Source organism: Wolffia australiana, chromosome 11 (genome assembly GCF_029677425.1).
Source record: "Wolffia australiana isolate 7733 chromosome 11, ASM2967742v1".
Taxonomy (NCBI): Eukaryota; Viridiplantae; Streptophyta; class Magnoliopsida; order Alismatales; family Araceae; genus Wolffia; species Wolffia australiana.
The window spans coordinates 14,007,686-14,068,633 of NC_135845.1; the positions used below are offsets into that span (position 1 = coordinate 14,007,686).

General features: G+C 38.9%; 3 protein-coding genes across 3 annotated transcripts; 1 reads left to right on the forward strand and 2 right to left on the reverse strand.

The window, feature by feature from the left end:
* Window positions 1-356: 356 nt before the first annotated feature.
* Window positions 357-4,646, reverse strand: LOC144709473 (Sulfite exporter TauE/SafE family protein). Its single transcript, XM_078583037.1, has 12 exons — window positions 4,426-4,646; window positions 4,188-4,347; window positions 3,925-4,125; window positions 3,784-3,848; window positions 3,685-3,712; window positions 3,519-3,616; window positions 2,333-2,419; window positions 1,983-2,033; window positions 1,357-1,578; window positions 1,130-1,223; window positions 668-808; window positions 357-587 (listed from the first exon to the last, which is right to left on the reverse strand). Exons 1-12 carry the CDS (start codon window positions 4,627-4,629, stop codon window positions 502-504), a joined length of 1,437 nt encoding a protein of 478 aa, XP_078439163.1. The 5' UTR covers window positions 4,630-4,646; the 3' UTR covers window positions 357-501.
* Window positions 4,647-32,367: 27,721 nt separating this feature from the next.
* On the forward strand, window positions 32,368-34,856 carry LOC144709827 (putative fucosyltransferase 8). Its single transcript, XM_078583474.1, has 2 exons — window positions 32,368-32,720; window positions 33,215-34,856. The coding sequence occupies exons 1-2, from the start codon at window positions 32,501-32,503 to the stop codon at window positions 34,672-34,674; spliced, it is 1,680 nt and encodes a 559-aa protein (XP_078439600.1). The 5' UTR covers window positions 32,368-32,500; the 3' UTR covers window positions 34,675-34,856.
* Window positions 34,857-55,616: 20,760 nt separating this feature from the next.
* LOC144709771 (putative fucosyltransferase 8) lies at window positions 55,617-58,312 on the reverse strand. The gene is made up of 2 exons (XM_078583411.1): window positions 58,000-58,312; window positions 55,617-57,312 (listed from the first exon to the last, which is right to left on the reverse strand). The coding sequence occupies exons 1-2, from the start codon at window positions 58,217-58,219 to the stop codon at window positions 55,853-55,855; spliced, it is 1,680 nt and encodes a 559-aa protein (XP_078439537.1). The 5' UTR covers window positions 58,220-58,312; the 3' UTR covers window positions 55,617-55,852.
* Window positions 58,313-60,948: the final 2,636 nt, after the last annotated feature.

Here is a 60,948-nt window from a genome sequence, read left to right on the forward strand (position 1 = left end):
TTCTGGATGAGATTATGGCTGTGGGTATGCCTGCTTGTTAATGGAAATTCACACTCTAAACAGCCAAAAAAAGCTGGGCGATTCTATTCCATGAAGCTATACTCAGCGTCAGAGTTATACATTGGGCACAACATTCTTTCTCTTGCTACGAAATTACCAGTGAGTTATATCCGCCGACGATGTGAATTTTAATTTTATCTTAAAATCACATAGAATCAAATGTTAACCAAAATAAACCAGAATAGTAACTGAATTCACGTTAGTCTTACTTTTTGCTTCTTTAATGTGTTTGAAGTAAGAATCGTTTAATGGTTTACATTTTTATCTGTCAGGATAAAATTTGGACAAAAGCAGAATTTTGGACAAAACAAAGAATTTTCAAAATTGTTGAAGATTTTATGAAGGGTTTAATGCAAATAAAAAAGAAGATAAAGCTACAAAATAATGAAAATTAAGACAATCAGCCATACCTAATAAACTTAGATGTGAATTGCGCGGGTCTTAAGCTCGGTACTTGCAGAGATTCTCGAAACCCATGTACTCGTGGTTCTGGATCTTCCTTACCATGTTTGAGATGCCAACTCCACCTGCAAAATATCAGCAGTAAAATTAGCGCTCAAATTATATACATATAAATTTCTAAATATTCATTTCCTAAATCGGTTACCGAGAGAGATGGCGCTGACGAAGATGGTAAAGGAGAGGATGAAGATGATGAGGGAGGCTCGGCCAAGAATGATGATCAGCCTCCTCACAGCATGCTGCCCGATCAGCGCTGCTCCTGTCGCCACTGCCACAAAGTACAGAGCTGCAACAACCCAAGGAATTAGTATTTATCTCCTTATCAATTCATCAAGGGTTCGGCACATCCCAATGATGTTGATGTTAGTCGATGGTATCATCATCACCTTCATCCATCTATACTTAAAAAACCTTCTATCAACCTTGTCAACGAGGTCCATTTACATTGACGGTTGATGATTTTTTACTAGAATTTTAATCAGTTGATGGCTGACATTGCCAGACGGCGTCGACCATCAATGCTAACCTTGTCAATGCCATTGCCAATCATCCTAAAATTAGTCAACATCATTGTTAAGACATTGATGGAACCATGCAAAGAGCGCACCATAGGGTACGGGGAACCGCCGGAGAAGATAATACTCCACGACAGACATTGACGAGGAGAAGGTCATGGCAAAGGTGGCCGTCGCACTCGACACCTGAAACAAATTTAGGCCTTAAATCCCAGATTTAGAAAGAAACAGAAAACTGAGCTTGAAAATAGAATTGAGGATTGAGAATATTATTAAGGTTGAGGAGGAAATTAGGGTAGGGTTTGAGAAAAAGAGGAACCTGAGGAGGGATGCCGAGCTCAAGGAAGAGAGGGCCAAGGATAAAGCCACCGCCGAGGCCAAGAAGGCCGCCAACAACACCGGCAATTACGCCACACGAGCAGTAACCGAGCAGCTGTAGAACTGTCCAGTTGGTCTCTACATCTCCCTTGGATGAGATCACCCTCTTCCCAGTGTAAAGCCCAATTGCCTGGTACAGGGTTACTCCCACAGAAACAGGGATCTGCATAGATAGATTACATTCGATTAGGCAGGATTGATAGATTAGACAAGAAGGATACATAAGTTAGGATAGATTGAAAAGATTAGGTAGAATCAATGGTATTTTACATTCGCTCGTATGAAAGAGAGATAGATTAGATAGGATAACGGGATAGATGCATAAAAAAAGATTGTGAAAGGAATAGATAGATTCATAAAGAAAGATCGGGAGCATCACTCTAAAATAGATGGATAGATGTATTAATGTATAGAAAGAGAGATAAAAAGTGGAGAGCAAAAGAGAGATAAACATATGGAGGAGAGAAGAGAGAATGGACACTGATATTAGCTAGATAGAGAGTGATGGATAGATAGATTACAGCCATCATCCGAGAAAAAGGGAGTTGAGATGAGAAGAAGACCCACCTGCAGCAGATTAAGGATCCAGTAGGACGCCGAGCAGTTTGATGTGTAATTCTGCAATGAGAAGAGATTGAATTAGAATGAGAGAATTACAGGGATGGAATGGCGGATAATTCAAATCGAACCAATTTGATGTCTGACTCGGACCTATATTATATGAATATGACCGATTGATAGAAATACTCCAAGACTCCACCTTTGTCATATATTCCATATACCACACTAGATAGATATCATAGTCATGGAATAGGATTAACTTTCAAGATACCTTGATGGTGAAATGGTAGACACGCGAGACTCAAAATCTCTCATTGATGGCGAAAAAGACACCAGATTAGTTGGGAGGGTCAGACCTTGGAGATTTGGAGGCCGAGGAATGCAATCCAGACAAAAACCAGAAGACCCAGCTCCTTCCAGTATACATTCTCCATTATGGACACCTGCGTTTCAAGATCAACCACAAGATGACGGTGATGATGATGTCAATGACAACAACAATGAAGAAGAAGATGGTGGTGATGCTGATGATGATGAGGGCAAAGAAAAATATGAATATGGCGATTTCTTTTTGAAGAAAAGTATGAATATGATGATAATAATGAGGAAGAAAGGGCACATAAAATGTAACACCATGATGATGATGATTTGGGCGACGATAATGATGAGGATGATGATGATGACAAAGACAACAATGATGACAATAAAGAAGAAGAACAAGAACGAGGTTATGCTGGTGATGGTAGTAGTAAGAAGAAGGAGATTCATTCAAAAAAAAAGAAAGATGATGATGATGATGATGATGATGATGATGATGAAGAAGAAGATGATGATGATGGTGAAGATGATGATGATGATGAGGATGAGGATGATGATGACGAAGATGATGAAGATGAAGATGGTGAAGATGATGATAATGAAGATGAAGATGGTGAAGATGATGATGATGAAGAAGAAGATGATGATGATGGTGAAGATGATGATGATGATGAGGATGAGGATGATGATGACGAAGATGATGAAGATGAAGATGGTGAAGATGATGATAATGAAGATGAAGATGGTGAAGATGATGATGATGAAGATGAAGATGGTGAAGATGATGATGATGAGGATGAAGATGGTGAAGATGATGATAATGAAGATGAAGATGGTGAAGATGATGACGATGAAGATGATGATGATAAAGATGAAGATGATGAAGATGAAGACGGTGAAGATGATGATGATGAAGATGAAGATGGTGAAGATGATGATGATGAGGATGAAGATGGTGAAGATGATGACGATGAAGATGAAGATGGTGAAGATGATGATGATGAAGACGAAGATGGTGAAGATGATGATGATGAAGATGAAGATGGTGAAGATGAAGATGGTGAAGATGATGATGATGACGATGATGAAGAAGAAGAAGAAGAAGAAGATGATGATGATGATGGAGATCAAGATGGTGAAGATAATGATGATGAGGATGATGATGACGAAGAATAAGATCATAATGATTATGATGACGAAGAAGAAGATTATGATGAAGCTAACCTCTGCTTCGTCCCCAGCTAGGATTTGCTTGTTCTTAGTGCTGCTGTTCTCTGGAGCCCCCGGCAGAGGTTTGTACTCCACTTGATCCGTGGCAGTGGCTGATCATGGAAAAAAAATGAGAAATTCTCTGAAATTCCCCGCCAGAGTATGGATAGTGCTAACTTACACTTTGATTTCTCTCGTCTGGCAGCTTCCTGAGATCAGAGCACAATCTACAGCGTTAAGCACGAAGAAGCGCAGGAAACGAACATCATCAAAAAGTCACCTTCTTGGCGATTGTCTCCTTCTTCCACGTCTCAACTCCCTTGAGAAACGCCTTGGTGGATGTTCCTGCGCCGAGAACAGCAATCTCTTCAAGACCAAGATTTTCGCATGCCCCCAAAGCGAAGAAATCCGCGGCAATTACCAATGAATAAGACGATCAGAAGAACAGTGACCATCCAATCGGCGAAGATCACATTGAAGGCAACTCCGATGCTGATCCCGAGCATCAGCATCGGCTGGAAGAGCAGCGCAAGATCATAATCAATCACCGGCATCGGCAGCGTCGGATGCCTCAGCTTCAAATTATAGTAAACAGTCGATCCCGCCGCCCCCATAATCATGCCTGCAAATAAAAAAAATCAGATCTTGGATCGACGGCGAGAAGACCGCTCAAAGGAAAATCACATTTGGAGATCGCAGTGGAGGACTTGGCGTCGAATCCGACGATGAGGGTAAGCATCGGGACGAAGATTCCACCGCCGCCGACCCCTCCGACGCTCCCAAAAGCCGCTCCCACGAACCCTATAACGCTCCCGACGACGATCCGCCATCCGAATTCAATGTCCTGGAGATCCAGACATGGAATTCGAATCAAAAACGGCGAAAACGAAGAAAAAACATCGAATTGGACGTCGATTCTTACCGGCCAGACGTGGTGGTAGGAGGAATCGTCGGGCTGCCAGAGGAAATTGACGATTTGGGAGAGCAACTGGGGCTGATCTCTTGGCTGGGGGAGATCTCTCTCGGCAGAGGTCAGTAGAGAAGCCGCCGCCATCAGCACGGCAGCGATAAGCGGCGGCGCCGCCGATCTCAGGCCCGCCATCCACTTCCCCGCTGAGCTCGCCATTGCCCTCTTCCCCCCGCTCGTTTCCCTATAAATAGGAGAAAAAATCCACCTTTTGGACCATTTTACCCCTCAAAAATCATGGAATAACAACTTGGGACGCGCGCTACACGTGGATCTTCCGGGCCCACCGGTTATACCTACAATAAAAGATAATAACAGGGTGTTTTTTTACTGGGTCCATTGCCCTCTTACTCCCGCTCGTTTCCCAATAAATAGGAGAAAAAAGTCACCTGTTGGACCACTTTACCCCTTCCAAACCACGGAATTACAACTCGGGAATGGGGGCTGCCACGTGGACCCTCTCGGGCCCACTGGTTATATCTACAATAAAAGATGATAACAGGGTGTTTCTGAGAGTTTTTTGCTGGTTCCAATAATTGTTTATTTTAATTAATACATTGTTATGCTTTTTCTGGGGGCGGGATTCACGTGGCGCTTTTTGAGCCGCCGGCTACCTAATCCAAGATATAGGATATATGTACAATATGAGATAGTAAAAAGCAATGTAAATTCGGAAATAATTGTTTTATGTTAATGAATAAATTATTGGCTTGGTTTGGGTGGATCCACGTGGCACTTCCGGGCCCACTGGCTTCTAAGCAGACGGTTATAAGTACAGTACGGGATAATAAAAAAGGATTTTGGAGAGCAGATTTGTGGGGCCCACATGTCTTGTTCGAGACTGATAAAAAACACTTTCAGAATAAATGAGTTATATTAGTGTGTAAATTATTAATGTGATATTGGGGATATTTCCAGGTGGCCTTCCCTGGACCCACCGGGTGTCTAGTTTTTGGAGAGAAGTTTTGTGGGCCCCACATCTCTTCTCCAAGTCTGATACAGAAATATATAACAGAATAATTGATTTATGGTAATTAATAAATTATTACTGCGATTTGTGTGGGGGGCTTGGTAGATCCACTTGGCCTTTCCTGGCCCCACCTGCTCCGTGACGTATGAAACAGGGTATATGTGTAATATACGATCATAAAAAGGATTTTTTTGAAGCAGGGTTGTGGGCCCCACATATAGAATAATACAAATTCATTATAATTGATATATGTTACTTTATTCCGGTTCTTGGGGGCTAGATCCAAGGGTGAGAGGAAAGACGATTATGGGCTTTGGCCACGTGGCCAGCTCAGCGGTCTACGTGGCGTGCCATTTGGCCCACTAAACGACAGAGCTTCTACGCCGCACAATATTAATGTCTATTATCTATTCAAATAAAACAAAAGCGAAAATTCCGCAAAAAAAGGTTAAACTCGGTTATTGTTCATTGTATGGGGACGGAAACCCTGCTAAAGTCCCATATCGGAGATTCTGCAAATGCGGTCGAATCCAAACAAAGGTATAAGTATGCTTCAAAGACGCTTTGCGCGGGAAATTTAAATTTGATTTAGCTGCCGATTTTTCAAAAACTGGCACCGCTGTTCTTCGATCCCCTGTATACTACTTCGATTTCATGCCCTCTCTGTTTGATCCCGACGAATTCTTGCCCTGCTCGCTGGTGGCGCCTCCGTCATCGCTGGTAAGATCTAGTTTTTCGAATCTCACTGCATCTCCTGAGGTGCTGTCCAAGTCGTAGATGGGACGTTTGTTGTTCGTCGATGAACGCGCACTAAAAAAATCGGTTACGTTCGTGTTTGGATCTCTTTTTCTCTATGCCTAATGAACATGGATTTTCCATCAATTTCGCTCGCTTTCGTGCTCTCACTGCTCGACCCCGAAGAATTCTGGCGTTGCTCGCTGACAGCAACGCCTCAATTTTTGGTAAGATCTAGTTTCTGGAATTCGCCAATAGTTTCCTTGCGCTGGCTATTATTACGGTCCGAGCTGCTGTCTGAGGCGCAGATTTGACCTCTACGCGGGCCTAACTTGTGATGGGACGTTTGTCGTCGGTCAATGAACGAACATTAAAAAGATCAGTTTATGTCCGTGTTTGGCACTCTCTCGTTTCTTTTAATCTAGGCCTAAATAAAGAACGCTGTTTTCTCATCTCTAGACCGACTGATCGCTTTCCAATGCCCGCACAATCATGTACAAGGACAATAAATAGTAAAGATAATAACGAATCTTATTAGATAACATGACTTATTTAAGTGTCGTGTTTGGTTGTTATCTTCAATATGCGGTACAGAGTTAGGAGCGAGTGATTGGTAGATTTAGAGGAACTAAAACTGAGGATGGATGAAAATCTGTTGTTTCTTTCATCCTTACATCGGAACAGAAAACAGACAAAGATTTGGATAATTAAGAACTTTAAATGCTGGGTAGCTGTTCATCATAAATTGTATTATATATATTGAAATGTAAGTATATATAATCTCTATCATTAATATGTCTTACGATGATGATGGAATGTCACTATGATGACAATTAAAGACGATGGCGATCACTATCATTGACAATGCCAATGATAATTCTTGAAAACGGCAAATGACTATCATTGGCGATGACGACTGTCTCTACAGCGACTGGCCTTGTAGAGATAGAATTACTCAATAAATTAGATGAGCAGCGACCCTTCTCACTTCTCAACAAGTTTCTTGAAAGAAAATACTTCGTCAAAAAATGAGGGGTAGGTTTTTAAGGCCCCATCCTGTCCGTTTTATAGGGGGGAATTGGATGGGCCTTAACATAACAGGCCTAAGCCCACAAAAGAAAATAAAAGAAAGGGGGAGAAAAGGAAAAAGAAAAGGGTGAGGGGGAAGAAGGGAATTGTCTACCCCTTTTCGTGGTGGTGGAGGGGGAATCCTTATAGGTTGGATTTCCCCTCACTACAGCGAGTAAGGCGAGATAAAGAGGCGCAAAACGAAGACAAAAACGACGGGAAAAAAGAGAAGACACACGAATGAAGTCCGTACGAAACAATGAAGGAAAATACGATAAAGGGCCCGTTACACACAACTCCCTCTTGACGTGCGCGTCGTCGCTTAAGCTTGCCGTGCGGGCTGGACGCGAATTGGCGGTGATGTCGCTGATGAGGTTGGCGTCTCCGAAAACAATCCTGGGGTCTCAGGCTGCGTTGCGCCATACTTCTTTAATTTCTTTTTCAAAATTAAAAAGAAATTAATCTTCATTTCTTCTTCTTTTCTACTGATTCATTACCTACGGATCTCTTTTTTATTTTGACCTAATTCATGTGTATGTCTAAACAAGAATTCACTATTTTATTCTCTGTCTTCTCAATCTCTCTATCTTTCCTCTCTTCACAAATACTAAGTAATTTACCCCATAATCGTTCAATCAATGCCCCTTTGGGAATCAAAATCTCCATTGCCCAAAAATGGAGATTTTGGTAACTGGTGCATGATGAAATATTGTTAAGATTATACATTTTATTATCAAAATTACACAACTATGTATATATATGTTAATTTTTTAATATGTCAACCCACATGCTTGTGTCTGCAATTCTATTGATAAGTCTAGTTCCTACTTTGTTTTTACTTCTCAAAGGTAATTACAACAAATTAGGTGTACACCATTGAAAAAATGAGTTCTTGGAGTGGACTCCACCTATACTATAAATTTTTGAGCACCCAATATCTAATAATGGCATAAGATAAATTCTTAATGGAATTTAATAGATTCTTAATTGCATAAGATAGATTCTTTATGCTACATGATCTCCCAGCCTAATATGCATGTGATCTTATTCTTTGCCTGGGTTATATTGACAGATAATATTTTCGTCAAAATTATGTCGTTGATTCTTAATGGAATTTCTCGCAAATTTGCGCATTGATAATTTTGTTATGATATTATCATGTCCGCTTACTTGAATTTATGCTATCTTACTTGCCCTTTAATTATCACCCAGTCTTAATCATTTTACCTTTTAAAATTCATCTTTTACAGTAATATTTTTACTGCAGAATTTATGGAATATTTCTTTTAGTTCCTTCCCAATTGGTATGCACCAAAATTGGTATGCAAATCTCTGCTGAATTCATAAGATCAATCCTCATCATCTTTTATTTTTTTAAAAGACAAATCCTTGTTATCTTTTTCTTTTTGCATTATCCATGTAAATTATCAGATTGATCATGAGAATGGTTTTATAATGCCATGAACCTCCTTAAATATCAGATCAAGAAGCACATAAATAAGAGGAAAAACAACCCTTTACTCATGCACCAAGAAATTCAGTAGAATTGTGAAGAGATTCTATGCTTGGTGATGAATTTCAAGAATTGTGAAGAGAATTGAAGGATAGAACTAGTGCTAATTTATGACATTAGGTTGCGTGTTGTCCTGGATTTTGATTCACAACACTAAATGTTTCCCCTAATCTCACCTAATGTCATGCACTGGTTCTTTGTCCATCGTATCCAATAAGCAAACTTGGAGTGGACTCTATGATTCCGAATTAAAGAAATTAATTTCATCATCATCAATCATCATAATATTGATTCTCTCATTCTCTCTATTCTTTTTTCAGAATTTATTGATTCATCTTTCAAAAAGAAAAAATAAAATAATCTTCTTTAAAAAATATTCTATCTATTATTCAAACAGAAATCAATTCATCATTAGATGATATTAGTTTCATCATCATCTTAAGATTATTTTACTCATTCTCTCTATTCTTTTTTCAAAAGATATTAATCTATTTTTCAAAAAGGAAAAGAAATTAATCTTCTAAATTTTATGGATAAATTGGATTATCATGAATTATTGAGCACATACAAAATGGTTATTTTTTATTCATAAATGCTTAGTGAGGTTCACAGAATGCCTAGAGGTCCTTTATCTCATGCAACTGACTATGAAAGCTCTGCATCGTTTGAGGGGAGTGTTGGCCAAAGCAGAAAAAAGAAGAAGAGAAAGAATGAGGGCGCTGCAAGGATACACTTCAGAGAGGTTGAGACGAATATTTTCACATGCAATCTATGTGCGACACACAATCAGGGTAGTGCTGTGACAATGGAGCAAAATAAGTATAGTTGCAACATGGTCCTTTGACGACATTCAAAAAATATGCGCCTTAATATCATAATGAGTTGAAGGCACAAGAAGGCAGTTCTTCTAGCCAACCATTGGTGCTAACATCTTTGACCAAAAAGTGAATGTAAACAGTATTTCACTGGTCGCATGGCGGAGGTCACAAAAGAAGAGCTTGTACGTTTCATTTTTGAGTCAGCCTCACCATGGAACATTGTATGTAAGAAATAATTCATACGATTGCTTCGATACATCGCACAAGAGGAGATATCCATTCCATCTACAACGGTTGTGAAGGAAAAAGCTTTCAAGTTTTATATGGAGTTGAAGAGTGGCATCCGTGACATATTGGAGAGTGTTGATAGAGTGGCCATTACTCTAGATTTATGGACTTTTGAGAATCAAATCTCATTCATAGGACTCACAATTCATTGGGTAGACTCGAAATGGAAAATGTGTAAATGTGTCCTTGCTATATGCCAGTTGGAGGGATCACACACTGGGGAGTGCTTGAGCGATGGTGTGTTGGAGGTTCTTGCAGAATTTAAATTGAGCGCGAAGATATGCGCTATTACAACAGATAATGCTTCGAACAATGTAACAATGATGGAAAATTAGAACGGGAGTCACAGCCAGTGAACACCCATTTCAGCTCAAAGAGACATGTCTTATGTATTGCACATGTGATTAACTTAGTGATGTAGGCCGGGTTGAAGGCATTATATGTCGTTAAAGATGGGCTCGAGTCAACTTTCGTTGATGAAGTAGACATCACTAACCTTGATGGTGTGGTGGATGTAGACGAGACTGATACTCCTTGTGCTATTTCCTTGAGAGATGTTGTTTGGCACCTTAAAGAAGTGGTCAGCGCAATATGTGGATTGACAAAGCAAGAGGCAAAGTATTTTTCATATTGCAGACACTCAAAATTGTCCAACACGAGGAGGATTCAGCTAGATTACCCTACTTGGTGGAGTTCTACTTACGTGGGTGCCTTGACAAGAAAATAGCCATTGATATGATGATGTCATCTACTCTTAGGAAAACTACTTTAATTGATGCAGAATGGGACTTAGTATAAAAATTTGTTGACTTACTCAAACCACTCCAGGAAGGTACCTCTATTGTTATTCAGAGCAAGGGACCAACTTTAAATGAGGCTATAGTCATTATTAAAGGATTTATGAGGCATCTTGAGCGAATTAGTGTGGGAATCTCAAACTCATGCATGCTTCCAATCGGACACGGTATCTCCACTAGGCAAAGGAATGCCTTAGCTAGTGTATGTGGCTCTATGAGGGCGAAGCTAGAAAAATATGTGTTGATTCACTATCATTTCTCTACTTGATCCATCAATGAAGCTTCACTTGATTGATCCACAGGCTAAGAACAAGGTTCTCTCTACTGTCCGAACTATCATTGAGTCATATTCAGTATCCAAAAACCTTGGGGATTGGTCCATTGAATTACACATGGAGCGATAAGAACTACTAGAACCATCTGAGCTACTACGGAGAGTTGATCTGATGCAGGAGCTCAACGTATATGTGACGACTCCCCCAGTATTTAGTGTAGAGGCGTTGCATTGGTGGAAGATGTCATGTATCAATTTAATTATCATATAATGTGCATTGTTAGATAAAAAATGTCTTACTTTCCTTATTGTTTCTGATTTTTTTATGCCCATAACAGGTCACGTAGCTTACCCCTCATTAGTATTGGTGGCGAAGGAATTTCTAGCAATTCAAGCGATGAGTGCCGCGTGTGAGCGACTGTTCTCAAAAGGGTGTCGTGTAATCAACTACAAGTGATCCAGGCTCACAACAGTGAGCGTCGAAGTTCTGATGATGTTGAAGTCATGGTATAGTAATAAAGATTTGAGAGCGGAATATGATGATGATGATAATGAGCCATTTGCAATTAATGTGGACTGCACCTGCCATTTAGACTCTACTATTGTTTTTCTCATCTTATGACATAGTTATATTTCCTTGACTAATGTATTGCTCTCATCATATATTTAGACAACGAGTTTAAAGTATTTGTTGTTATCATCCATTTTAATTAATTACTATAGTGTTACTTTGTATTTGACGTTCTATGGGTAATTGGGTAATGTGAAATGAGATTGGATTATTTTACAACAAAATTAACTAGGTAATGATTATTCCATTTATTATATTTTTTATTATTCACTTTTTTAATTTTTAGTACTCAATTTGTCAATTTTTATTTTTTTGCCTTTTTAATTTAATTATATTTATATTATATTTACTATGCTCTTATTTCAATGATTCATTGATAACTCATTTATCGCCTTAACTTAGTCTTATTATTAGGATCATATGAATAACTAAGACTATTTCTTTAATAATACATCCACACTTGGTAAGAAAAAAATACTCTAAACATTTTTTTCTGAGACTTTCTGAGAATGTGTGTGAATTGTGCAAGTTCTGTGAGAATTTTTAGCCATTTGTGCGAATTTTAAAAATTGTGAGAATTTTAAAAATTGTGCGAATTTCATTCGAATTGTTCTAATTGTGCGAAATGCTGTTCAAATTGCACAAAAAAGAACAGAACAAAGAACAAGGCCCTGTGCGATTCTTTTGTGTGAATTTTTTGTTCGTTTCAAAAGAACAGAACAGAACAACCATGTCTTGCGACAGCTCGAGAGAGAAGGAGCTATCAAGATAATGAAATAGATAAGAAATGCAAATTTGACAGAGATGCCATATTATTTTAAAAAATGTGTAAATGTATTTGTTGTTGTATGTTGGTCTTTTGGTTGAATCAAATGATATAATAGAAATTCAGAATAGATACCCACTCAGAAAGCAGTTTGAGATGAAATTTCTAGGGTGAAATTTCAAAGACATTTGGCATGGTGATCTAGGGGCAAGTATCAAATCCCTTAGATATAAGGCATAACATGAAACACATAAGCCAATAATCACTACTCTTAACACACATTTTAAACTTGCATCGACTTTCTCTTCAATGATAGAACCTGAAATTTTATATACGTCCAAAGTCACATATATGCCTTCTTTGATGTATACAATGGTTTTCATTCATCATGATTTATGAAATGTAGTTATTGTGGTGAGAATATGCATGTCAAAACCTTGAAAACCCTATTAGAGGGCAGTCTAATGGATTTTCAGGTACCTTTGTGGGATATCATTTTTTTAGTTTGGGGGATCCATGACAAAGTATGTGGGTTGTTAAGTATGTTGATTCTGACTCTGAAAGTGTTCTTGACAAGAGGATAACCCTTACAAGCTACACATTCACACACTTAAGGTTGAGCCATATCGAGGAATGCCGCATAACACCCCAACCACTGCTTTGTCCAGCAAAGAGGCAATATATAATTTGATTGAAGGGGTATTTTGGTGAATTATGCATGGATCATATAGCTCTATAACTGTTTGGGCAAGAAAATGCCAAATTATTCAGAGAAAGTGCCACCTATAGAAGCCTCTCAGACGTTCTAAGAGATGATCAAGTATATTACTACTCATTATCATAGTTTGTGATATTTTTTCTGCATGAGGTGGATTCATCAAGGTTATTGTAACTCTCTAAAATATGGAGACGTAATGACGACATTTCTTCCAAGAGAAAAGTTCCACCATTGCCTCAATTCGATCCACCATCATCTTTGAACCTTTTTCTTTGAAATTTATGGTGATGAATACTTCAATGCATAGAATTGTTGTTTTGCCCTATCAAGTAACTTAGGAATGGTCCCATCTCGGAAATTTTTATTTACAAAGGATAATGTCTCCCTCGAATAGAGGGATCACATTTTCTCTCATTTTTAATTTAATTAAGAACTTCTGATCAGGCCCTTCGCTCATTGGGCCTGCCATAAGGATTTATTGTCTTTTGGGACTTCAACATTATTTTCATGGAATTCTAACACATTTACTATATGTCGATTTACAATTTTTTGTTTTTAATTAGTTTTTCTTCTTAATAAATACTACTTTAAGTATCCAGCTTGGGTTTACTCTACTTTACTTGCACTTTAAAATTGTTCCATTTTCAACAGTTAGTCATGGAAATAAAGATAGCGATGAATGTTCACATACATATCTTAATGGAAATGCATGTAAGAAGGCTGTAGATTGAGATGTAAATAATATATATATTGATTTTAAGAAACATAGGAAAAATACCAATAGATAGAGATGGAGTAGGAGATATATATCGCACTAAAAAAGATGAACAGAGATGGATATAGTGATATACATAGAGGTATATTGAGATATCTAGAGAGATATATAGTATAGTTAATGATAGATAATGAAAGATAGGGATAGAAAGAAGTAGCAGAAGACAGGGGGAGATGTAAATGGATGTAGAGTGAGATGTAAATAGATTTGGAGATAGACATAGATAGGGAGATCAACGGATTTAGAAAGAGAGTGATAGAGATAATGGTGGTCTCAGAGGTATATATAAAGATGGAGATGGATACATATATTGAGAGAGATAGATGGAGATGGAGAGCCAAAGCAGTAAATACAGGGAGATGGTGATGAAGGTTTTGATGAGCACATACATTTATGTTGATATTTAGATACAGATAGAGAGGAATACCAATGGGGAGAAATATCAGTTAACATAGAGATAGAGAGAGGTGTGATTTACATTGATATTTAGAAATAAATATGATGCAAATACAGATTGAGATTATGGAATAGAGAGAGATGGATATTTGGAGAGACATGGAAAAAATGACAGTGATAGTGAGGTCGATGAATATTGGGAGAGAGATGGGAAAATGGATAGCACTGGAGCTATAGATAGACATTGACATTCTGTAAGAATAAAAAAAAGAAGAGGAGACTCTTTGGATGACGAGGAAGAATTTGAATTCATAAGTTTCCATCAAATGTGCCGAAATATGAGTTTTTATATTCCAAGTAAATGTTTCCACCGTAAAGTTACCAAGCTGTAGAAACCATACCAAGCTTCACAATATACAATTTTATTTTTTACTTGTAATTTAATTCATAAATGAAAAAATCAAGATGAGCCTCTTGTATTCTTCTAAGGAAAAAGTCCAGATCAGAAGAAATAACCTGGGGCTCAGAGTTGTAATCAAGGACGATATTCACATGTGGAGTCTAGTGACAATGCATTCGTAGTAATAAAGTATAGTGTGTACAGTGCATAATTGTCCAGAGGGGATGCTAGATGGTTCCAGACAATTTTCGTCCCATTCCACATCCCTGCTTTCATGGAATTTGAAACCATCCCATCCTAAAAGTGTGAAGTCCTAGACTGTATCATGCATAACTCGTCCCGTCCCGAAATCGTCCGCTCCTAGTGTCCCTGTCACATCCCACGTACGGGCCGATAAAAATTAGTTCAGCATTTTTTATTTAGTCTCAGGTTGACTTCTGATTCGGACATTCTCTCTCACCCTCTTTTGCGCCTCTTTTTTGGCTTTAGCATTCAGACCTCTCTTCTCTCACCTGTCTTGGATCTGGTGTGATGGAGGGCTTTTCTTAGCTCTGGGCATGTTGGAGAGCTTATCTTGGCTCTTGGCTTCTTCCAACTCTCTTTCTTGTTATAACCAATAATTGAGTGGAGTTCATGTATCGTTGTCTTGGCCATTGATTCACTTCGTCAGTTTTAGAGCTGAATTTTTGCATGAATTTCATGCAAACTATGGGGAAATTTTCAAATTTAACAGAAAAATCTAGTTTGTAATTTAATTGATCCTTGATTATCCTAAGATTTTATCAAATTTATTCTTTATCTGCAATGAAAATTTTTCCTGCGCTAGATCAAATATGAAAATTTAACTTAGTCCACTTCCGCATAGTTATAAATTTAAATTAGTCCTATTATAAAGTGCACTCCCTAATTTTTATTAAGTGTAGAGGAGACCAGATCCGCCAGCCAAAGAGCAATTTTTTCACAGCGAGCAAAATCCAACAGAATTGAATTGAAAAAATACCATCATCTCGATTATTCATAGGTGATTCCTAATTGAGTTGATGCCTACAATTGAGTGAACAACACATAATACTGAAACTGTAGTGTAGGCTGAATAACTGTAGTGTAGGGCACCATGGGAGACGATAAAGAACAAGCACGATATCAACCTTCAAGAAACTGTAATAATTCCAGAAAGCACCAATAAGTGCAATACAAATTTTAAAGGGGAAAGCTGATGGGGACCATCGTGACTGCATCGACACGGGACAAGTTCAACCACACCGCACTGCTCGAGCTGACGTTCGCGAACACGAGTTCAAGTACCCGGCATAGCTGACATTCGTGAGTATTACATGTTATTTCTATGTATTTTGATTTTCTGGACAATACTGACTGGGCCACCGTGTTTTGGGCCTTATCCGTTGTTTTCTCTTATCTTTATGTTTGATGTACGTGAGGGGAAATATTGTCTCGCGACAGTTTTCACCTCTATGTCATCCCACATGGTCATCCTCCCACCCTATATAAAGGGATGGCATGCCCAAGGATGGACAGGTTGTCATTTTGAAAATTGAAAAGGTTTCTTTCTTCTTTTTAGATTTTGTATTTCCCTCTTAGAGACAGTTGTAGATCTACAACAAAGCGAGATCATGGATCCCTCGTCACACGCGCCAGCTTCACCACATCGAGATCACTTTGTGGAAGAACCACAGTCGACGACTCCCCTCTCCGTGTATTGGGTTCTTGGAGTCCATCAAGAATCTGATTTCTTGGGTGGTTGCTGCAGAAGAACCTCAAGAATTGCATTCTTATATTCATTCATGAAGCTCACTGCCATCACCATCGATGACATCAACATCATTGTCGACAACGCCTACATCATAGCAGCTCTGCTGATGCTGACATCGCCACCTTCGAGCTGTCGCCTCTGCCATGTCATCATTGCTGCCGATGTTGCCATCCACGTCCTTCACCTTCGCGCACTTTCCCGTGCCCCGTGCGCCTGCGCGCCCAGTGTCCGCGTGCTCAGCGCCCAGCGCCCGCTTGCCACACGCTCGTGTGCCTAGCGCCCACGTATTCGCGCCCGCATGGTGTCCCTGCCCCGTGCGCCACGTGCCCTGTGTCGCGCACCATCGTGCACATCTTGCCCCGTGCACGCTGCCCACAACCGCGCGCACGCCCAATGCCTGCAGCTGCACATGCCGCACACGGTCACGCTCACCGCAAATGAACGCACACACCACATGCCTTTGGGCGCACTTCAACCTGCTGCGTGCCACCCCAGCTGCACGCGCCGTGTTCTCCTCTAACACACCACATACGCTGTTATCCACCGGTTGCATCACACACATCATCTTGCCCCGTGGATTGTCTTTGCATGCATCTCCTGCCAACGATGTGATTGACCTTGTTTTCCCATGCCTATGCCAGGTCCTTCTCGTATCCCCTTCTTTTCAGTATTATTACTTTCTTCAGTGCTGTTGTCCGCTATCTGTTCTCCGTGTCGATTTTCAAATACAAAAGATAGGACAGCCACTTGCGTCAAGAGTTAGGATTTTATTTGTGGTTTTTCAGATTGGATTATTTGATAGCAAAAGATTTGGATGCCTTGTAGGCCAATGAGCTCCTCGCGTCATCATTGTTCCATGAACTTCACGGGTCATTGGGAGTTTAACCGTGACCACCCCCTTCCCAAAAATCAATTGTATCGTATTTTTGAATCGACAGCTTGTCTCAATACTCTCGTTAAGAGTTATCTAAAAGTGCACTCATATCATCTGAGCATATTCATAGATTCTGTGTTGTAATATGTGCCAATTGATCGCGAGATTACGTGTTACATCAAAAGCCTATTGGCTTCCCCTTAAAAGGGCTCTTTAGGGGGAGAAGAATCCCAACATGGACTTCCTCCCCCTTAAAACAAAAACACACGCATGAGACCGGTACTCACGCAAGAAGGGCCTTCCAACAATACAAAGACGATGAGAAAAAGGATAATTACGTAAAGACACATGACACGAAGCAAGACGATGATGCTGCTTCTCAAATGTGACAGCAGAAATGTGGGTTCATCACGTCGACTCGGGCTCCATAAGATGGCTGGTGATGGGTCGTGGCGCGATTGACTGGATGGTCTCCCATCATATCCATCTTAGCCTTTCCTATAGATTTGATGTGTTTATTCCTAGTGTATTGATTTTTATGGAAACATATGATATATATATATACCTGTATTTTTTAGATACCTATATCATAAATATATCCTTATGATGCTATTTATAGATACATATGTATGTCTATTTTTAGATTGAATTAGGTCCCCTAGTAGCACCAATAACTAATGGAACGATGCTACTAAATATAACTGTTTTGAATTGGAAAGTTTCTTCTAGTCTACAACTCCAATATGTGAGCATCCTTTCTTCTCATTGAGAAGACAATTCTTTCCATGATTCAGAGAACTAGGTTCAATTCATCATTTTATCAAGATTTTCCTTAGGTTTTGAATGTCTATTTAAGCCTTAATTTACCATTCTCCTTTAGATACCTATGTCATAAATGTATCCTTATGATGCTATTATTCGGCTATTTTCCATTTCCCAGCACGTCCCCCTTGTACAACATATCAGATGAGCATGTTTTTATAGTATTCATACACATTTTATTCAAAATATTAGATTTTATTGAAGGTTTCAAATGGAATTCTTTTCAAAGTGTTTGGTTAGATCCAACATTCTATAATAGCTTCTGTGATCTATCCACTATGTTTGCACTTATTCTGGCCTATTAATTTATCATGAGTCAAGTAATTTTAATCTGAAGTGAAGTGTATGCCACTTCTATGAGAAATAAAAGTTGATATTGACCAGAATCAAGAAACCCTTGATCCAAAATCAGTGGATGGCTTCTATAGGAGCAATTTTATTCAGAATTTTAGATTCTAGTCACTGTTGTACGAGATATGCTGGAGGATCAACCCAGTCTATGGCTCTATGGGACTAACCTACTTGGGAAGACGTCATCTCTCTCAACAGGCCATCATCAACGACCACCCAATAGGGTGCATTATTTCAGATGACGGCCAAATCCCCAGGCCTGGTTCAGGCCACAAAGCTCTCTGCTACAACGTCCACCACATCTCAGACATGAGATTCAATGGTCTGATAATGGCAAGCAAGAACTCAAGAGGATGGTGTTTTAAGAGGTCGGGGAAACTTGTCAAAGGGATGCCCTCTAGTCTCACAACAGTCATATTATCAGTCTTATGTTGATAATGAGGATGATGGACATTGGAGACGAAGACAAGGAGGATGAACAGAGAACAGGTCAACAGCGAAGGGAATGGAGGGAAGACCAATACCTTGTTTCATGCCTTCAAAGAATTGGTGATGGAGAGTCAGAGAGAATAGTTACATAGGTTGAGCTGAAGTTGAGGTGATACATAGCTGGAAACCCTTCCATAGGACAGTTCCTACGACAACAGCTAAACCTTGAGAAATTTAAAGTTGAGGGTTTTAGTGTCTCATTTTTTTATTGCTCTTGAAGTGATGGTCTATCATAGAGCAGGTCTCTCACTGATTATATTGCCGTCACAAAGTTGTTTATCACTACAAAAGAGATATACTCTTACCCTCATAAAGATTTTTAATATGTGTTCCTCTCACTGATTATATTGCCGTCATAAAGTTGTTTATCACTACAAAAGCGATATACTCTTACCTTCATAAAGATTTTTAATATGTGTTCCTCTCACTGATTATATTGCCGTCATAAAGTTGTTTATCACTACAAAAGAGATATACTCTTACCTTCATAAAGATTTTTATTATCTTGCCTTCATAAAGCTGTTCATAAAGTTAATTATTATTTTTCCTTCATGAAGCTATACATTAAGCTGTCTTAACTAATTTGATTGCAATATAAAAAAACCAATTGCCTTTGTTGAAACCAAAACTAAAACTAAAACTTAATGAATCATATGATTTTGATGTTTTTGTGAGATCCTATGGCTTTTTATCATGAATATTTAGTTCTAAACTTTTTTAATATGTGTTCCTTTCGTAATGATATAATAGAGCAATAGAGTCCAAATCGGTTATGACCCCAAATTCGATTGCTATGGCTATGTCTGAAATATAAGACAAATGACAGGCATACAGTTTGATGACAACAACTGGTCCCAAACATAAGGCACAATCAGTCCAAAATTTTGGACAGGTTCATTGAAATTGGCCTAGACTAGAACCAATGTCTGCTTTGTCAAGTGGAAAATTAATGGAGTAGAAATTAGTGTTAGTTGCATTTTTTATGACTCTGGTTTATGCAACAAAATTATAATTTTCCTTACAAGCACAAAACAAGTAAGGATTGAATCCACAAGGAGAAACTATTAAAAAATGTATATTTAAATTTATATATATCCACAGGGAGAAACCATATATATATATAATCATTAATTATAATTTATTAAATCTAATTTAATAAAATCAAAGTGCTGAAAATTAATTAAAAATAGCTAAAAATGATTAGAAAATAAATTTTAATTAGCATATCTTGGGGAATTAAATGTTATAGAATAATTAGGAATTTGAAATTAGTTACTGGAAATATTATTTAATTGTCATGAAAATATTTTAGCTAGCGCTTCAGTATCGTCGATGAGGGTATGATGGTGGATGACAGTGGAGTTGACTGGATAAAATATATAAAACCATTCATTATATTGAAGATGGTGACAGATGCACCAGTGAGTGGCAGAGTGGGGTTGAGTGATGACATCTTTAATGTTGTTTATGACAACAACGTAATGATCAGAGGCAAATAAGGGTTGAAAAGTGACAGGGTTGAAGATGATTGTGAAAACCTAGGGTCTTGATGATGATAATCAAAGAAAAATGATGAAGATATGAGTCAAGAAATGACAAAGGTCACATAACCTCATTGCCAGATGCCTAACGACTGCAATGGTGTTTTCTCTCCATCCCTTCCATCATGATCTCGGGGTCTATACCTTTCATATTCTACTTTTTTTCCTGAATTTCTCCTTTGATTTAATCCCACGCGATATATGTCATTTTCAGCTAGCTACTCCAAATTAAAAGAATCATCATCATAGATATATGCTAATCACAAATAACATGCTTTTTAAGTAAATTTATGCAATTTATATATTTTTAATTGATAATATCTTAAATCCATGTTGTTTAAACCTGAAATGGTTCATTATAATTTTATAAAATTTTATGGCATTTTAACATAATTTTTTAGATTAGTCTCGTGAACAATTTAAAATTTTAATATGTATTCAATGCCATGTTATGATATGTACCTTTGGTTTTTCTTTAAGCATGTTATTTATATTAATCCCTAACCACTCGTGTTATTTTTAATGATTGGGGAAAATAGAGAAAATCATCTCTTAATATTTAGATTAAACTTGGAATAAAAAATAGATCTAGAAATAATAAGCTTGTCATGCATTGGAGAATAAAATAAATGGTCATTGCAAATAGTATAAAAAATTCTTTAAATTTATTCCAATTTCCATTGATTCAAGTCATTATCCATAAAAAAGTCCTGCACAAAAAACTGCTTGAAGATACACTTTTCATGCAAATATACATTATTATCCACAGTCAAATTAGGAATAACCTAATGAGAATCAGTTAAATTTCAAGTACTTATTTTATTTCATTATTTATTCATTCATAAATAAAAAATAAATGTCGAAAATAATGTCATCATGTTCTTCTATAAACAGTAAATGAATATATGATCTAATTTTATTTTCTAAAGAACTATTATTCATAAATTCAGAATGAAGAGCTTTTGAAAATGGGAAATGAATTTAAAGATGTTCCAGTCATGGACCTTCTTCACTTGGTTCTTTTACCAAAACTTCATCACTCTCATTCTTACCTCCTTGAACCTCACTCTCAAGAATTTTGTTAAGAAACACACGTTATTATTTTGAAAGTATTACTCTAGGAACAACACACAATGCACTATTCATTTTTATTTCTCATTGATTTAATATGAAATAAATTTCTATGATTAAATATATTTTGAGTTGGAAGTTGACTGTTTTTTAGTTTATCTCAACTCCCTTATGCCTTCCTTGATCATTTTGGGGCTGGTTTTGATTCCCTTTTCTCTTATTTTGATATTCTATCCTTTTCAATATCTTTTCAGTATGCTCCATAATCACCCTTGATTATTATTATGTCATTTCTTTCCTTATCTAGACCGTAAATTTGTTAAATCCTTGATTTATCACATCTGTAGATTGAAATTGATGTTGTGAGTTAGATTCTGGTTCAACATTTGAGTATTTCGATTTATGGTGAAATGGAGGTTGGATTCCATAGTTGAAGTTATTCTTTCCTTTATTCACTTTTGCATTCCATCGGGTCTGCCCATGGTCACAATGCATGCACCTCTTCAACCCCCTGGCATTCTCCATCTTTATGATCTTAAGTAAAACACATAGAACAATAATGTATAGGATTTCCTTATTTATCGTTTCCATTTAATTTTTAATCATAAAATGTTCTATAATTTATGTTATCAAAAAAATTGAATAATTGAACTTTATTTCAAGATAAATTTTCTGAGGACGACTACATTTACACGAAAGTCTCCGTAACAAAGGATATAATTTCTATAAAAGTTCATTTATATCAAAATCTATAATATTTGAGCACATAAATAATAACTTTAACAGTATAAATATCTTATTATTTATTGAATTGACTACATGTAGGTAGGAAAATTATACTTGATTTTATTCTCATAATAAAATTTCAAATTTTATGAATCTGTACATGATCATCAAGACATAAATTTTTATACTGAATAAAGTGATAATGAGAGGAATCTGAAAAAATGTCATAAAAATAATCATAATGATTTTCAGAAAAGTGTGTGGAGGAAGTTATTCTATTGATTTATGTGTTTGCCCCAATGACTCTTGACATGCATGATAAGGATCACGCTTTCAAATGCTGTAATATCATAATATTTATTAGTTCTTTGACTAAAGCATGAACTCATTGCATTGTAATCAAAGTATAAAGGGAGTAAGTATACCACTGGAGTCCTATTGTGACACATTTCTTAACTCAAAAGTATGTGAGAATTATTGATACTTTCCCAGGTTGTGCAAAATTGCACTAGTTTATTGTTGTGAAGCACACCAGTGGAACGACTATTCTCCGTTGGCCAAGGCATCACCACATATCACAGATCAGGCCTCAATGCAAAGAGCATTGAGATGCTGAGGATGTTGTGATCATGGTTTTCTTTTCACGACAATTAATCCTCAGACTCTTCTGATGAAGAAAATGATCATGGTAATTTACAAGCTAGTAAGTTGTGTTCAATCCCTTTATTTAATTTAAGAAATTATATTTCCAAAATATAATTAATAAAGAGACCACTGGGAAGGCACTCCATGGGATTTGACACACACCTTTAGGCTCATGTAAGGAAGTGTTGTGCTATACTTCTAACTGTTCATTTTATTTCCAGAGGAAAAAAAGATTATTTGTCTTGTTTTAAAAAATATATGACTTTTTTATGAATAAATAATGTTAGAATTTCAAAACTGTGCAAGTCTCTACTTTTTATCTCTATGTCTTTAATTATTCTCTTGGACCACTTCTTTATTTTCCTCTTCTTTTATTTTTCCATTCTTTATCCGACTCATCATTCATATATGACCTTCAATCGTTTCTATTTTATGTCTGTTTGTCTCTTAACTCTTTATATCTATTTCTTCCCTATCAAAATTTTCTGCCTTTAGCCCATTCTTTATATCTTGTACCCCTCTGCCTATTGATCAGTCTTTATCTCTCACTCTATCTATATAACTCTTTGTATCTTATTTAGATTTTGTTATCACTCTTGTTCTAACTCTCTTTTCTTGTTCATCTCATTCTCTCTATCTCTCTTCATATATCACTCTAGGAAGAGACGCCCAAATTACTCTCATTATATGTATATTTAATATACAAGTACTGAATATTTGGCGATGTTCAATCCTATTTCAATTACACATGAATTGGAAAAATTCTGAACTAAGATATAGAGAATGCTCAATGTATAAAATTTAAAGTAATAATTGGAAACACAAAAAGTATCAGGCTGCGGTAAGTTACATGCTTTAGAGAGAGATAATTATCAATCGTGAGAAGAAATCAATGTGAGGGACAAAAATAATTAATACTAAAAAATAATTACAATAAAAACTAATATATATTTTTGCTTAATCGTCTGTTGTCCAAGGCCTCAGGACAGGGTGGCTGTCCATCCCCATGTGAAAAACACAATGTCGTCCTTCTGATAGACAATTTTTTGTCCCATTAGTCTCACCCATCGAAGGGGATGAATTTTCTTCCAGGATCAAAAACCAAATTGTCTATCGCGATGCAGTTTGATTGAGTGTTCTCGTTGATAATTATATCACTAGAGGTGATTTGATGATGCCAATTATAAAGATAGACATGTCAAGTGTGTTGGAATTATATATAGCCATTGTGCCGATTTGCATTTTACTTGACTTGTATAATATTAAGTAATATAAATTAATTTGTGTTCGGAAGTCAATCAATGTTTTCGATGATTAGTGAATAACGATGAGATAATATTACAATGATAACATTATTTCAAATATTAAGATTCCCTGAATTGATTCGTATGAATCCTTAAATGGTATTATACCTAACTATTAATCATGTTAATTTATGTCATGGTTGTGTAAGTGTTTCCTAGATGTGATACATCAGAGATGACTTGTGGATGGTCACTTGCATTTTGATTTTTTACACATGAAATTATATCTTATTCAATGCAACAAAAAGTCCACAAGTATTATTGTGTTTTCAAGAAGGGATCATTTACCTTTAATATTAAAAGAAAGAACTCAAGGAAGATGAGAGATTGAAATCCTTGGCCAAGTGTGAATATCACAGAAATAATTATCCAGTGATTTCCTAATGAAACTAGTAAACACTAGGATGACTGATTGATAAACTCAAAAGTAGGGTAAAATGGTGCTTGTGATGGATTTGTGTTTAATCAATGAAATTTATAAACCAGTACTCACTTGAATGCTCTAGATGACGGATGAGTATTGGTTGTATCCATAAGAAATGGATATGAGAGCAGTAATTTTCTTTATAGTGTGAATTTAAGAGGAAGAGAAGGGATTCATATAGTGTAAGGGGTAGAGATAAGATGTGGATGGTGATTAGATATAGGTAGAGTAACTATTTAATAAGAGTAAGACGAGTGTTACAATGAGTGATAGATAATGGAATGTGAATGAAGTGAGTGAAAACAACAGAACAGAATACATGACGAGGTGATGATAAATCAGGATGAGAACTACGGAGAAGTAATAATACTTCTTTTCTAATTTGGGGTTTAATATGTAAAGTAGGGTTTAATATAGGATAGGAGGGTTTGGAGACGAGATGTGATGGAGATATCGAAGTGTGGCATAGGGATGATGGATGTGTATGTGGGAATGAAAGAGGAATAAAATGGAGGAAAGGGTGGTTTTGGGTTATTTAAATGTTTAGAGAGGGAAACACGTGACAATATGGTGACAATGTGGATGATATTTCACATAGGTGGAAGATGATATGTGACATGGGTGGTCGATGACAATGGATCGTGATGGGTGATGGTGGATAATAGTGATGAAATGGATATGATCTATCTAAGTGAATGTGTTGAAGAATGATCAATTCAATACAAGAGACTAACCTTAGATCCCTATGTTACTAAAGCATATCAGCTTCCCCACTTCTCTGTTCATGTTCTCCGAGGACTCAAGACACCAAGAACACTCTTGTGGGACCTGTTGGGTTCTAGAGGCCTAGATCTTGATGAACAAATCAAAACAATTTGCAGTGGAAGACTTGAACGAATCGAACGGCATCAACAAAAACATCGAATCAATGTACTTTTCTACGAATCTGATTCGTGATTTCTTCGATCTGGGAGCGAAACGAGTCAAGATGCTCAAATGTGCAGCCTCTAGACGTATTCACGTGATCCTCGGCATGTCATATCTCCTCCTTCTCCTTGACGAGCCCCATTCTACCTCCACCATCGTCGTTACGCCGTTCCGATTGCATCGGGCATGGAGAGGGGTGTGGGGAGAATGGAGAAGAAGGGGAAGGCCACTGAACAATTCTTGCTTGGGCGAATTTCGTTCAGGGCCTTCCCCTATTTATACTAAGTGGGTATTTTTCATAAAACCCCCAAAACTTAAGTATATCTTCCGATGTCCAAAAGACCATTTGCGTGTGACCTCTAGGCCCATGTATCAGTCTAATTAACGACTCTATCAGCCCAATAACCTTTATTGGCCTTCCAAATTAATTAACTGTATCATCATATAGATTAATTAATATCAAATCGATTTAACCCAATCAATAGGTCGAGTCTTCGACGCGTGGGGTGCCAAGCTACACCTCGTGTCCTAGAAGATACAAAGGAGTGTGTATCGACTCACTCATGGAACATGTTCGTCATCAGTTACCATGTATATATAATCCCTCATCCACTTGACGCTCCTTGGACGACTTAGGGTATGGTCAACGATCAAACCCTAATTGGTCATCCGAGTCAGTACTGATGCATTTGGAAATCATCGAAGAAGTCTTCTCTGATATTTCACTGCCCTGGCCAAGGACTTCGTTGCATCGTCTTCCTTGAGCTGTCACCTCTTATACCGAGGGTGGACGATCCCATCTTGACCACTCAATTGTCTTCGTGAACTTCTTGATGTACCCGAACTAAGACAGTTTAGAATCCCATGATTAGAGATTCGTTGGCCATAGCCAAAGTACAACCGTCCGTCCACAAGACGTCTTTGGTGTCTCAGGTCTAAGGACCACTTACACAACTGCCACGTGAATCAACCTGCTTGACAGTTTGGTATAATACCATTCAGGGATTCGTACGTATCAGTTCAGTGAACTTTTTCCACTATAGAGCGCCCACTATCTATCCTTAGTGTGGCCACACTAATGGCTACGGGATCGGCCATACTCATCATATGAACGAGGCTAGATATTGCTATTCTATCCAAATACTTTGATGTCCTTCTCACGTATCCTTCGAATAGGAATGTTTAGAACACATGCTTAAAGACTAGTGATCTCTGTATTACGATCTCATCATAATTCACTAAGTCCGATCATATATTCACGGACTTCATTATAAGCATCACACGTGCACTATAATGAATATGTTGTATTATTGAACATGGAACGAGATGTGGAATGTGTGATAGGCTTGCCAGCCACATATATTTCCATCAGGACCTTCAAATCTTCACTTTCTTTTAATAAATAACATTTGGATAGTCTCTCACAGCTATTGGAACCCAAGAAAGTTGTGCCGTCAATGACGAAGTATTGACAATTGGTGAGGACATGAGATAGTCTCATAGATGATATGCCCAAGTGATGATGGCAAAGTTATATACAAACATCAATGTAGTAGAGGTTGCTGAATGTCAAGGAAAATGAGATAGAACAAAAGTGGTACAATGTACAGGGCCAATATTTCTGGGGAGGGAATGGTACTAATGTGTAAAGGTGAACCATGGTGTTTTTGAGAGAAAGAGTGGTGGCGACGACGTCAACGCATCGATACCCGAAGTGCCACCATCATGATCTGAAGTCAACATCTTCGCTGAGGACGTGCGGCCATTGTCACCGGATCAAGTCAACACACCAACAACAAGCACGTCTCCACCCACACACGCTCCTTCACGAGTCCTGACATGTCGCCAAAGGCAGATCCACAACTGCCCACTGACGTGACACGAACCAGGTTGCTCGTCTTTATTTTTATTAACTATATTTTCTCTTTCCTCCAAGGCCTATATGTATAGGCCATTGTTTCAAGAAACACTTAGGCAAGTCATAATTCAAGAATTGAGTTTTCGTTAGACTCTTCTTGGAGGACTTGCCCTACCTTCCCTATCCCCTTCCCTCCTTCAGGTCGCCGCCGCCACCGCCTTTGTCGTCGCCACGGCTACCCTCTCTCTCTCTCTCGTCCATTCTCTCCCTCTCTTTCTCTTTCTTTCCCCTCTCCTATCTTCTCCTTCACCTGCCTAAGGCTACCCGCACCAAGCACCAGTGCCGGCCGCCCGCCCAGGAAAGCCCGCGCTAGCGCTCAGCGCAGGCCAGCCCCGATGGCGCCCGCACGCACCAACCCTGCCGGCGCGCGCGCGCCAGTCCCGCCGGCGCTCGCGCGCCAGCCCACCGGCGCCGCGTGCACCAACTCCGTCGGTGCCTCATGCGCGCCAGCCCCGCCGGCGCCCCACGCACGCCAGCCTTGCTAGCGCCCGCGCGCGCCTGTCTCGCTGGTGCTGCGCAAACCAGCTCGATCGGCGCCTGCATGCGCTCGCTCCGTCGGCGGCCGCGCGCACCAGCCCGTCGGCGCCCCACGCACGCCAGCGCCCTCAGGCGCTCGCGCTCAGTTACCTCTGTCTACCTTCCATCTGTGTTCTTCGCTCCTCCGTCACGCTCCTCACTAGGGTCGTTCAACACCTGGAACGCCTAGAGATTTTGTCCAGTGGGCCGTACAATGCCTAGAATGTTTAGTCCCATCATGACGTGAATTTCATGCAGCCTCTTCACGCACTCCGGTGCCGAGGTACACCTGAACTCTTTGGTGTCGAGTTTGTTCGTCCAGTGCTCCGCGAGAATTCGTCCACCGCCGTTGGATTTGTTTTTGGATTTCTTGGAATTTCTACAACTAGCGGAATAGGTCTTCTCGTGAGATTTCCCCACGAACGTGAAGTTGGAATTATTGAATCTGGTGCTTTGTTTTCATCACGGTGGTTGAAGACAATACTCATGCCCTCGACGAGGAAGGGGACTGCACCACTAATTTTTCACCTGATTTAAGTTTTCGAGACTGATCGTGTGGATTTTGTGGTCTGATTTATCCATCCTACCCCAAGCCCATCCTGCCTCCATCACCCTTCGTCGCCCTACCTGTCTCCTTAGTCAATTGTTCAATTTTCTCTTGAGTCGTCCTGCATCAAAGAGAGTGACCGGGAGAGAGAGGAGAGAGAGATGGGCCTAATGGGTCAGTCTAACATAATCTATAATCAAATCAGGTATCAGAAAATTAAATTTATCTTGAATAGAGTGAACCGAGAATTAAATTTGGTGCAAGCTGAAATGACTGATGATTCACTTACATAATTTATCGCATAAGAGTTTTTTTAATTTCCCATTTGCAACATACATCAGATAAGTGCAGTTCATGTATTTTGTAAATCGCCTTTGATCTCAATGAGGTCATGGGCTCAAAAGAGATCACAATTATGCTTTCATATGAGATACTCCTAACATTGGACAAATTTTAAGGAATTCATGGAAATGTGTTATTTGTGTTGCAAAAATTTTACATGTTGATTACATGAGTACAAATGAAATTTATACTTTGAATGCATAACTTTTTTCTACACCATTACTATTTCTTTTTCCTGTCGCTCCTCTCATCCCCTATTGAATTAGATGATGCACAATGTATGAATAGTCAACTATGATAAAATTGTAAGCACATCGTATTAATGGAGATTTATATAGGATGAAGTGATTGGAAAAATATGTCAGATAATTCCCCCAATGAGTCAACCATCGCGCACAACATGTGCATTTAAGCATATTTAATTACCATCAGATAGTGAGAGTTGCTGGTCCACTTAGCGCTTGTTTACAAAGAATAATAGGACATAGAAATTAGAACCGTTCGAAGGAGTACGGCATTGATTGATCCTAATAAAAAATAAATATATGATGCAACAGTAGTTGAGCCCTAACTTCACCTCCATTGACTTTTTTCCTTGTGGAAGAAGACACCAAGCCTTACCCAACTGTGTCACAGTGAATTCTATTGTATCAGTCCCTGTAGCCTCATGGATGGACGATCTCATAATCATTTGTTGAACTAAGAGGGGGTGAATTAGGTTCACTTCTTTTTTATTTATATGAATTCCTTGTTCAACTCTCTCTTACTTCACTCAAAGGACAATAATTTTTTACCCTGCTTCGGGGCACTAATGTGCCCTTACTGCAGCCGCGCCTCGCTCGAGGAGTCGCCCTGACTCCACTAATCACTTTGGCAAATGCAAAGTGAGAAAAACGGTTCATGATGTACAATCGCTCGCACTGATCTCGAGTAATCACACACTAAAACACTTGCTCGGTGCCAACGTCTCCCTTGACCTCAATCGAGTGCCTTCTCAGCTTCGAGCTGCGCTCTGAGCCTCCCCATTAGTCCACTCTGTGCTGACGAAGTCCTCACGTCGCTGGCCTCCTTCCCGTGTCCAAGTGGATGTGATCTTCCTCCCTTTAGTGCACTTCCCTGAAAGGTAATATGATGACAATATCTTTGTTGACCTTAGGTTAACTTTTCTCCTAACCCTAGTTTTCTTCTGAATTCTATTTTCCCACTTTCAAGTCACAAACAGTGTATCAAATGTCAATCAATTTCAACTACCAATGGATATAATCAGATGCAGTCAAAATCTAAAATAATATCAACTGGTAATAAATCTGCTCAATTGTGATAAGATAGTCGGATGAGATCAATTGATGTTTACTAATATCAGAAATATTCAAAGTAGACAATCAGATAAATACAAACTAAAAGATCAATTGTCTTAACTCAAATCAAATGTGATTAACAAATATCAATTCAAATAAAGCAATTATAGTAATTCTGATCGAATGTGATTTTGTAGATACCAAACTAATTCAAACAATTCAACTGTGTATATCCTGATCGAATCTGATATAGGGGATATCAATTCAAATCAAACAGTTATATATATTCTGATCCAATGTAATTAGATAATATCAATTTAAATCAAACACTTGTATCAAATCTGATCAAATGTAATAAAGATATATCAATTGTAATTGAAGATCTAAATGAGTATCTTCAAGAAATCGATTTGGATAGTTATTGAGATTTCACACAATACAAAATTCAAATTCAAATTCAAATGTAAGAGATGAATGGATAAATTTCGAATTGAATTTGTTATATCTAAAGAACAATGATTTTCAAGAAATTTATTTAAAACCAATCAGAATTAGGGCGCCTGAAATTATTCCAATATTTTGAAAGAATCAAATTCAGAACTGATTTGAATTACTCAATGAATTCAAATCGATTTAAAGCTGTCAATAGATTCAAAAATCAAGAAGTCAAAGAAAGTTTGTTATATGATTTCAAATAATAGCAAACTTCAAAATCGAATTGAATTTTATATCAATTAATTTGGTAGTAAAAGCGATTTAATCTTTAATCTATATCAATCAAGATTTCAATTAGATTTTAGATTTGATTTCACACAATCAAGAAACCACAATTAATTTGTTATTTAGATTTCAAAAAAAAAATCCAACATCAAAATAGAATTTTCAAATTATGAATGATTAAATTTTGATTTGAGATTCTAACTTCTGACGATCGATGAATTTCAAGAACCTTCAAATCAATTTCGAAAATCAAGAAGTCAAAGAAAGTTTGTTATATGATTTCAAATAATAGCTAACTTCAAAATCAAATTGAATTTATATCAATTAATTCGGTAGTAAAAGCGATTTAATATTTAATCTGTATCAATCAAGATTTCAATTAAATTTTAGATTTGATTTCACACAATCAAGAAACCAAAATTAATTTGTTATTTAGATTTCAAAAAATCCAAGATCAAAATCGAATTTTCAAATTATGAATGATTAAATTTCGATTTGAGATTTTAACTTCTTGAAATCAATGAATTTCAAGAACCTTCAAATCAATTTCAAAAATCAAGAAGTAGGCACCTGAAAATTTATCAATGATTTGTTGAATCAATAATAATATGGAACAATCAAACCAGGAATTTCTTGAAGAATCAGAATTTCCAAACATGTAGATGATGAGATTCACCAGCCTTGAATTTCTTCACAGCCAGCCACAACTTTCAAGAACTAATCAGTTGAGGAGAGAGATAACAGCTTTTCCAAAGAGAGAGAGAGTAGGCGCTCCAAAAAAAATTGAGGAAAAAAATACAAATGGCTATTTATAGCCTTCAACCCTTATTGGGCCCAATTTCCCTTGTCTTTTTGGGCTTCTACATTAATTATAAAATTGTTACCCATAATATACTCCATCACATATTTATCTATTTAATATATAAATGTCTATATATTACTACTATATTCAACTACTTAATTAATTTCATTTAATATCTATTATATTAAATCGTCAAAATCCTTTTCCTAACACATTTAACGGAATAGTTAACGTTAATTGTTATTTTTAAGTCTCTCTTTTTAATAATTAGTGTTCTTTATATCTCTTCATTTGCCTCTTCTTAGTACACTATGATGTATTCCTCTCTCTGTTTATCAACCAAATTTTGTTGAATATATCAAAAACCATCAGTTTCCTACCTGTCTCCCTTTACTAACAGATTAATCCCACAGAAAAATTTTGAATCGAGGTGCAAATTTCGGACTGCGCATTCAAAAAGACTTTCGTCCATACAAACTTAAACTGCCCACAGTCTCATCTAATCTCGTAACCTATTTCTTTGAAAGAGATGGATAAATAGACAACAATATCGCTAAATTTATTTGAAAATAGACTGATAGATTAACAAATGCGTGGACAGATACATATGGGTAGAAATAAAAAATGTGGATGGTGGGAGAACGCGTGAAGGAAAGAGAGCAAGTTCTGTTTAAATTGATGCTCGAAAGTGACGGCTGATTGGTGAGTGAAGACTTGCTTTTAATTTGGAACGTGCGAGCTTCCGCGGGTGATCTGCGGTGGAGGAAGAAGATTCAGTCAAAGCGCTGAGCTGCTCTATCTTTTCAATTCATTTCTCTTCAGCTTCATCTACTGATAATTAGAGTTTGTAGACATGGATGGGAGGCGCGGTGGCGACGGTAATGACCGCGCATGGCTAAAATTATCTGTTTCCTCGGCAGGGACGAGAAAGAACGCGTATTTTGCTATTTTCTGGGTTTTCTTGGTTGCTTTCTTCATTTTGGTTCTTCAACATCGAGCAAATTTCTGGGTTCCTTTCTTTCGTCATATAATCGACAATAGCGACACCAAGTTGCCGCAGCGGCCACCGACTGGTAAGTTTTTCCGGTCTTTGAAGAAAAATAATAGATAATTTTGTACATAGGTTGATGGATAGACAGATAGATAGATTGGTAGACTGAGACGCTGAAAGATTGCCCGATTTCTTTCAAAGACAAAATTTAGAGAGATAGAGATGGCTATTTATTCGTAGACCGTCAGGTATTCGAATACCTACAGATTGATGAGTACTTGATTGATGGTATACAGAGTAAGTGGATATGAAGAAGGCGAAGAAGCGAATTAGCTGGATAGAGAGGGAGATAGGCAGATAGATTGCTACATGAATAGATAGAAAGAAAACTGCTTTAGGTAGACATTTAGTTACGTTTTTAGGTACATGTAAAGATAATTACAACAACTAATAAATGGAAAAATATTTAGATTAATAGGTAGATAGCGACAATTTCAAAGATAGTACATAGAGAGATGTTTGAAATATTTTTCCTCAGATTCAGAGAAAGAACGGAAATAACAAGGTACGTTGTAGGTATTGCTGAAAGCCCCGCGGGAGAAAGAGTCAATAAAAATAGAGACAAGTTCTTGGGAGGGCTTCTCGCCGGAGGAGTGAACGCCGATTCCTGCGCTAGCAGATACGAGGCGGTGAAGTACCGCCACCCTTCACCCTACAAACCTTCATCTTACTTAGTCCAGAAGCTCCGCAACTACGAAGAGAACCATCGTCGATGCGAACCTCATTCCCATGGCTACAACAACACCATTCTCTCCCTTATCAACGCCAACAGCACCAACTCAACTTCATCTGACTGCAAATACCTTCTTTACAGGCCATTCAGCGGTCTAGGAAACAAGATTGTCACTCTCATTTCTTCATTTCTTTACGCTCTCCTCACTGGCAGAGTTCTCCTCATCGACCCAAAAATAAACTTCTCAAAACTCTTCTGCGAGCCGTTTCCTAACACCACTTGGATTATTCCGGAGGATTTCCCTGTGAAAAATCTCTTTCTCCAAAAAGGCGACCCCTCCAGCTACGGATACTTGGTAAAGGAGAAGGGTAAGTTAAGCTCGCTACCTTCCTTCGTCTACGCCTATGTGATCACTGATTACGGGGAAGAAGACGCTCGCTTCTTCTTTGAAGAGGATCAGCGAGCTTTAAAGGAGGTTTCATGGCTGCTTATCAGATCGGATGTCTACTTTGCACCGGGCTTGTATATGAATGAAGATTTTCAGCCGGAGCTTTTTAAAATGTTCCCGGAAACAACAACTACCTTCCACCATCTCGTCCGCTATCTCCTTCACCCTTCGAACAAAGCATGGGATATCATCACGAGATATTACGACACTTATCTCTCTGCTGGTAACGAAACTCTGGGCGTTCAAATAAGGGTCTACGACGAGCACATGTTTCCCTTTGAGATCGTCTCGAGGCAGGTAGTGGACTGTATCATGAGGGAGAAACTACTGCCGGAGATCGTTCAAGATGGCACTCGAAAGATACAGCGAAATTCGACAAAGAAAATTAAAAATGTTCTTCTGACAACGTTGTATTCGGGATACGATGAACTGATTAGAAACATGTACTGGGAGAATCCGACAGCGAACGGCGAACTTGTAAGTGTTCATCAGCCGAGCAAGGAGCAAAGACAGATAATGGAAGATACACACCAAGATATGAAAGCTTGGGCAGAGATCAACTTGCTGAGCTTTTCTGATGTGTTGGTGACCAGTGGAATGTCAACTTTCGGCTATGTTGCGCAAGGACTTGGTGGTCTCAAACCTTGGATTATTCCAAGGCCGGATAGGTTTCCAAATGCACTGTCTAAGGACCTATCTTGCTTTAGGGATATATCTATGGAACCCTGCTTTCACTACCCGCCGGAGTCTCTTATTAAGAAGAAGATGGAAGGTAAGCAAGATGAGGTTGCAAGGTGTGTTAGATACTGTCTTGATGTTGAGGGAGGCCTCAAGGTTGATAATAGAGAAAGTTAATTGTTTGAGAATGCAGTGTAAAGATTATCAGCTGATCGGAGGGGAACTAATTGAATCGAATAATATTGAGATTTGTATATTCTTCTTGATACGTATATCTTGCTTTCCATTACTAAATTATACAAGAAGATTGTCAGAACAATGTTGTGTCTGTGTTGGTGGAGATGTTTATTCACTCGTAACTACCGATTTTTATCACCTTTGGACTTTTCATTTCGTCTTTCTTTTTGGGGGGCCCATACATTTTTAGACAAGGGGATTCAATAGAGAAAGAAATGTGTGCACTTTCGTAGAATAGGTTTTGTCTTTCTCTTTTTCTCGAGAAACAAGAATAGAGGTTTTTTTTTTGAAAAGTTCAGATTTTTAGCTATTTCCTACAGAGGGGAATCAGATTTTTATTTTGAAAAGTTCAGGCACTATTATCAAGAAATTTTGGCCGAGGACAGATCAACGATAATAGCTATCCGTGTTTTTAGAGTTCGAAGGAATTTGATCAAGATAGTGAATTAAATGTGCTATGGAACCTGGCAGTGCATGTTCTACTATTATCTTTTGAAAACATGGGTGAAGAAATGATAGAAGTAGTTCATATCCCGGGAGAGGCAAGTTTGGAGTCATTATAAGAGTGCAATGGTGAACGAAAGATAATTCGGATGTGCCAATTGTCGCTTTTGAAGTTTTAGAATATTGTATTATTTGTATTTCTTATGACTTGAGGAGATAAGTTATTTTTATTCATCCATAAATGATATGTTGTTCCTTGTGTTTGATATGTAAGGATTTATTTTCTAATTACAATACTCAGTTTAAAATTAAATATCAAACCAGAAATGGAAAAAAATAGTTCAAACTATAGGAGGATATAAATTGGTATCTGAGTTGAAATCAGGAGAGATGACTTAGTTTGATGTTGGATGTCTATTTCCAACTTTACACCCACCACGTCAATGTTGCATCAAATAATTAAAAACTCAACTAGAGATGATTTAGACTTTAACAATGAAGATATATTTTCAAATAAATGGAAATAAATACTGTTAACTGAGACCAAGAAATCTAATATTTGGTAGAAATAAGTCACCGCAATATCCAACATGTTATGTAATATGGAATCACATAATATTGTGTCCAGTGTAATCCACAATATGTTGGTTCCACTTATGTGATGCCACTAGCTAGGGCAAAGATTTGATTTCCAAAAGATATTATGTGGCTGTCAATCCACTCTCACTTCTATGGTTTATTTATGTTAATTGAAAAAAATAAATTCATAATTATTCCCATAAGATGTTTATATAAAAATCCTTGAATATATATATAATGACTATGGGAATTCTAATGAGATCATAATACGGTGATCAATAGTAATTGGACATGTATTATAAATATTACTATTCAAAGAAAATTTAAAATTGACAGAAAAATATCCAAAAGAATAACATTATAAGATCCTACTAATACGATAAGTATGGTTTATCCTGTAGCCATTATAGTAGATATACTAAGAATGGACGGTGTGCGCTCTTTGGGGATAGAGCTTACTGAATGAATCTGTATGAATCCCAGAATGGTATAACACCTAAACATCAATCATGTGTTTTCATATCACATTCATGCAAGTGGTTCCAAGAACTCAAGAACCAAATGCAACTTGTACATGGGTGGATATATTTTGACTACGACATACAAAATAGAATCCAAATTAGCGTTAGCTCAGAGATAGCAACCATTACATGAAGGATATTGAGTCGTCCAGATGGAATGATTAATATATAAATAAAAATTCAAAACCACCCTAACTAGCTTATGGGGGTTAAAAATAAAAAAGAGATCAAACTAATTATCCATTCATCTGCCCTTGATATAGGAGGAGATTGACTCAAGTAAGAAGATGTATTAAATTATTTTTCAAAGGTATGAAGATATTGGAGAAGATTTTCTCCAGAAATTTCCATTATTCATTTGCATAAACGAGAATGATTAGGGAATGAAATTGCATAAATAACTCTCGTAATCAGGAAAAAATGATGTGAAATTCTCCCCCTTTGTTTATTCATATCAGCGGCAATCCCTGCTTCCACATGTCCCTTTGGAATTGCATCCCACAATCACGACCATTAGAGTATGAGAGAATATACATTCACCACCAACTCAAATGTGCCAGGTGTTTTGATAAACGCAACTTGACATAAATTTTTGTATTAGCTGAAATAAATAACTAGATTGGTTTTTTAATGTGTCATGTCATTTCATCCACTTTCCACTGCACGCCTTCATTTACTTGTCTCCGTCACGTGTGCTCTGCTCCCAGTCATAAACTGACACCTCCTCGGACAGAGTGTCCACATGAGTTAGTTGATTAGTATCACCTCACAAAATCTAAGCTCTAGACACATGTATTGCACAAAAACCTGTTTTTTTTTCAAGGCGCCATAACATCACCATCATGAACGCATTTATTGAGAAAGAGGTATTCTCCTCTTTTTCCATTGGGCCATCTATATTGTGCAGTATTTCCCTTTAATATGGTATAACTTATGTAATTTATTACTATTGTTTAACTAAATTTGATATTATATCATTTATGTTCTATGGAATAATTTTTAATAAAACAAAATTATATATCGGAATGAATTATACTTCTTATTTTTTAATTATGATGGAACGAATGGTGTCATATAATGATTTATTGATTAAGATTGATATTCTTTCCTTACTTTCTGTTTTAAAATTTATTTTTGAGAGGTTTAATTTACATTCATTCATACTGGAAATTATTTCTTTTAAATATCAATAAAATGCTGTTTATTAGGATGTCTTAATTAACGAATCTCGTACACAATAGAACTTTTATGTGGATATTGGTGAAATATCCTTGTACCACTATTTAACATGAAATGTTACTAATAGTTTGAAAAATATAATTTTAATATCGCATGCTTGAATGATGAAAATATAAAGTTTTCATATGGGAAAAAATATCCATATATTTATTTACATCCACTTGATATCATGGATGTCTCACTGCTATGGATGTGATATCTTCCTTGTGTAATAAACCATATTATGATTTTCTTAGCCCAATTATTATAAATCCCATTTCTGTATAAGAAAGTACTTTTTTGCCTTATTCTGAGCATAAAATATTCACTCCCTAAAAAATTGGGTGATTCATTTTGAATTGATATATGCTCATTATAGAAAACTGATTTAGTGATTATTGATATATTATTATATAATCCATGCAAATCAATTTAATAAGTTTTTTTGATGTTTAATACAGTGCGCCTGATTTTTGTAAACTCTATTATATATCTTGATGCGGTTCTTGAACCATTGGGGTTTGGCGCATGATTCGAAACTGGGATCACATCTCATAAGTATGGTTACTAAAATCTATGTGTTCCACTAAAAAATAATGTGATATCATAGTTTTTAACATGCATTATCTCAAGTCAGTCTGGAAAATGTCTCAAAAGAAACTAATTTATTACATTCTAGTACACATTTTACTTTATCCTCCCTCAAAATTTATCAGTTATTTTTAGTTTAAGTGGCAATGGAATAACCTGAGGGGGGGGGCGAATTAGGTTCGCTAGCTATATTATCTTTTTCTTTGTCAAGTGACCTCTATCATTTTTCTAAATAGGAAATGATGTAGAGGAATTGAGAGACATCTATTTTTTTAGACATCTTAGGCTAATTCTTAATGTTATTTGCGGGTATCCTTTGCAGAGTGGTGATGTGACCTAATAGTGTTTGTGTGAATGCACCCAAGTAAATAACTTGGAAATAGGGCCGAACAAGGACACCAAGAAAAGAAAATTTTGGCTAAGCTGTGTCGTCCTCAACCCTCAAGGTTTTCCATGGAGTAAGAATTCTTGACCTACTTCAACTTGGCTCTTGAAGCCTCCTCTACTTTGGCCCCCAACTCCTTCTTATGGCACCCAAAGCCTTAACCTGACTGATCACAAACATCTAACAAGAAAAATCTATCTCTAAATAATATGTATTTATCCTCATGGACACTTGGTATATGATCAGTGTCCTCTTGTAGTATTGAAGACAAGACCTAATTTCATGTATGTAAACATGAATATTCTTTCACATCTGAAATTTGTTTATTCAAAGATAACAATTAGTAAATGTGATTATGACTTCCCTGCAGCAATACCTCCCTGATGCACGTTGTCAAGGTCCACATCCAAAATCACAATTGAACACATAGTAATTTCAAATTCCAACTCAAAATTAAATTCAGAACTCTACAGCCGACTTTCTAGGGTTAACTTTTAAGGGTTCACTTGGTCAAATACTCTAAATTTGGAACACCTTCAACTCATTTAGGTAGATCATCAATCATTCCCATCCATCAACATCCCTATCTATCACCATGCTTTAATGTCTGTTTTGATGAATGTTCAAAGTGATGCATGCCTCAATATGAGTTGTGATCAATGCACAATTGGCCCTCAGTCAAGTAGTTGACTGATTGTATGTGAAGGTAAAATAGGAGCCTTAAATATATTAAAAGACTGCTTAGTTTGACCATACGCTGAACAAGTCAAATCATATATTTAGGACTTGTATTTTTTATGACATGAAGATTAACATAGTTTTTGACACTGTTCAAGTATTTGTGTGAATTTGTCTTCATTTGGTTTGTTGAATAACTTATCCAAAGTCCTATTTATTACCTTCGAGTATTTAAGGCTGAATTTACTGATGATTTAATGAAAATGAATTACATGAAGACATTGTTATCCAATGGTGATATGTTTACTTAAATGATGTGGTAAACATACATAAAATCTCAAGATTATTTTTAAAACTCAAATCATTGGCATAACAGCTAATTTTTGCTCTTAACTCTTCAAAGGTGTTTTGAACTGATGGCAAAATTGTAAATATAAAAAAATTCAAAATTAAAATGATTATTATCTTATATTGCTTAATCATAATCAATGCATATGACTGTTGGACTCTTGAAAGATTACCATTATGCCCTTTTGGATTTCTAAGTCCATATATATAGTTTTGAGCCCTAATTTCAAACCCCTTTCTCATAGCCCTTTGAAAATCACAGTCCAAAATCTAGAGAGATGTCTCAATTCGTGGAGCAATTTTCAAGCAGTGTTTGAGCAATCGTTGAAGAGATCATTTATTTTTAATATCAATCCAAGTCCATAGAATATAGAATCGTGTTTTTTGGAGTAGGGTATTTCAAGATTCTAAGGAAAGAAAGCCGTCATCCGAACTTCGCATGTCCTTGACCTTGCGATAAGTTTACAATATTTAGAATAACTTTCATACTGATTTTAAGCTTTTTTTAATACATATAAATTGTTCCTGACATCCATAAAAAACCAAAAAATTTGGAATCACATCATTTGGTCCAGTTTGGAAAGAGTTATAAGGGTTTAAAGTTGGACACAAAGGGGTCAGGTGGTAAAATAAGAACGTGGAAAGATTGATCTCTAGATATTTATCTGATTTGTTTTTTAACACATTGTGTGAAATTGTGTTAAAAAACCATCCAGGTGAAATCATTGCATTTGGTGCAGGATAGAAAAAGATATAGGAGTTTTAAGCATCAAAGGTCAAACACGAATCAAGAATTTCATCCAAAGAAAAATGTGGAGGAGAAGAGGACTGAAGAAAGAATGACCACAAAAAGGAGGTATTAGTGAAGGGAAGTCATAGTTATATTTATGAATCTTTATCTCTGAATTAATAAAATTTTGACATAAAAGTTTCTTGTTGAAATACTTAAAATCGGTCCTTGTCTTGAATACTATTTTAAGTAGCCGTCAAAACTAAGTGTTGTTAAGGAGAATACATTATTCAGAAATATATTGTTATTTCTAGATCTTTGTGATCACTCAGGTTAAGGCTTTGGGGGCCAAGTTAAAGTAGATCAATCAACATCATTCATGAAAGCCTTCGAGTGTAGAGGAAGACAAAGCTTCATCGAATTTTTCTTTTTCTTGGTATCCTTGATCAGCCCTATTTCCAAGTGATTTGCTTGGGGGGCATTCACACAAACTTGGTTAGGGCAAATCATCACCCGGGACGGATACCCCCGAACAACATTAAGGATTAGCCTAAGCTGTATATAAAAAAAATTGTCTCCCATTTCCCCTACCTCATTTCTTAGGTAGAAAATTCCTAGGCTAATTAAAAATAAAAAAAATATAATATAAATAGAGAACCTAGTTCACTCCCCCCAGGCTATTCCTTGGCCACCTAAACTAACATAATGTAATGCTAGTGATAATGTGACACTAAAATTGATGAGAAGTAAGTCACCCAACATCGACGAACACTAACAAACACCAAGTAACGGTAAGTAAGATCTGAGAATGCCACTAGGTTCCCGATGATCCAGACGTTGGGTTGAAGGCCGACAGTGTGAGCTCGGCTACTGGCGTTAATGCACACGCCCTCGACGGTCCCAACCAAGGACATACCAATTGAAATCCTACTCCTTGGAACGTGAATCCTATCTATCACTAATCTAACCCCCACGATGGAGAAAACGTTCAAAGGCATTAAAAGAAATAATATAACGCCGGCAGGGAGTTATGAGCGTATATGTAGCAGCATGTGGGGAAATGTCTGATTCGTCAGCAGTGGACGGCGAGCCGCACATAGGCACAATGATGGTGCAGGTAGACGCAGCGGTGTGAGTAGGCACGCCGACGCGAGTAGACGAGTCAATGGGCGTGAGAGCAGACACAAAAATGGGTACGGCAAAGGCTTAGGGGCAGCAGGTTGTGGTGGCATGGCATGGTGGCAAGGCACAACGACAGTGAACATGGCGGTTGCAGGGAAACAGGCACAGAGATAGAAAGCATGACGACAATGGGCGCGGAGGGGACGGGCACGGTGGAGACAGGTTCGGCGGCAGTGGGTGCGGCTAGCGTAGAGCCAACGGGCCAGGCAAGCTGCGGCCCGGTTAGCAACCAGCGATTGAGGCCGCGGTGGGCAGCGGCGGCGCGCAGCGGTGGCGGGCAGCGACGGCTGGTAAGGTATTTTCCTGAAATGCCCCAAAAGCTTAATCTTCATATATCTAATAATCACAAATAACATGTCACTTTAGTAGTATTTAAAAATATTTTAAGTGTATATATTCATTCAAATGACCATAATACATGTATTTTAGACTTCAAATCATCTATTATATTTTATGTTTGAAGTTTTATTTAAAAGGTTTTGTGGTATTTAACAGTTTTTTATGTGATAACATATATATATTATTCATTTTAAAGTTTTAGGGTTTTATCAGATGAATATAAAAATATTCTGGTTCTCTGGAAACTTTATGTAAGGTTATTGGATTAAAACTAAAGAGGAAAATAATGTTAAAAGACAGAAAAACATAATTTTGGATTGATTAAAATACATTTATCATTGATTAAATTTTCTAATGGTATTCAAATTTCTCAATTTTCTGATATTTTGATAGAATTTTATGACATTAAGGTCATAAAATTGTTACGAGTCAGAATATATAAATTAATTTATGCAATGTTCACTGGAATTTTTACTATTTTTGGATTTTTATAATTGTCATGCTACTTTGGAATCTGCCACATGGATCAAGGAGGAGAGAGAAAATTGGATGGTTGAGAATTATCAACTTCATACTGTTCTATCTAACAATCCAAAATCATTTTTGGCTTGAAATTTTGAGGGTAACTTCTTGTGCCCATCTATTCGTTCATGTATTTTGATCTACAAATAAACCCCCCCATCTTTGTCAAAATCCACCATCAGAATTTTTTCCTAATTAAGATTAATGGAGTGATCTGCTCATTGAAATTATTATTATGGTTTTTTCTTGCATTGCAAAATTGAAGGATCAAAAGAGTGATGTAGGGACTAAGACACCTAAAAAGAAAGTACTACTCACCCCATTTGCCACACGAAAATGAGGTTAGTCTGATCTTTGTCTTTTAAGACTCACATCTTCATCTTTTTTTCTACCTTATTATTGTCGTGGATAGCCTAGGTTTTTAAAATTACACATATCTCCACCAACTCTACTGATTACCAACCTTTATGTCCCTCCATCTTTGTTGCCACTCATGTTAATAAGTTTATACCCTCACCATTATGTCTCGTGTTGGCACATCCACAACCATATCTGCCAATTTTCGTAACAGTAAAAGTCAATTTGACTCAATCCACTCACACTGATTCCCATCTTTGGGAACTACCACACTGCCGATCAAGATGAATTAATTATATTCAATTATAGTTTTTATAAAAATTCTATTCGATTTCAATATTATTTTAAAATTGTCTAATGAATTCGGGTAAATGGGATAATAGTTATCTCATCATATTAGAGTTATTTTTTCATTTTTGACTAGTTCGATTTGAATCAGGAAATGTACAGCATTTCAGGTCTTATGGTTTCCAACTTAAGAAAGTCAATTATTTAAAATTTGTGCTATTATGTAAACTTATGTACTTATCATTCATGTTTGGTTACACACATATTTGTCAGCATGAATTATGCTCAAATGGAAGCAAGTTTTTTGGATCCACTATTTTTTATCCGTAAGTTATTTTCCATATCTGGACCATCAAAGACATGGATCTGAGGCTAAAAATTGCTCTTTGATCCATATCTGAGCTTTCCACAATACAAATAATTCAAACTCAAATATAGTTTTATATTATTTCAACACGTTGATGGAGTCCTAATTAGTCATCTATGCTATATCTTTTGACTTCTTCGTCTTGCTTGGAATATCATGATCTTGAGATGTCAACTATCTTCTGCCTTTCTTGTTCATCTCATAGCGAATGAGTGAAACACGAGCTCATCCATGGGTGTTTGGTCTAAGTCTTCGGGCTCTCAACTGACATTCCCATCATGTTTAAATCTTCTGAAAGAGAAATCAAGATTTTATCGTTAAGGGCAAAGTTTCTATATGTCTTACCCAATGACTCATTGAGCTTAGGAGCTTGTCTAAGCGCCCCAAATCCTCATCTTATTCAGCCCCAAAAGCCTTCGCCTAGTTGATTCCCAAAGCCTAAATTTAAGTTTATATATATTTTTATTCAAACAATCATTGAGATGAAACTGTTGGAACCTGGCTCTCTCACTTCAGCAACTCACACAGAGAAGGGAAGAACAAGCACTCACTCTCTTGATCTCACACAGAGAAACAAGATGCAAGAACACTTTGAGAGAGAAAGGAACCTTGATGCACACAGCATACTACAACAATGGAACACCTACATATTTATAGGCACTCCCTCATAACTGCCTATAGATCTAAACTCAGCACAGCCACACACCTGTCCATGTACTTGGTCTTCCAAGGAACCCAGTCTTCTGCTCTCCTTGAACTCAGCTCCTGCCTCCACATCACCCTAAACCATGCTGACTTATTCTTTGTTGACTTATTCGAAAAACACCAACTCCTAACTTAACCAAGTCAAGATTAACTTCCCCAACAGAAACTACTGCATGTTGGTTTCTAGGGCCTTGATATGAATGAAACAAATTGGATTGTTGCAGCAAAAAACTTTGAATGGAATTGAAACGACACTAAAAAAACATTGATCAAATCACTTGGGTTTAGCCCTTCATGTTATTCAAGGGTATCAACCTGAGGTAATGATGAGCCCTAACCAAGTTTCTGTAAACTGCCTCCAAGATAAATACTTCAAAATAACGCATAAAAGGGATATCAAGAAAATATAAAGTTGGTGAAGGTTTGTCATCTTTGGGCTCCAAAATCTTCCATTGCCTAAAGATTCATGATCTCCTTTTAGTCGTCCACCAAAGCCTCATCGTATTCAGCCCCAAAAGCCTTCATCTAGTTGATCACCAAAGCCGACTAGGATCCACTTAAAGGTTTTTCATATATATTTGTTTAATTCAAACAAACATAGAGATCCAACTACTTTGTGTGGGGTTCCAGGGCCCGTATCTAAATTTAAAAAATTCAACACAATCAAAGTGGCGTCAATTAAACATTGATTAAATCACATGGGAACGGATCACATCCGTGATTTATTGGATGCTCCGGTGAGCTCCAAAAGTGTGCAACCTCTAAATGTATCCACATAATCCTTGGCACATTTAATGTCGTCATTCAATTTGATGTTCCCCATTCATGCTCAATCATCACTGTTACACCCTCTTGACCATGTCATGAATGGAGAGAGTTGTGGGGAGAAGAGAGAAAAAAGGGTAAAACCCTGAAAATTTGGCCTGGATGAATTTAGTTCAGGGCATTCCCCTTCATATATTAAGTGAGAATTTTTCATAAAAATCACCAAACATGAGGTATATTTTTTTGACATCCAAAAGACAATTTGTGTCTGACCCCTCTAGGGCCATGTGTTAGTATAGCTAATGACTACACTATCCCAATTACCTTGATTGGCCTTCCAAATTAATTAACTATACCATCATACAGATTATTTAATCCAATTTATAGGTGGAGTCTCAATTGAAAGGGGTTCTGATAATCACAAATGATATGCTAATTTTTATAATAATTTCACGCACTTTATGTGTTTATTCTCCTTCAAACAATCATAAATCCATGTTATTAGAGTTTAAAATGATTTGTTTCACTTTTCTAATGAATTTATAATTTGTTTTCATTTTAAGCTATTTTAACATAATTTTCTAACATCAATTTCATGAATAAAATACTTTCACAAGTCAAAAATATATTTTTTGATATATTTAAATATTTAAAGGGGTTTATTATATTTTTAATAAATAAACTTTTAGTACTTTTAATATTTCTAAAGGTAAATTCATAAATAAAATTTTTTTATAATTAAAAAATATAACTTCAAATTTCTTTGAATATATTTAATGAATTAAGTGACCTTTTACACTCCTAGAAGTTTTTCCCACGTTGGCAATGCATCATACAATTCAAAAGAGAGATAAAATTGGAGGAGAGAAAAAATCAGATGGCTCTGATCACTCCAAATTGAAACAATTATATCTAATGATCTAGAAGGAATTTCAGGTGAAATTTTGAGGGTAGTTCCACTTTTCCGTCCTCTATCCATCCGCCATCTTGCATCTATATATATAACCCCATCATTGTAAAAAAGACACCCTTGGATTTTTTTCCTAATTATATTCGCTCATTCAAAATCTTTTTTGGGTCCATTTTTGTACTCTAAACGCAAAGGATTGAAGGAGCAGCATTCAGATCAAGACAAATGAAAAGAAAAGCACCACTCAGCATGTTGGGAAAATAACAATGAGGTTAGTGTGATCTTCTTCTTTTTTTGACTTACGTCTTGATCATTTTCCTTGGTTATAATCGCCAATACCTTTGGTTTCTACTCTCACACACACCACTTTCAACTCCACTGCTCGTTGGCGCATATCCGCCTCCATCTCTACTGCACCAGCAACAGTAAAAGTGTCATCACTCAACCCGCTCTGCCACTCGTCGGCACATATCTGCTATCATCTCTGTTTGCAATCAGCACAATATCTCTTTCATCCACTCCACTCCACTCACGTCCATCTCTGTCTACCATCACCCTACACTGCCAAAGTGTCGGCTAAGTTATTTTAAAATAAGCATTAATTAGTATTTTTTGCTATAACGTCATATTAAAGTTCTCTTATTCTATAAAATGTGAACAAATTAGGTTAAATTAGATTAATAATTTTCTGACATTCCTATAATTATTTTAAATTTTTTTATCTATCTTGTTATCATTAAATTAGATTTGTTCCCTTTAATCAATATAAAAATTCTAAAAAAACTAGCAATCAAAGATAAAAATTTGCCTATTCAATACTTACTCTCTGTGGTTTCGACCCTTACTCGCTCTATGATCATGGAAATTATAATATTGTTGTATAAACCATAAACCTTAAATGACTTATTTAACTCTAACTTTTGGTTCATCAGATTCCAAGCTACACCCCATGCTCTAAAAGGTACAAAGGAGTGTGTCACGACTCACTCATGGAGCCTGTTAGTCATTGGTTAACGTGTATGTAGAGTCAGTCATCTACTTTATGCTCCAAGGGAAACTTAGGGAATGGTCAACTATGAAACTCCAATCGGCTATCCACATTATTCATTTGTACTCCAATGACAGATTAGGGTTCTAGATCTGGGCATCCCTGTGTTCTCCCCTTCTAATGAGGCTGGACTGTGAGAAGATCTATTACATCTTGAAGGATGGTAGAACAAGTTTGAGAGGAGTGTCATTTTCACATCGATTGTGTGGATACATCTTAAGTCCATGTATGCGAACAACTTGAAGAAATTCTTCCATGAAGAAAAGTGAAAACGGAATCAGTTCCACCCAAGGTAATGAGATCATTTACAATTCAATAGATCAATTATGAATTTGATTTCCTCCTTCTTCTGCTAAGAAATATCATTTTTAAAATCAACCGAATCCAAAGATTCAAACATAACTTACATTTCCAAGAGAAACTTCATGTTACAAACTTGAGAGTCTGTTCAATTTTACAGTTTTCTGGTAAATATCACTCGTAAATTTGTTATCATTATTTCATGGACCTATTTGGGGTAAAAACATACACCATATTACATCAAATATTTTTTTCATAAAAATATAAACCATAGAGCATTTTTATAATTTAAAAATAAAGGATGATTGACTTGATTTGTAATGATTCATAATGTTAGCCACCAACCTAGAAGCTGGTTGATCCTATATCTTGCTTTTCACAATGACTATAACTCTATTCTAAGTGGAGGGATTTATCTAAAATAGATGTTGTTCATCTAGTCATTAGTCACTTAACATATGAATTTATCTCATTTTTTATTATAAATCAAGAAGATGGGTTTAAAGAATGGGACAAGATATACATCAAAAAAATATTATCTCTCTTCCTTTAACCTAAACCTCAGGTTCTATATTCATTAAGGTAGATCATTTCACCATTTCAAATTATAATTTCATTTTTTAAAATAGTGCATCATAGTTAATATAAACATATAAATAATTCTTCTATATCATAAGCAAGCAGAAGAAAGCACATTATTTGAACACCTAAACTGAAGAAAACGATCAAGTACTCCCACCATTTTCTTTGACGACTTTCAAATATATTACTAGAATATGAACTGACAAAATTAAGTACCAAATTTTGATTCACCATATTGATGAAATTTACTCGATTGTTCTCGTCCTATAAAATACTCACAAAACCAACACAGAATATGATAATACAAAGATAGATGCTATTGATTTTTCTTCAGCCGAAACTTCTATATAAATTAAGTTATGAACATTTTGTACAAAGTTCTTGTCGGGGATTTGTTTGCCCCCTCACCGCGATAATGTAGGAGAGGGGGGGGGGGCTTAACCAGTCGAAGCCCCCTTCTAAGAGAGGGCACGGGAATCGAGGCATGCCCCTTCTTCTCTTGTCCTTTTGTGAGGAAATGGCCCATTTAGGGGCCCTTTTCTCTCTTATTTAAAGGGGTGTTCATCCCCCTTGAACCCCAATCCAATTTTCAGCTGTCAAGTATTTTCTGTTTATTCTTCTTGTCTCTTCCTCTCTTCTCCTCTCTTTGTCTCCCTTGTTTTATCTTCATCACTCCTTTGTGGTAACTCCCTTGGCTTGGGAGTTCAAGGAGGAGGTTCTCTACCACACCACATGAGAAGCCAGTGCCCTGCACCGAGAGCCTAGGACATTGACGTAAAGATGGTGACTTAAAGATACTCTTATTATCTGTCTCTATACGCTGGCATACTTATCTGGTCCGAGTTGATTCCGCATTTCAACCGCAGCATCTTGGGTTTGGATTTATTCCATCCGGTCAATTCTTCAACAAGTGGTATCAGAGCTATTTGGTTGTTTTACTCAGATATTATATGGTGTCGTCTTCATCTTGTTTTGATGTTGAGAAACTAGACAGTTCCTCAAACTTTAACCTATGGCAGTAGTGGGTGTATGATCTGTTGATCCAGCAGGATTTGATGTTGACCTTGGATGGGCCGAAGCCTGATAATGTTACAGAATCTGATTGGCACAAGTATCACTAGAAGGTCGCAAGCACCATTCGGTCATGTTTATCCGATAGTGCTCTTTATCATGTTCTCGACAACAAGGATCCCGCAGCAATTTGGGATAAGTTTCCAAATCACTTTGCATCAAAGTCAATGATGAGCAAGTTGGCATTGAAGAGACAATTGTTTGGGCTACGTATGGCTGAAGGTGCTGATTTATCTGTTCATATTGATTATTTTAACTAGTTGATTACAGATTTGATGAAGATTGAGGAGGCATTCTCTGATGATAACAAAGTGATATTTCTGCTTGTTACTCTTCCAGAGTCGTATGATCACCTCGTGACGACCTTGTTGAATGGAAGCAAAGTGTCAGATCTTGAGGAGGTTATTACAATCTTGATGGAGTATTATCAGCGGAATAAAGGAGCTGAAGATACTCATGGCAAGACACTCTACGTGAAGAATTGGAAGGAACGTGGACGGTAGAAGGAGAAGGGTAAGTCGGGAGAGAAGAACCATCGGTCCAAGTCTCAGACCAATTAGTTGAAGATTGTGACAAGTCACAAGTATCATGAGAAAGGACATCTGCGGAGAGATTATCCAAAGTTGAAGAATGGGAAGATGGATGTTGGGTAGAGGAGCATTGCTAGTGTCATGAGGGTTGAGGAGGGTAGGGAAGGAAACGTCTACTCTACCTTGGTCGCGGCTGATGAATTAGAAGACTCGTGGATTCTGAATTCTGGTTGCTCTTATCATTTATGTCCTCACGCTGACTGGTTTCACTTTTATGCAAGTGCTTCAAGAGTCATTTCTATGGGGAACAATGCTCCTTGTAGGGTTGTCGGCGTTGGAACGGTGAAGATTCAGATGTTTGATGGAGCAATCAGAGTATTGGGAAATGTGCTGCACGTACCAAAGCTACAACATAATTTGAATTCCCTTGGTTATTTGGAGGCAAATGGCTCTACATTCAAGGCCACGGACGGAGTATTGAAAGTTTACAAGGGAGCGCTTGTTGTGATGAAGAGGGCACGTCTACGAGCCAATATCTACAAACTTGAAGGGAGCACTGCGATAGGTGGAGCTGTAGTTGCTACACCACATGAGCCGATGACGAACGACACTCTTGTGGCACTTGCGCTTGGGCCATATGAGTGAGACCGGTATGCACTACATGCAGGAGGACAGCTACTTGAGGTGAGATCTTTCACATTGGGATTTTGCAAGTATTGTGTCATGGGCAAACAGTGCAAGGTGATGTTCAAGGCGTTAAAGCGTGACACTAACGGTGTCATTGATTATATTCATGCTGATGTGTGAGGACCCATTGCTGTGAGGAGTTGTGGAGGTGCTCGGTATTTTCTGACCTCTGTTGATGATTTTTCCAGGAAAGTTTGGGTTTATTTCTTGAAGCACAAGTCAGATGTTTTCTCGCAGTTCAAGACTTGGCGCGCAAGAGTTCAGAACCAAACGGGGAGGAAGATCAAGGTATTGCATACTGACAATGGTATGGAATTTAAAAATTCTGAATTTGATCAGTTCTGCGCAGAGTATGGTATTCAGTGTCATTTTACAGTGAAAAGACCACTCATCAAAATGGAGTTGTAGAATGCATAAACCGCATCATTGCGGAGAGAGCAAGGTGTTTGCAATTGAATGCTGATTCCCTCAAGGAGTTCTGGGCAGAGGTAGTTCAGATGGCGGCATATTTGGTCAATAGGTCGCTGGATTCTACTCTTGATGGGAAGGTGGGTGAGGAGGTATGGACTGGAAAACATGTAGACTATTCCATGTTGCAAGTATTTGGATGTCTAGATTATGTCCTTACACATGTTGATGAGAGATCAAAGCTTGATCTAAAGTCCAAGATGTGCATCTTCTTGGGGTATAACGACGGAGTGAAAGGCTATTGGCTTTGGGATCCGGAAGTGCAAAAGATTGTATTCAGTATAGATGTGGCTTTTGATGAAAATCACATGGTGAAGCCTTCAAGTGAGCAGTGAGATCGGAATTCTGGTGGCGGCAATGTCTAATATAGGCCTTGGGTGGAGGTGGAGAATGTGCAAATTCCATCCAATTTAGTTGATGATGAGGATCAACTGATGAGGCCGTGGAGAATTCTGAGAGTATTGTTGTTAGGCGAGTGGGGTGAGAAACGAGGCCGCCTGCACATCGTGATGATTATGTGATTGTTGCTTTGTTTGCATGAGATGGAGAACCAGCGTCTTTCAAGGAGGCACTGAATTGCCCCGAGAAAGAGAGATGGCTGCAGGCAATTTCCGAGGAGTGCGCAACTTTAGACAAGAACCAAACATGGGAGTTGGTGGGGCTTCCGGCAGGAAAGGGAGCTGTCGGATGCAAGTGGGTATTTAAGAAGGAGGTGCCACTTTCCAATGTAGATCAACCATCATACGAAGCACGGGTAGTCGCAAAGGGCTTTTCTCAGATATAGGGAGTTGATTATAATGAGATATTCTCACCTGTTGTGAAATATACATCTATTCGCAAGGTGTTAGCCATTATTGCGCATGAGAACATGGAGTTGGAGAAGCTGGATGTGAAGACGACATTCCTTCATGGTGATTTGGAGGAAGTGATTTACATGCAACAACTTGAAGGCTTCATTGTAGCGAGGGCAGAGAACCTTGTGTGTGTTGGGTTTTAGAGGCCTTGACATTGATTAACAAAATAAAATGATACGCAGCGAAAGACTTTTGCGAATCAAACGGCATCAATAAAAGCATTGAAACGAAGTACCTTTCCACAGATTGCATCCGTGATTTCTTGGATCCCGGAGTGAGCCGAGTCGAGCTGCTCACGTGTGCAGCCTCTAGACATATCCACGCGGTCCATGGCACGTCGGATCTCCTCTTTCTCATTGACGAGCCCCGTTCTTTCTTCGTCGGCATTGTTACGTCAACCCGATCACATCAAGGATGGAGAGGGGGTGTGGGGATAGTGGGGAAGAAGGGGGAAGGCCATAAAAAATTCTGGCGTGGGTGAATTTCGTTCAAGGCCTTCCTCTATTTATACTAAGTGGGTATTTTTTCTAAAAACCCCCAAAACTTAAGTATATCTTCCGACGTCCAAAAGACCATTTGCGTGTGACCCTCTATGCCCATGTATCAGTCTAGTTAACGACTCCATCGGCCCAATAACCTTTATTGGCCTTTCAAATTAATTAACTATATCATCATATAAATTAATTAATATCAGATCGATTTAACCCAATCAATAGGTCGAGTCTTCGACGCGTGGGGTGCCAAGCTACACCTCGTGTCCTAGAAGATACAAAGGAGTGTGTATCGACTCACTCATGGAACATGTTCGTCATCAGTTACCGTGTATATATAATCCCTCATCCACTTGACGCTCCTTGGACGTGATGCAGGACGTACGCACAGGATGCCGTCCCGTCGTCACCGAGTATGATGGCTCGGCGACGATAAAGGATATGTATCGAAAGCGACGATGTGTCCTTCGACGATACCCTAACGGGTATGTAACTACGGGGATGAATGCCCTACGTGTCGTACGTGCAGGCTCCGACTCGAGGGAGGCGCCGAGCTCCAAGCTTGGACGGGAGTCGCCGGGTGACGGCAACGGGGGCCACTCGACCCCGTCAGAGAGACGTAGGCGACTACAGCCGAACGGACTCAGTCCGTAGGGCTCGCATGTGACGGACGAACTCGTCCGCACCGGTAAGACACTCAAGTTTATAATTTTTCTCTCGTTCTACCACACTCACCTACCTAGCCCGAACGCGGTGGAGTCGAAACGAAAATAAACTGCAAGGAATAAATAAACGAGCGTCGGAGAGTACGGCATACCTCGATGACGAGCTCGAAGTGCAGTATTCGACGATGGCCGATGTCGGAGCGGGTTGGGTGACGGGCGTCGGAGAGGTCACGACGGTCGACGGGCAGCGACGGTGCCGGAGCGGCTGGCAAAGTTCGGTCGTCGAGGTCTAGGCATCGGAGCACCTATCTAGCGGAGTGGTGGTGATGCGCAGACGGCACGGATCGGTGCAGGGCAGCGCGGTCGTCAGCGAGCGGCGCGGTGGGATGACGGTGCGAACACGGCGGCGATGTGGCCGCGATCGGACATCGGCGGTCACGGTGGGCGCTGCACGGGCGACGGCTCGGCGTGGGGGGGGAGCGGAGCGACGGCACGGCGGTACAGCGACAGGCGACACGCGACACGACGACGCGGCAGCGGCGACGATGGCACGGCAGCGGCGCGGGTGGCGCGGACGGCAACTGCTGGCGCGCACAGCGGCGCGCACAGGCGGCGCACAGGCGGCGCACAGGCGGCGCGGCGGCGGCGCACAAGCGAGAGAAAATAAAAGGGGAAAGTAGAGGGAAATAGGGGGGAAAATGGGGACGGGTCAAGGGGTATGTAGAGGTTCACCTACGTCTAAACACGACGACGAAACACAACGAAAATGACACGAACTAAAACACGCGAGAGAAAGCGGTACGAACGGAACGATGGTGGGTGTTGTCATCGAGGGCGCGCGTGGTGCGGTTGAGACCAATGACGATAGTTGATGGCGTGCACCATCAGGACGACTTAGGGTATCGTCAACTGTCAAACCCTAATTGGTCATCCGAGTTAGTACTGCTGCATTCAGAAATGATCAGAGAACTCTTCTCCGATATTTTACTGCCCTGGCCAAGGACTTCGTTGCATCGTCTTCCTTGAGCTGTCACCTCTTATACCGAGGGTGGACGATCTCATCTTGACCACTCAATTGTCTTCGTGAACTTCTTGATGTACCCGAACTAAGACCGTTTAGAATTCCATGATTAGAGATTCGTTGGCCATAGCCAAAGTACAACTGTCCGTCCACAAGACGTCTTTGGTGTCTCAGGTCTAAGGACCACTTACACAACCGTGACGTGAATCAACCTGATTGACAGTTTGGTATAATACCATTCAGGGATTCGTACGTATCAGTTTAGTGAACTTTTTCCACTGAAGAGCGCCCACTATCTATCCTTAGTGTGGTCACACTAATAGCTACGGGATCGGCCATACTCATCATATGAACGAGGCTAGATATTGCTATTCTATCCAAATACTTTGATGTCCTTCTCACGTATCCTTCGAATAGGAATGTTTAAAACACATGCTTAAAGACTAGTCATACATGGTGTGCATTGGCTATTCTAGGTGAAAATTTGATTGTTGTGTCTACATGAGGATGTGTGATGGTGGTTCTCCTATATATTTGATGCTCTATGTGGATGATATGCTCATTTTTTCGAAGAATTTACATGAGATTGCACTGTTGAATGCATTATTGAGCAGGGAATTTAAAATGAAGGATCTTGGAGGTACGAAGAAGATCTTTGGAATGGAGATTTATAGAGATCATGTGAATGGTCGTCTATGGTTGACTCAAAGGAGCTATCTTGAGAAGATTGTTGACTTGTTTGGAATGAGAAATGCTAAAGCAGTGAATACTCCTCTGGCTAACCATTTCAGGTTTTTCGTTGCTCAGAGACCTGAAGCTGTTGAAGACATTGCTGAAATGAAGTCAATTCCCTATGCTAGTGTAGTTGGTTCTCTCATGTATGCTATGGTCTGTACAAGGCTAGATATTGCTCACGCACTTGGACTAGTGAGCAGGTTTATGAGCAATCTGGGAAAGGAGCATTGGAGCGCGGTGAAATGGATTCTTTGATATTTGAAGGGCAAAAATGATATGGGAATTCTCTTCGACAAAGAGAATTCACTTACAGTATGTGGTTATCTTGATACTGATTTTGTAGGCGACGTTGACAATCGAAGATCCACGATCGGTTGTGTTTAAAGTGGCCGGTGGACCTGTGAGCTGGAAGTCGACACTTCAATCGACTATTGCATTGTCTACAACGGAGACGGAGTACATGGCAGCAATTGAAGTTGCTAAGGAGGCCTTGTGGTTGAAGGGTTTGTTCAAAGAACTCGGTATTTCTCAAGGCGGAGTTCCTTTGTTATGTGACAGTCAAAGTGTCATTTGCTTGGCAAAGAATCAGGTCTATCATGCACGATCGAAGCACATTGATGTGCGGTATCACAAGATCCGAGAGCTGTTGAATTCTAAGGAGATTATTCTTCAGAAGGTGCACATGGAGGAGAATTTCGCTGATATATTGACGAAGGTCGTCACGACTTAGAAGTTCAAACATTGTTTAGACTTGGTGCATGTTGGTGGTACCTTGATGGAGGTAGAGTGCCTGCAACGTGGGAAAGCGACAAGAACATCTAGCACGACTTGGGTGTCTGCCAAGTGGAGTTTGTTGGGGATTTGTTAGCCCCCTCACCGCAAGAATGTAGGAGAGGGGGGGGCTTAACCAGTCGAAGCCCCCTTCTAAGAGAGGGCATGGGAATCGAGGCATGCCCCTTCTTCTCTTGTCCTTTTGTGAGGAAATGGCCCATTTAGGGGCCCTTTTCTCTCTTATTTAAAGGGGTGTTCATCCCCCTTGAACCCTAATCCGATTTGCAGCTGTCAAGTATTTTCTGTTTATTCTTCTTGTCTCTTCCTCTCTTCTCCTCTCTTTGTCTCCCTTGTTTTATCTTCATCACTCCTTTGTGGTTACTCCCTTGGCTTGGGAGTTCAAGGAGGAGGTTCTCTACCACTCCACACGAGAAGCCAGTGCCCTGCACCAAGAGCCTAGGACGTTTACGTCACGATGGTGACTTAAGATACTCTTATTATCCGAGTTGATTCCACATTTCTACTGTAGCATCTTGGTTTTGGATTTATTCCATCTTGTTAATTTCTTCAACAGTTCTTATATCCCTTTGTGGAAAGTAGGAAAAGGATCTTTCGTTATCAAGAAAGAAAAAATATATAACTTGCCAGCATAACCAAGGAGCTCAAATTATATTTTGTTCTATAAATCGCTTGACCCACATAAAAAAGAAGAGAAAAGGAAAAAGCCAAAAGGAGATAAAACCAGTGATATAAAGCGTGTAAACATCTCCATTGACAAAGGCACATTATCTTTCCCGTAAACTTCCCTTGAAATTTTGATAATACATCGCAACCAGTATCAACGTTAGTGAATGCTCTATTTCCTATATTATTCCATATGACAGCTCTCATTATCTCATTAAAATGTTCTAGAACTTCACTTTCATTGCGATCAACTCATAGTCCTTACATTTCATCACCAGAAAGTTATTTTTCTCGGTCATAAATCTTGATCCCTCCCTCAGCATCAAAACAATACCCAACACAGCCTGCTGCCCTTTCTTGTTCCCCAACCATCTTCTTCTCAATAAGAGACTCTGGCGGTTTGTGAAAGCAGGGCTCCATAGATATATCCCTAAAGCAAGAAAGATCCATATCCAACGGAGCGTTAAATCTCTCCGGCCTCGGAATAATCCAAGGTTTGAGACCGCCAAGCCCTTGCGCAACATATCCAAAAGTTGACGAAGCAGAGGTCATCAATACATCAGAAAAGCTCAGCAAATTCATCTCAACCAAGGCTTTCATATCATGGAATGCATCTTCCATTTTCTGTGTTTTCTCCTGGCTCGGCTGATGAACACTCACAAGTTCCCCGCTCGCCGTCGGATTCTTCCAATACATATTTCTAATCATTTCAGCGTAGCCAGAATACAACGTTGTCACAAGAACATTTTTAATTTTCTTCTTCGAATCTCGCCGTACTTTTCGACCGCCATCTTGAGCGACCTCTGGGAGCAGTTTCTTTTTAATGATACAGTCCATCACTTGGCTCGAGACGCTCTCAAAGGGAAACATGTTCTCGTCGAAGACCCTTATTTGAATTCCCAGAGTTTCGTTACCAGCAGAAAGATAGGTTTCATAGTATCTCATGATAGTCTCCCATACTTTGTTCGAAGGGTGAAGGAGATAGCGGACGAGATGGTGGAAGGTAGTCGTTGTTTCCGGGAACATTTTAAAAAGCTCCGGCTGAAATTCTTCGTTCAGAAACAAACCCGTTGCGAAGTAGATATCTGATCTTAGAAGCAGCCATGGAACCTCCTTTAAAGCTCTCTGATCCTCTTCAAAGAAGAAGCGAGCGTCTTCTTCCCCGTAATCAGAAATCAAGTGTAAGTAGACGAAAGAAGGCAGCGAACTCAACTTACCCTTCTCCCTTAACAAGTATCCGTAGCTGAAGGGGTCGTCTTTGGATAGATAGAGATTTTTAACTGGGAAATTTTCCGGGATAATCCAAGTGGTATTCGGAAACGGCTCGCAGAAGAGTTTGGAAAAGTTAATTGTTGTATCGATGAGGAGGACTCTGCCGGTTAGGATAGCGTAAAGGAAGGAAGAAACGAGAGTGATTATCTTGTTTCCTACACCGTTGAACGGCGTGTTTATAAGATATTTGCAGTCAGATGAAGCTGTGTTACCGTTATTGCCGCTGATAAGGGAGAGAATGGTGTTGTTATAGCCATGGGAGAGGGGTTCGCATCGACGGTGGTTCTCTTCGTAGTCGCGGAGCTTCTGGACTAAGTAAGAAGAAGGTTTGTAGGGTGAAGGGTGGCGGTACTTCACTGCCTCGTATCTGCTAGTGCAGGAATCGGCATTCATTCCTTTGGCGAGAAGCCCTCCCAGGAACTTGTCGCGCCGTGCATTGAATCTTTCTCCCGCAGAGATTTCAGGGAAACCTGCAACGTACCTCGTTAATTCCCTTCTCCCAATCTTACTATGTTTGTATATATCTTGCAAATACCTACCAATCTATCAATCTATCTACGTATAAATCTGCGACTGTCTAGCTATCTATCTACCAATCTACCTACGTATAAATCTGCGACTGTCTATCTATCTATCTATCTATCTATCTACCAATCTACCAATCTACGTACGTATATATCTGCGACTGTCTATCTATCTATCTATCTATCTAGCTAGCTATCTATCTATCTACCAATCTTTTTATTTTATTATTATTATTTTTTTTTAATCTATCTACCAATCTACCTACGTATAAATCTGCGACTGTCTAACTCTATCTATCTATCTATCTATCTGTCTGTCTGTCTGTCAATTTGTCTCTCTATCTATCTATCAATCTATCTATCTATCTATTTATTTATCTATCTATGTATCTATCTATCTATCTAATCTATCTAATCTATCTAATCTATCTAATCTATCTAATCTATCTAATTTATCTATCTATCTAATTGTCTGTCTACATATCTATCTATACATCTATTTATCTAGTTAGCTAGCTAGCTATCTATCGATCTATCTATCTATCAATCGATATATATGTTTGTCTGTCTGTTTCTCTATATATATCCATCCATCTAACTATCTTCATCATTTCATCTGACGGAAGAACTTACCATCGGGTGGAGGATGCGGCAGAGGAGGCTCAAGATCGTGGATTATTTGAGGACAACGAGGAACCCAGAAATTTGGCAAATGGAGACGGGCCAAGATGAAGAAAGCAACCAAGGCAATCCAGATAACAGCCAAATAAACGTTCCTTCTCAACCCAGCTGAGCAAACCGATGCTTTTAGCCTTGCGCCACGATTGCCACCGCCACGGCGCCTTCCATCCATGTCAATAAAATCTTCAACAGTCGATGAAGCTGAAGAGAAATTTGAGAGAAGATTAAACGGCCCAGCGCGTTGACTTCATCTTCCACCGTAGATTGGCATCGAAAATTAGCACATGACGACTTAAATGCAAGTCAACACCCATCAATCTGCAGTAACTTTCCAGCTCCATTTAAAACGCTAGTTTAGCCTTTGTCTCTCGTAATTACTCCCACGATCCATTTTTCATTCGTTTGTAATCATATTATTGGGTTTATTTTAATCTTGAGTCACTTATTTTACGGACTAAGCTTTTGAAGAGTCATTTAGGACGATGGGACCTCAGTTATTGAGGAAAATGGGACAGTTGTCCTTGGAAGAACAAGTCCCAAGATAGGTGTGTGGCCATGCTTAGTTTGAGTTCATAGGCAGTTATGGGTATAGTGCAGGGGCGGAAGAACGAATTTTTCGTCCCCTGGGACGAAATTCGTCCCGTCCGAGGGCAAAGGACGAATTCCAGGACGAAAATTCGTCCAGGGGACCATCGGACGGGACGGATTTCGTCATGTGGCACGAAAAAATCGTCCGTCTGGAGGTCCCGGACGACGGACGGACAAATCTGGACGGTAAACCGTCGGATTCCCATCCGACGGTTGAGATGTTGACACGTGGCAGCGCGAGGACAATTTATAATGTATTATAATATATTATAATGTATTATAATATATTATAAATATATAATGTATTTTTTCGTCCGGGACGAAAATTCGTTCCGGGAGGCCTGGACGGGACGAATTCTCGTCCACGGACTATTGGACGGGATGGTTTTTTTGACCGCAGACGAAAACCGTCCCGTCCTTCGTCCATACTCTAACATGGGACGTAGGACGGGACGAATTTCGTCACGAACCGTCCACATCCCGTCCCCTCCTCGTCCCTGCACTATAGTTATGGGAAATGCCTATAAAAATCTATGAGTTCTTTGTTGAATATATGCTGTGTGCATCTGTTGGTTCCTTCCTCCCTCAAAATGTGACTTGTTGCTCTTTCTTCTTTTCTCTGTGAGACGAAGAGAGTTGAGAGCTTGTTTTCCCATTCTCTATGTGAGTTGCTGAGGGAGGGAGAGCTAGGTTCCAACACACATATCTTTCTGGCCATGTATTAATTGATCAGCCTATTTATGAATCAAAACACAGATTTCATTGTCTCTTTCAAACACATACGTTACAAGTTCAAATGAGACTCTTAAATATTTTAAGTGTGTAACAATAATTTTAAGCTGTCTGAAATTTTCTCCCTCCAAATCCATGATTTTTCTGTAATATATCTGTGGAAACATAAAGACAGGAAGACTGGTAGATTTGTATATATTTAAATAGGTGTATTGATATAAGATAGTTGGATAAATCAGTAGTACTGAGAGGATGGCTTATGAAGAAAATAGGATAATTCAAAAGATTGACAAATGGTGATAGTTGGGTTTCATGTTGGTGGAATTAGTTGATGCAGGACGTAAGCCCAGGACGTCGTCCCGTCGTCACCGAGTATGATGGCTCGGCGACGATAAAGGATATGTATCGAAAGAGACGATGTGTCATCCGACGATACCCTAACGGGTATGTAACTATGGGGATGAATGCCCTACGTGTCGTACGTGCAGGCTCCGACTCGAGGGAGGAGCCGAGCTCCAAGCTTGGACGGGAGTCGCCGGGTGATAGCAACGGGGGCCACTCGACCCCGTCGGAGAGACGTAGGCGACTACGGCCGAACGGACTCAGTCCGTAGGGCTTGCACGTGACAGACAAACTCGTCCGCACCGGTAAGACACTCAAATTCGTAGTTTTTCTCTCGTTCTACCACACTCACCTACCTAGCCCGAGCGCGGTGGAGTCGAAACAAAAATAAACTGCAAGGAATAAATAAACAAGCGTCGGAGAGTACGGCGTACCTCGACGATGAGCTCGAAGTGCAGTATTCAACGACGGCCGATGTCGGAGCGGGTTGGGTGATGGGCGCCGGAGAGGTCACGGCGGCTCGACGGGCAGCGACGGTGCCGGAGCGGCTGGCAAAGTTCGGTCGTCAAGGTCTAGGCGTCGGAGCGCCTATCTAGCGGAGTGGTGGTGAAGCGCGGGCCACGCGGATCGGTGCAGAACGCGCGATGCGTCAGCGGCGGCGCGGTGGGACGGCAGCGCGAACACGGCGGCGATGTGGCGCGATCGGGCGTCGGCGGCGGTCACGGGGGGCGCAGCGCGGGCGACGGCTCGGCGTGGGGGGGAGTGGAGCGGTGGCACGGCGGTGCAGCGGCAGGTGGCACAACGATGCGGCAGCGGCAACGACGGCACGGCAGCGGCCGGGTGGTGCTGCGCGGCGGCGCGTCGGCACGCGGGCGGTGCGGCGGTGGCGCACAGGCGCCCGGTGGCGCACAGGCGGCGTGGCCGCGGCGACCCTCCTCCTTCCTCTCGTCCTCTTCCTCCTCCTTCTTCCCTCTTCTTCCTCTTCTTTCTGTTCTTCTCACACGAGGAATTGAGACCCACAACCTGTTCGATAAAATGCCTTACTGAAAGAAAATGGGTCTAAACCCTTAGGGCGCCCACTCTTTCCCTTATAAGGGGGGAAAGATGGGTCCCAAGTGGGCCAAATGGGTCTGTCTTGGGGGGCCCTTGTAAATGGGCTCCCCTTACACACTAAGGTCGAAAATAAAAGGGGAAAGTAGAGGGAAATAGGGAAAATGGGACGGGTCAAGGGGTAGGCAG

What these genes read in the sequence shown, in the direction of transcription:
- LOC144709473 (XM_078583037.1), bottom strand. Translation starts at nt 4,629, where the DNA reads ATGGCGAGCTCAGCGGGGAAGTGGATGGCGGGCCTGAGATCGGCGGCG. An exon ending in GGATCCTTAATCTGCTGCAG is followed by an intron (nt 1,579 to 1,982) that starts GTGGGTCTTCTT and finishes CTATCTATGCAG; the next exon opens with ATCCCTGTTTCTGTGGGAGT. An exon ending in AGCTCGGCATCCCTCCTCAG is followed by an intron (nt 1,224 to 1,356) that starts GTTCCTCTTTTT and finishes AATTTGTTTCAG; the next exon opens with GTGTCGAGTGCGACGGCCAC.
- LOC144709827 (XM_078583474.1), top strand. Translation starts at nt 32,501, where the DNA reads ATGGATGGGAGGCGCGGTGGCGACGGTAATGACCGCGCATGGCTAAAA. An exon ending in GCCGCAGCGGCCACCGACTG is followed by an intron (nt 32,721 to 33,214) that starts GTAAGTTTTTCC and finishes GGTACGTTGTAG; the next exon opens with GTATTGCTGAAAGCCCCGCG.
- LOC144709771 (XM_078583411.1), bottom strand. Translation starts at nt 58,219, where the DNA reads ATGGATGGAAGGCGCCGTGGCGGTGGCAATCGTGGCGCAAGGCTAAAA. An exon ending in GCCGCATCCTCCACCCGATG is followed by an intron (nt 57,313 to 57,999) that starts GTAAGTTCTTCC and finishes GGTACGTTGCAG; the next exon opens with GTTTCCCTGAAATCTCTGCG.